General features: G+C 37.6%; 1 protein-coding gene across 1 annotated transcript; it reads left to right on the top strand.

Annotated features, from left to right (window-relative positions):
* Positions 1–11891: 11891 nt before the first annotated feature.
* On the top strand, positions 11892–40492 carry SLC35B3 (solute carrier family 35 member B3). The gene is made up of 11 exons (XM_081055039.1): positions 11892–12005; positions 16282–16389; positions 17291–17579; positions 20039–20160; positions 24579–24733; positions 26073–26180; positions 29483–29580; positions 31629–31721; positions 32127–32238; positions 35023–35092; positions 37310–40492. Exons 3-11 carry the CDS (start codon positions 17379–17381, stop codon positions 37458–37460), a joined length of 1110 nt encoding a protein of 369 aa, XP_080911165.1. The 5' UTR covers positions 11892–12005; positions 16282–16389; positions 17291–17378; the 3' UTR covers positions 37461–40492.
* Positions 40493–72089: the final 31597 nt, after the last annotated feature.

The following is a 72089-nucleotide window of genomic DNA, read 5'->3' as shown; positions in this document are numbered from 1 at the left end:
CAATGGGGTAAGTCAGGAAGGAGTAACAGATGCTGTTAGTGTCTCACTGGTTGTGGCTGTACCATTCTAGTCCTGAGAAAAAGAAAAACAGCCCCTGACAACTGGGAGCTGCCCCCCACACTCTCTACTAGCCCATAGTGTCCTGTGGGACATGGATAATTTCACAGAACACCAACATCAGATGAAGCCACTCGGTGACCAGGACGAATCAGAACAAAAACATGACCACTCAGTAATCATGTGTGAACTCAGACAGAAACAAGAACATCGTGTAAACTCCAAAAATGCCCAAATATCCCCCTGATGTAAGGGACAGCCACTCCTTTACCAATTATAGGTTTAGCTTCCCTTTGTTCCTCTCTCTTTCTAGGTAAGAAATATAAAGATACCCAGTCAGAGACATCTCTGTTTCCTGGCAACAACAGACAAATTTCTGTCGGATTTCTCAGAGCAAGTCCCTACCTTCCTCCAAATCCCCTAACTGAGAGCCCAAATCCTCTAAGTCCTTCCTAATGCTCTCTTACTAAGGTGCCCCCCAGGTCCCCCATAATGTGCATTCTCCCTCATTGCGGTAAGTCACTAACAGTGTGTTGTTCAACCACAAGCGTGTTACTGCGGGCCTTTGGATGCAGGGCACTGACTGTATCTCACTGACCCCCTAGTGACCCCCCACTGAACCCCTCTTAGCTCTGCTTGTTGGCATGGGGAAGGCTGAAGTGAACTGCTGGGGCGTTACAGCCTTAGGAAAAGTCCTCATCCAATGGGAAGGAGCTGGGGGATTAGTACCCCAAATTTCCTCACTCCTTGAAAAAAATAAACAGGAAGTCTATTCTATACAGTCTCTCAGAGGTCTACAGAGGGATGGAGCCTCAGAAAATACAGCCTTTATCGGTTTCCTTCCCCTCCCCATCTCACTTCCACTTCCCTACCAGTATTTCCAGGAACCACTTTGCAAATAAACAACTTTCATGTAAAAGCTTGTCTTGGGACTGCTTCTGGGGAAACACAGCCTAACACAGTGGGTAAAACTGACATCCAGAAGTCTAGGCAGGGGGCAAGTATACCATAATAAGTAGAATAATATCCTGCCCCCAGGATGACAATGTCCTAATCCCTGGGACCTGTGAATAAATTGTTACATGACAAAGGGGAATTAAGGTTGCAGGTGGAATTAAGGTTGCTTATCAACTGATCTTAAAATAGGGAGATTATTTTGGATTATCTGGGTGGACCCAAGGCAATCACAAGGGTCCTCAAATGTAGAACAGGAGGCAGAAGAGTCAGTGTCAGATGATGTAACATGAAAAAGATTCAACTGACCTTTGCTGGCATTGAAGATGGAAAGGGAATGCGGGCAGCCTCTGAAAACTGGAAAAGGCAAGAATACAAATTCTCTCCTAGAGCCTCCAGAAAGAAATGCAGCCCTGTTAATAATTTGATTTTAGCTCACTGAGACCCATTTTGAACTTCTGTCCTCCAGAGAAAGATTAAAAAGTTGTGTTTTCAGCCACTAAATGTGTGGTAATGTGTTACAGCAGCAATAGGAAGCCAATACAGTTACCTACACAGAAGATAGACTAAAGTGAAGGCAAGTACAAAGCGAAAGCAATAGAGGTAGCAAATAACGAGTGTTTCATTGACAGAAATAAAGAACCGAAGGAAAAATGTTTAGTGAAAGAAATTGAGGTCAACGTTAGGACGATCACAAGGTATCACTACACCCAAAGTCTAGTGACCAACTTGAAAAATGAGACTAAAGCATAGGTGAACAGTTAACTGTACGGGTATAAATATAGGACACAGCCTTAAATTGAGCCTTAAATTGTAGCCTTAAATTGAGTTTATGCAAAAGATCAGGGAGACAAAGACTGAAATACGGAAGCAGGAGGAAGCAAGTGAGGACAGGAAACTGGAAGTACAGTATTGTAGAAGTGAAGGAGGAAGGAAGTTTCAGAACGAAGCTGGTTCTCAAAGGCTCTAGCAGCAGCCGTGCGATAAAGAACAAGCTTGAGAAAAGGCATGTAGGTTAAGCAGTTGTGCCATAAACCCTTCAAGAACCACATTACGGTAGAGGAGTGGGGGAAGGGAGGTACTCAGCTTGAGCAAAACAGGAATGAGCAATGTTCCACCCAAGTGCTCCTGCTTCCCCGGGAGCAGTCTGTTATTACCCCTCCCCAAGCTTGCCACAGAATTTAGCCTCTTTTACGTTTACCTGAAATAATCCACCTGCACAGAGGTAGTAATGAGCAATGCAGATTTACTAAAGCTTTTCGAGAAGTGGGAGGGGTGGAATTACAAATTAGATAACTTAATTTCTAATTAATTCCAAGACCCCGATGTTGTCTCCACAGCCCCTTCTCAGCCATACCACCCTGGTGGTCTCTTTTCTCTCCTTCTGCTATGCGGCTTTGATCCCTGCTCCTGAATTTTCTCTAGTACTTTAAACTCCATTTCTCTCCAAATGTGTCACCAAAATTAATCAAAATGCTCTAAAACTGCACTGGTAGCCAGTGGCCACATGTGCTTTGAGCAGCTACAATGTCGCTGCTCTGAATGGAGATGTTCCTGAAAGTGAAAAATTCACACTGGATTTTTCAACACTTTATGTAAAGAAAAAAAAAAGAATGTAAAATATCTCATTAATAATTTTTTATAGTAATCACATTTTGAAATGATAACCTTTTGTCTATATTGAGTTAAGTAAAATATATTATTAAAATTAACTTCACTTGTTCCATTTCACATTTTAATGTAGCTAGCAGGAAATTTTAAATTGCCTTACGTTGTGGACATTATATTTTCATTAAAAAGCCCTGCTCTAAGAAGTAAAAGGAGCTTCATGTTAAGAAGAACAGTTCTCCATAGAAAGCATTTTATAGATCATCTTCCAAGAGGCTTAAATTACTTCTTACAAAAAAAAAAAAAAAAATATATATATATATATATATATTACCAAAAGGGATTCTCAAACCAGGTGCTAAATGAGTAAAATACTTCTCCAACTCATTATAAAAGCTAAGTTTTTATGTAGACATCTCACCACATAAATTTTAGTGCTGGGAAAGAAGGGCAGTGGCGGCTGGTGTCCACAAGTCGCCCAGCTCTGTGAACTTCTGTGCATTTGGGAGAGAGCACAGCAGAGCCTGCAGCTCTGAAAGCTAACCCACCTACAGAGGAGTTGAACCTAGAGCCATAGCCTCATCAGCACAGCATATCACTCCCATCACATCCTGTAGCTGATTCTCTTATTATTAACATAATCACCTTGTAATTACTTGTGTAAATATTGTCCCCACTATAAGACTGGGCTTTGTGAGGGCAAGTTTCCATGTCTGTCTTACGGACATGTCCACAATGCCCAGTAGCATGTATAGTAAGTGCTCGATAAATATTTATTTTAAAATCTTTAATGGAATTGAATTAACTACTTTTCCTATTCACTGCATCTGAAACCACACTTCTACCGATGAATTACCGAGCTTAAAAACGCTATCTAAGTTATTCTTAGATATTATGGCAGAGATGGAAAAGAGGCAGCTGATGATAATAATATGCAAATAAAATGGATGAAGTATAATTACAGTAGGCCATATTAATACAAATGATAGCTAACATTTACTGAGGGCTTATCAGATGATAGGCATTGTGCTAACCACTTAACTCTTTTTCACTTAATCATCACAACAACTAACCAGGTAAGTATTATTATCATCCCCATTTTACACATAGGGAGACTGAGACTTCGAAGAATTAAGTAATTTGTCCAAAAATATCCAACAAGCAAGTAGTGGCAGAAGGATTTAAATTTAGTCTAGACTCTAGAACTTGAGTGTTAACATTATGCAAGATGCTTGCCCAGGACATTCTGAGAACCGAGAAACATAAAGAATTCCTCCCAAAATTGTCCTCCGAAGAGATGGAAGGCAGTAGCATTTTATCCATAGGTGTCCATCCTCCATTGGTGGATTATTGCCTGGATGTGTTAACTTCCCCAAACCTTCCAACAGACACAGCTGTGCGTGTGTCTGTGTGTGTGCGTGCAAGTGTATACGTGTGTATGTTTGTGTGTAGGGTATGAAATAAGCTCCTTCAGGTCTCTACAGCATCAGAAAAGCAGAAAGCAAAACCACATAATGCAAGCTTGAGGCAAGACACTGTCAGCAAGAAGTAACTGGGTAAGATTGAGAAAATGCAATCTCTATAGAAGATTTAATACCCAATGGTGAATAGAATCAGCGAGAGATCCTACTGCTATAACCCGTCCGGAGGCTGTAGGTAATAGCCATCTTCTCCCTCTTCCACCATTGAGTCTAGATTTATCCCATCCGTGGCCATCACTACATCTGATTGCTTGCCTATCAGTGGGGTGACTGAGACATTTGAACCTTTAATTGCTTTGCCTTTGTTAGACCATTGTTGCTGCAACTACCCATTCACCAATTTTACTGGGCATGGAAACACCAAGAGATACCCCAGTGAATCCTCTAGCTTTATAGACATTTTTCCTCTTTGTCCCCACTACGTGGAAGACAATTCATAATACTCAGGGTATATTATGTAGCAGATCCCAATAACAATCCAGCTCTCTTCTCCAGCTCTCTTCTCCACTAGTGTGAGGCACAAAATGATCAAGCTGTAGTCATAAATTCAGTTTTAGTGGTTCCTATCATAATCCCTAGTAGAAGAGCTTTCCCATGGAGATCCCATGGAGAACCTCTAATGAGTAGAGAAATGGGAAGCACAAATTCTGCAATTGAGTCACTGGGATGTATTGTGAGAGAGACCAACGTTATTTCCACTGCTTGGTTCCCAGACTGATACAGTCTAGCTATTGGGAGCACAGATCATGTCTATCAGCTCTTGGTTCTGTTCATCTAATTATCCTGACAATGCCCTCCAACCCTATCGGGGTGTTGCTCCTGAGCAGGAGATTAGATGTTCACTAGACCACACCATTGTCCTATTAAGTCAACTGCCTGTAGGTGATGCAACATACAGCAGGACCAGTAGATCCCATGATCATGTGTCCATTGTCACACCTCCTGTACCATAAAGTGGGTTCCTCGGTCAGAGGCAACAGGTCAGAAAATCAAGGGCTTTGTAAGTCCATCAGATTGTAGTGCTGGCAGAGGCACTGTGAACAGGAAAAATAAATATCAAGAGAAGTGTCAATTCCATAAAGACAAATTATAGCTCTTTCCAGAAAGGAAGGGTTCTTATGCAATCATTCAAGTGGCTGGGTGCTCTCCTTTGGGACTTACCATCAATCTTTGCCGCTGACAGGCTGGACATCCCAAGAGACAGTAGTTATACCAGTGGTTACTGAGTAAGATTGAGAAAATTCAGTCTCTACAGAAGATTTAATGCTCAAGGGTTAGGAAGCAGGAGCTTTAGCTGCTTGGCCCCCTCAGTGTTGCATGCACCCCCTCAATGTTGACAGAGTGGGAAGCTTACCCTCGGCCTAGAGAAAGACAGTGAATGTGTACTGAGTCATTTTCACAAAGGAGCAAAGTGCTTTACCTATGGGACATTTGCCAGTGCGATAACAAATTACATGTATGAAAGGCTGTTTTTATCTATTTTAAATACTGGCACATCTGGCACAATAGATGAGGCTATTGGAGCAACAACTTGGACACAGTCTACCAACATACACCATGATCCACCTAAGTTTTTCAAGGGCCAAAAAGACGATGTCATCATCGGATGTCATCATCTCTACATTTTTTAAGTCTTTTCTGGTAGTGCAACTTCTGCAATTCCTCTTTGGGTACAATAAGCTTCTAACTTACTATCTGGGACCAGGGAGGGGAGATAATTTTAGGATCTTCCACTTGGCCCTTCCTACCAAAACAACTCTTACCACAGACCAGAGAGGGCTCTATCAGTTGCTAAGCACATCAGTTAAACCTCAGAGAGTCCACAGACCCAATGGACACACAGTGAGACAGACTTGGCCAGAACTCCTTTTATCACCTGGTCCTCATTTTGAATGCTTAGTGGCAGTGTGTCAGTTTAGTCCGTGTCAAACAGCCCTTGAAAATCTGGTAATTCACTTTGCACTGTGTGCTCATCCTTGGGTAAACGGCTTTTGGTTCCTTGGGGGATGTATTGGGGAACACACTGTAGATAACTCCTGGTAGCATTGCAGCGTTCTTCCTCAACGGACCTGGCTTCACCCTCCATTGACAGGTCTGAATGTGAGATTGCTTTTGTTAAGGCAGTTAGTGTCAGCTTTTTGCTCGCTAGTTCTTCTGTTTGTATTCGGATTATTCAAGGCAAACAATGTGCTTAGGACATACATCTGTCTCATCCTTAGAACTCTTGGTTATAAGCCTGCAGGCCAAAGTGACTTGGTTGCCACTCTGGCTTTGCTGCTCATTTGGATAATTGCATATACTTTGCTTCTTTTGGCTAAATGCTGTCACTGGGCTTCTGCTCTTCTGGAATCCTCATGCCTCTGTTATCTCTATTGATTTATTAGGGATCCTAATTCCATAGAAGCATCTCCTACTTTTGCCTTGGTTTACAGACCACACTAAGCTTCTTAAAGATACCAGTGCCCTCTCATCAGTGTATTCTGCATTGCTTTCTTGAAGGCAATGTCCACCAAGCCTTCCCAGGGAGCATGGTCAGATACCGCGTTCTTTGTTCTCACATGATAAATTCATTCCAAAAATATTAGTTCCCTAAGGCTTCTGATTCCTCCCTCAATATTCTGTCAAGGCCATTTCTTTGTCTTGTTCTTGTTCACATATTGTAGGCTTTCTGCATGCAAGCTTCAAAGAACCGTCTCAACAGGGCATTGGGATTAACTCTAGGTGTCCTCACCCAGCTATGAAATTCTGAGTCACAGAAATTGTTCCTATGTCATTAAATCCTTTTTTGTGTCCTTTCCTGGCCTCCCTGAGTCCAGTACCTGCAATATTGACTCCTGGATTCTGGCATGCGTTCTCCTAGTTGCTGTCAGTTTTTACAAGCTAGATCTAGTGATTCTTGGTGTGACAAAGCTTTCCCTTCCAAAAGAGGGGCTGCACTTCCCCACTCTGGCTATACTGAGAGCTGACACTAATTTTTGGTGAGGATGCAATTAGGGGAGATTGGAGCAGACCCTGAGGACAAACATGGTCTTGTCAGGCACCTGTCTCTGATGAGGTCTTTCCATGGTATTCAGGTGAGGGAAAGTTGTTCTGCTGAACAAGCAGTTGCTTCTACCAGCACAGAGGGCTCAAGGGAATTTAGGGATTCATGTTCCTAGTATGACCACACAACTATCCCCTTCTTAGGTCTTGGGGTCCTGTCTCCCTTATAAGGGCCTTGACTTTAGCATAGAGACTGCCCTTATAAATAACTCCTGAACTGGATGTTTAGCAGTATGTCCTATGGCTGCAAAAGATGAGGGTCTCTTTAAATACTGATATGGAGGCTTTCCAGCTCTTGTGGTAAACCCTGAGTTGATAGCTGGCTGACCATAAAATCAAAAAGAAAAAAAAGCCAGCACATTTCCTCATCCTTATAAGTACCATTTTCCATTCAAATGCCAGCACTACCATGCAGATTGTTTCATGCTCATCTTCTATCCATCACAGGTAAGAAGAGCCTTAGTAATTGTGATGCCATACATAGCACACCAGGAGGTATTCCTGTTTCCATCTGACTGGTGAGTGACCCACTTCCAGAGACCTGAGAGGCTGCATCTGAGGCTTTCTTTTATACCAACTTTCTTAGCTTGATTTTCCCCTAAAGCATAACCTAAGACCACTACTTGTGTGTGGTCAGATCATTTGGGAGGTTACCCTAGTAAGCAGCAGTGAAGGAATGGGGAGAAAGATATAAAAGATGATAAAGGACTGTGTTATTGAAGTTGTTGCTGTGGGCAACCAGAACTTAATTTCACCAGGACGTCTTGGGAAGCACACAGAATGGCCTTAAAAAACTATCTCAGTAAGGGAAATTATAAACTAGCCCTTGGTGAGGCAAGGTGAATTTTCACAGATCTGCTATTAGTAGTTTTCCTGTTTTTGTTATGCTTTTACAGATCAGCAGATTAGCGTTACTGTAGATTGAATGACTACCTTGTCTAATGTCTCTGTTTATTTTGGGCTACCCTTTTTCTCTCCTCTTTTCCCCATTCCAAACCCATTTGAATTATTTACGTTCTGCCTTCCAAAGGAAGCTTTCCTAAGCCACTCCAGCCAATATTTTACTTCTTCTGAATTTCCATACTACTATCTTAACACTCATTTGACACTTAAAATTAGTCATTCATTCACTAAATATTTACTGAGTGCAGATTGTGTGTCAAGCACTCTGATGGTGATACAACCGTCAATAAAGGAGACAAAATGCCTGCTCTTGTGGAAAATTACAATAAGGCAAAAGAGGTGTGGGAGACAGACAACAAATATGTAAAAAGTGATCGTAACTGCTGTGAAAACATGCAGATGCAGTGTGTGTGTGTGTGTGTGTGTGTGTGTGTGTGTGTGTGTGTGTGTGTAGGGGTTAGCTCTTCTAGATAGGGTAGTCAGGGAAAAACTGTCTGATCAGGGTACCTTTGAACAATGGCCTGAAGAAAGTGAGGAAGCATGTCTTAGGGATATCTGGGAGGGGAGCATTCCATGCTGAAGGAATAGTTAAGTCCAGAGTGCTGACGCTTAGAGAGAGTTAGATAGAATAACTGGATGTGGTCCATCCATGTCAAGTTCTTTCTGAGACACCACAATGAGAGTTTTGAACTTTAATCTGAATAAAATGCCAAGCCATAAAAGAATTGTGAGCAGAGAAATGTATATTCTGTCACAGGCTCTGAAAGGATCGTTCCAGCTGCTGAATGGAATTCAGATGTAGAGAAATAAGGGAAGTAAAAAGACCTGGTAGAAAGTTACTTTAATTGTCCATGCACGAGCAGATACTTCTTGTACTGTAAGTTGTTTCATATAAAACATTTTATATAAAACATACTGTAAAATGTTTTATACTGGCATTTACCTTTTCATGTTTATCCATAACGCCATGAGGGCAGGGAGCTCATACTTGTAATTTATGGATTATGTATATGTACCTATGTACATGTCCATTTAATAGGGGCTCAATAAATATTCTTTAAATGCCTAAATCCACACTATTCAGATAACAGTATGGCATCTTTGAAAGGCTTTGTCATTTACTATTTCTTTAAGAAATTTAAACTCTCCAAGCCTTTCTTTCAACATTTGTAAAATGCTGATGACATTGACCTGAAGAAGTTGGTAAGGGTTAAATGAAAATGCCTACCCAGACACCCATACAGTGGAAGATATCTGCTGTGTTTCAACAGAAACCCTAACATCCAATACAAAACACAAATGCTGCCCTTTCTGTATAATGTCTGTGGGGACAGAGCCCCAGAGAGCAGTTTCCAGGCTCTTGGCCTCACGTGGAAAGGTTCTGGCTCAGGTAGTAAATGGCCATCAACTGTGACTGGATGGCCATCAGCTGTGGCTAGTTGGCCATCAGCTGTGGCTAGTTGGCCGTCAGCTCTAACCAATGAGCCATTGGCCACTAATATAACTGCTGTGGCTACGCTAGCAGAAAATGGGGGCTAGCAAGAAGATGGTGACTGAGCTAGCAAGAGTGGATTGCAGAGAGACGAATGCCGCCAGTGAGAATATAGTGGTATGACTCCCCCATCTATGGCTCCCTGGGTGTTCCTTTTTGGCCTCACCATATCCTGTGTTCTTATGTGGGGAGCGGGACAGGAGACTCTGCAGGCCGCCCTACACATGGCGCAGCGAGCAGAGTATGGTGTCAGCCAAAGCTCCCCGAAGGGCAGTGGAGCAGTTTGTGCGTATGAACACTCAGTCTCAGGAAGACCAGGAGGAGCAGCTGCCGGAGAGCTGGACCCCCGTGGAGGGGTGGGAAGACATGGACGGTTCCCCAACCAGCAGAGGCCGGAGAAAGCGAAAGTTGTTGCAGCCCAGTGGCCTGGGAAGTGCTAGCTGAGGCAGCCCTGATGCGGGACTTGTAGTCCCAGGAGGAAACGCTTGCTGAGTCCTCCATGGAAGCTTAGGGTGAGGTCAAGATCATCCCTCACCCCCAGGATAGCCCTGGCGAATGACTATGGACTATGGGGAATTGCCTTCTATCCCTAATTTAATGGACCACTTGACTGTTTGCTTGGGAACATATCACCGTGTAGTGGAACGGGAGGATGTTTGCTTTTGTGTCTTGACTGGGCACCATCGAGATGTAAGCACCTTGACTGTGAGTCGCTGTTGTTCCAGCACGGTACCCTGAGAGGTCCAGGAGAGTGGCAGTGCCCTGAGAGCCCTGGCTGAGTCCAGGAAATCTGGCTGTGTCCAGAGAGCCTGGCTGTGTCCAGGATATAGTATTTACCTTCAAGCTCCTCGCACGGGGACCCTCGCGGAAGACACTTGTCGCGTAGATTGTGAGGCGAGACCCTGTAGGGATGGAGTGTGGGGACAGAGCCCCAGAAAGCAGTTGCCAGGCTCTCGGCCTCACATAGAAAGGTGCTGGCTCAGGTAGTAAATGGCCATCAACTGTGATTGGATGGCCATCAGCTGTAACCAGTGAGCCATTGGCCACTAATATAACTGCTGTGGCTACGCTAGCAGAAAATGGGGGCTGGCAAGAGTGGATTGCAGAGAGGTGGATGCCGCCAGAGAATATAGAGATATGACTCCCCTATCTGTGGCTCCGTGGGTGTTCCTTTTTGGCCTCGCCATGTCCTGCGTTCTTATCTGGGGAGAGGGACAGGAGACTCCGCCTGCCACCCTGCATGACAATGTCTATGAAATTTTAAAAGTTGTACATACCTGACTGGATTCTAATATATATTAATCCAATACATTCCTTTCTGGGTATCCAAAGAATGCACTCAAAAATGTTCTAGCATTGTTACCTTAATGTTTCCCTTCCACGTCATTTTTGTGTTGCCTAAAAAACAACTCATCACCTATCCCATCTTGGTTTTCAAATCATATCGCAGTAATTGTAGATGTAGCCCTAATTGCAGGGTAAATGTTTACTTAGTAGGAGTTTGATGGCTGGTCAAGCTATGGGATTTTCATTTAGAGCAATAAGTGACACTGTCAAAACAATACTGGCAACACTTCTGTTATATTTCAAGGACCGGGATGCTGTACCTACAAGCTGAATTTAACATCTTCACCGGAAAGCAGGTGTAAGTAAGGCAAGAACAGGGAAGCACCGAAAGTTACGGTGGCGGTTCCATCTCATTTGGATCAAGCAGAGAGAAGAGGAAACCCCAAGGGTTTCTAAATGCGGGTGCAACGTTGTCCACTTGGCCGCCTTCTCAAATTTCAGGGCAGAGCCATCGGGCTCGTGCTGGGCACGCACGGGCTGGGGCTGCCGGAGAGCCCGGGCCGCTGTAACCCCTGTAACCCCGGAGGCTGCGAGGCTCAGAGGCTCGGTCCCAGGAACAAGCGGAGCACCGAGCAAAGGACGACAACACTCAGCCCGATCGGAGATCGCCGTCCCTACTCGCTTTTTAGTGGGTAGAGGAGCACAGTCCTCGCACGCTGGCTCTCGGTGGCTGCGCTCTAACGCGCGTCCCGCAGGGGAGAGAGCATGCGCGAGAGGTAACCGTGCCAACGCGCCCCCCACGCCGCCCAGCCGACCGTGGGGCGGGGCCTGCAACTGCGCACGCGCGCAGGGACACATAGGCGGAAGTGGCGCTTCGGGAAGCGAGCACCTTGCGTGAAGGCGGCGTCCGCGGCGGGAAGTGCAGCAGTGGGCGAAGAGGAGGAGAAGCAGGAGGTGCCAGCGGCGGACCTTGGGACGGGGAGACGCCTTGTTTGGCTGGCGCCACCCAGGCTGCGGTCATCTTTCCAGGTGGCGCACGGGCTCTGGAGTGGACGTGCCTCGGGCCTTTCTCCCTGTTTGGGACCCAGACCCCTCTCCCCAGAGAAACTTGATACTGTCCATCTTCCTCACACACAGGGAGCGTGCGTGGAGAGAGAATGAGGTCGCGGTTGTGAGCACGGGTAACTTCCTTTTTCACAGAACGGTAACTGGTGGCGCGCTTCCTAGCAAGGAGCGTCTGCCGCTCCTCGGCCCCTTTCCGCACTCTGGCTGGAGAGCCCTCCGGCCTGGGTCGGCCTCGCAGGCCGAGGACACGTACGGGGCGAGGGGTGGGGCGCCTGGCAGCCCGCAGTCGGGCCTGCGAGCAGTGTCGTCTCCCGGGGGCCCCAGGGCTGCCGTCGGTCACAGCGACTTCCGGGTCCCGCGTTAAATGGGTCCTCGGCTGGCCACTTGGTTGGCAGTGTGATTGTTCTTGCCAGGTGGTTAGATTCGTGTCATCAACTTCCCCTCGAAGTTACGCCGATCCCTACAGTCCTTGCAGCTGAATTCTCTCCCCCACCATTTTATTTTTCTTTTAAATATTGAAAGAAAGTGGGGTGATGGGATGTACTGAGTTTTCTTAGTGTTGGACATATTCATTTCTTCCACAGTAGGATATCATGTGTTGAGAATTGATTTTTGGATAAACATTTTCTAAGTGAACCGAAATAGTTTGGGACTTGGAAGACAGAGATACAGTAAGCATTTGAAAATAATTTAGATAAGTGTTATTTGTACTTAATTTCTATATACATATATACATTAATATATAGTACATATATATAGTACATATATATATATACATATATATATACATTAAAACCTAAATTTAACTTTCCCCTTAGGGAAAAAAAAAGAGTAGCCTTCAAAAATTAGCACACGGTTTCTTGAAATTTGTATAATAAAGTATGTACAAAGAACTAAAACAGAATCTTGTTTTTCTGTTTTATAATTATACCCTGTAGGTCATGATTAATATTTAGAGTCCAGTTAATCCAGATATAATGGCAAGATTCTTTTATTAGTATTGAGTGTGACAAATTACAGAATCAAACTTTTTTCAGGATTCTGTAATTCACTGTGCATGATCACACTGAAATGACAGTTTCCTCATTTTCTGCCCTTTTGTAGTGGGAGACTTTTATTCTAAAGGCTTGAAAAGACTAGAGTAAGAAACTATCTGAAATAATTTTGACTTCAGTAAGTCATTGTAAATCACCATTATCACCAATTATTTATAATTTTTAAATTTCACTATGTACTAGAAATGCTACCTTTTATTCAATTTTAACAGTTATTTTTACCATCAAGTAACTAAAGTTAAATATCTGTGTTGACTTTAGGAAGAAGCCTCAGGCAGTGATTCAAAGCCATGGGTTTTTTTATACTTAGTTTCAAGGGTTACTGTAAACTTCTAAAGCAAAGCAAAATGTGGATCATTTAACTTGAAAACTAATTTGATTTTTATGCTTGAGGTTGTTTTTTTTTCCTGCACCACGAGGACGTTGGCCGAATTTCTTTGGATGTTGGTTAATATCATTAATGTCTGAAATGGAACGGATAGGGCAAACATTTATTGGGTATCAGTTTAGTGTCTTCCTTCTTCAGCACATGATCTGACCAGTGATACTCTGATTAATAAAACTGCATTTGAAATGTAAGGTCTTTAGGAGCAGGCTTTCTGGTGCTGTTGGCTCAAGTAGGCAAAGGAATGAATTGATTTCCATGTTCATTTTAGATGCTTTGTGGGAAATTTCAGTAGAGATGTCAATATGTTGGCACAGATTTCCAAGAAGTGACAGTGAGGGAGGGGTTTAACTACGTGTCTGGCACAGATCTGTGGCTTATAAGATTGTCAGTAGGTATTAGAAGTGGCAAAGAATGGGAAAGAAGAGGAATACTTTTGATTAAATTGTGCTTACTAGTGCAAGGGAGTCCTTCCTTTAATGTGTTACACTTTTGTTATGTGCTAGAACTTCATATAAAGATGACATTATCTCTTCCTTTAAGGATTTCATAAACTTGTAAGAGAAGCAGACATAAGAACAAAAAAAGTTATACAATTATGATTTAAGTATTTATAAAAATACGTATAAAGTGCTGTGAGAGTTCAGAGGATCAGCGAGTTTGTAATTCATTGTTCCTTAATCAGAAGTGCACCTTGATCAGAATTTATGTTGAGCAATATGAAAGATGTATCAGAAAAGGAGAAGAGGTTATAAACAGGCTAATTTAGTAATCTAGGCAAGAGAAAACAGTTGCTTGATGTTAGGGTCAGGAACAGATTTTAGATATACAGATGTAGAGTCAACAGGAATCTTAGCAAAATATAGAATGTGAAAAAAAGGAAGGAATCTAAGATAACTTCCAATTTAGCTTGGTATCATTGAGTGGGATTGGGACTATAGGAAGAAGTACAGATTTGTTTTGAGAGGAAAAGAATGAGTTAAGCTCTGGGCACTTTTAAAATGAGGTGCCAATGGAGCTCCTGAGTAGAGGTATCAAAAAGAATTTTGGAATATAGATCCACATCTCAGGAGAGAAGTCCAAGTTGGAAATCCAGATTCATGTTTCCAGCTGCACATCAAAGGAGTGAATCTGCTTCAGCAGACCATTATCACCCTAGCAATATTTCTCAAAAGTTTAATAATGATAGCTAACATTTATGGGGTGTCTTACTATACGCCAGGCACTTTTACGTTATTTCATTTAGTCCTAACAAAAATCCTATGATAGGCACTTTTTTTTTTCACCCCTCTTTTAAAGATACAGAACCTGAAGTTCAGAAAGATTAAGTAATTTGCGCAAAGGCTCCTCTGCTGACAAGTCGCAAAGCCGGGTCTTGAACTTAGATCTGTCAAAATCCCAAAGCATATGGGGAAGGCAGCATGCCATACTGCTTCCTCACACTATCAGGTATAATTTCATTGAGTCATTGCAAAATGCCAGGCATTTTGCTAAATTACAAACATCCCACCAGAAGGTGATTTGAGGAGAAATTTTTTCATACCAATAAAATCCAGAAACAGAGGTCTTCTAGAAATTTTTATTTATTCTCTCTCTCTCATTTCTCTCTCTCCTGTCTCTCTCTCTCTCTCTCTCTCTCTCTCTCTCTCTCTCTCTCTCTCTCTCTCTCTCTCTCTCTCTCTCGGTAAATATATAATCATTATTTTTACTTTCCTCCCATCCTCTGTTTTCTATAAGATTTTTAGTTTTGCCCACAAGTCTGCCACCACCACAGTACATTTTAAAAATCATATTGAGGTAGCGGGTGAGGGATTGCAAGCTGAGGTGAAAGGCATCCAGGAGAATGGTCAGTTTATTTGCTTTCATCCTTGTATTGGGTGCAGAGTAGACCAGATATCAAAAATGCAAAGACAAATAAGATTTGAGTCTTGCCTTTCCAGTTCCGTTCTCTCCTAACGGGGAATTATGGACAGTGTCACAAAGGATGGAACATTACAGCTCATCTTCAAATCCTGACCCAGAGAAAGAGGACATCAGGCTGAAAGAACATCATGAGCAAAAGGCAAGGCTATGAAAGTCCATGGTGTGTTTAATAGTCCATTGTGAGCAGTTTAGGGCATGATTGAAAGAAGCAGAGGGAGAGGAAGCTTAAAACCCTATGTGGGGCAGATTTATTTGATTGGTACCCTATATCCCTACACATAAGGAAAAGTAGTTCAGTTTTGGTTTTCTTCTGCATTCAAGATCATTTAAAGTAGGTTTATAAAGAAAGTCAAATCTCAAGCGTATCCTACGAGAGGGCTTAAAAGTCTTATTCAGAGATGACAGTAAAACTGTGGGAAGCAAGAACAATGTATAAAGAAAAACAGGTAAAGGAAAAGAAATACAGTAAAACTTCTTAAAATTACACATTTTCTGTTTGAAATATGGCATTTACCCTATAAAAGAAGTACTCTGATGGCCGAGTATTGTTAGTGACAAATTGTATTCAAAGCTTTGGCCCCAAATTTAAATCACTGATTGGGACCTACTTAATCTCTAAATTAGCCACTTGAAGTGACCAGGAAGAGATGATCCTAGTTCTTACTCTTTTAAACCATCATATAACAGTTTCTTTAAAAAGATTTCCAGAGGAGCATTCATTATCAAAATTATACTTATCCTTTTCCCTCAACTAGACTCTATAAATTTTAGTTCCCACTAGGATGTAACAGATTTTTTTTCTAGGAAGATAACAAACTTTTCTTAAGTTTGTTCTATTCTTTAATTTTTATAATTCTTCACTCTTCAACCTTTACATGGAATTCATTTTTCAGTTTATAGAAATCCAAAGAGAAAACAACAGTCATCTATGGAGACTTCATGATTTTTTTTTTTAATACAGGCTAACAAAAAATGTTGTTTTTCAGTTTTTCACAATTCCAAAGACTGTTTTCTTTTGTTTTTAAACAGCTTTATTGAGGTATAATTGATATACAAAAAAAACTGCACATGTTTAATATATACAATTGATGAGTTTGGACATATCCATACACCTGTGGTACCATCACCAGACTCAAGGTAATAAACATATCTATCACCTCCAAACATTTCTTTGTGTATCGTGTGTGTGTGTGTGTGTGTGTGTGTGTGTGTGTGTGTGTGAGAGAGAGAGAGAGAGAGAGAGAGAGAGAGAGAGAGAGAGAGAGAAAGAGACAGATTAAGAGCACTTCACATGAGATCTACTTGCTTAACAAATTTGTAAGCACACAGCACCGTGTTGTTAACTGGTGCCGTGTTGTACAGCAGATCTCTAGAACTTACTCATCTTGTGTAACTGAAATTTTATTATACCCATTGAACAGCCCCCCAAAGACTTCAAATTAAAGTGATTTTCTCCAACAGAAAAAAAAGCATTTTCTTTTTATCTAAGAGATACTATTATTAAGGCATATTATCCTTGTGATAGTCCCTGATAAATCTAGCTTTTTAAATAACTTAAAAATTGTTTGACTTTTATAAAATGTCATTAGCAAATATAGTTTACAATTGTCTTAGTATTTTAAAGGAGCATCAGTTCTTTACTCTTCAATTAAAAATTGACATTCCTGTCAAATATGTTATGCATAAACTATCAGGGGCTTTAAAAATTATATCCTTATATTTACTACATATAAAAACATAAAAGCTTGTTTATTCCTTTGATGAAGTAATGCAAGGTTAGCTGTTTTGTTGCCATGGAAATGAGAATGCTACATATTTAATTTAATGATGTGTTGGATTTTACCGAGTTAAGATCAATTGTTTGGAGAGTCAACATACTGTTTTTGATTGGTTGGACACTTACTAGGGGAATTAAGATATTAATATCCAGAGAGAATGAGACTTACCTGTATAATTTTTAAAGTGTGACTTGAAATATCTGGAGCATAATGCTTTATGCTTCAAATGTTTTGCTTAAATTCCTTATTTCCTTCTTTAGGACTTAGCAAGCAAAAGAAAGACTGACAAAAGGAAAAGAAACCAACAAAGACAACTTTGGAAGCACTGAATGCAGCGAAATAAGAACAATGGATCTCAAGTTCAACAACTCCAGGAAATATATTTCTATAAGTGTCCCATCCAAAACCCAAACAATGTCACCACACATCAAGTCAATAGATGACATTGTAGTTCTTGGCATAAATCTCAGCAGATTTAACAAACTTACACAATTTTTCATATGTGTTGCTGGAGTTTTTGTATTTTACCTCATTTATGGATATTTACAGGTAAACATTTATTTGTTAATGTCAGTTATAAAAATTAAGGTCAAAAGGGTACTTACTAGTAGTTTTGTTCAAGATTTTTTTTTAGATACTAGTTTATTCACAAATTTGAGTTTTTCAATATAGTAGTAGAAAAGAGCTTAAAAGTAACTGCTGAAAATGGGTCAAGATTTCAGAGTTAAATATTTCAAGTGAGGTAAAGGGAGTAGAAACAATCTTTAAAAATTTATGAGAAAATTTGAAATATATTTTAACAAAATGCAGGTAATAATTGCAAATGTGTTTGTTTTTAAGAGAATGATTCAAGTATCAATTGGTATTTTGGAACATAATTCCCCAATAATGAATGATATCACAAAATCCATATTCCATTTCATTCTTGATTCTTGGAACTTAATAACAGGCCATTATTGCAAAAGCATATCAGGATGTTTTATAGTTTTCTAAGAGTATCTAATTCCATAATAATTGAATCATTCCTTTTTGAAACATCTATTGTGTTTTCATTCTTGTTGGTTTCTTCTAATCAAAATTTGCCAGAACCTAATTTTTCTGTGATTTTTTTTTTTTTTTTTTTACCTGTGCAAAACATTTCTAGCATTGCCACAATTGGTCTGGTATTTGCATTGCATTGTGGCGTAGTGTGGTGTACACTTGAGCAGAAGCAGTTTCCTGACCTTCAAAGACATGGGCTTGCTGGGAGGATCTTGGCTAGTGTAAAGTGTTTAAATGGACTAATATTAACGGTCAGTTCATTAGTATTTTCAGCCAGTACCAATTTACTTTTGTATGCAACTTGAGAGAACCTTTTATAATTCAAGAAAAGGAAAGTGATATGTTTTCTTAAAACACAATATATTTCTGGTATTCTGTGGCATTAATCAGTGAGCTTAATCAGTGTGCTCTTTTCCATGTCTTACAGAGATGAAATACAAATGTTGGTATCAATAAAGGTGATCTGTGACTATTTCTTAGCTTATAAAAATGCTACGAAGCGTATTAGTGTAAAACAAAAACAGGAATTAAAAATCTTAGTTATAATAACTGATTTTCCAAATAGAAGATGATATAAAAATTCATATATCACAATGAAAAATAGTAAATTTTATCAAATAAAGATTGGAATTTCTTGCTGGAAAACATTGTTTTCCTCCTTCAAAATGTCATTGTTACCAAGTGGCTTGGGAACAAAGTTTGCCATTGCAAAAGAAAATGAATTGGAGATTTATGGTACCGATTTTGTTAATTTGTTTTCTATTTGATTATCAGAGATTTTAATTGTAACTAATGTGCAAAGTTTCTTTTAAAATTAAATAAACCACTAATGATTATGTTTGTAACATGACTGTCACTTTGTGAAAACTGAAATTGCTACCAACTTACATACAATGCATATTATAAAATTGTTTAAAGAAAATAGTTTTATAATACAATTATATGTATACAAAGGGTGCCAAAAAATGTATACACATTTAAGAAAAGAAAATCTTTTAAAATTACGCTGATGGTAACCACTTTGAGCACCTCTTGTAATTGCAGAAATCAAACATGACTGGTATTCATCTTTTGTTACCTGTATATTTTGAGTATTAAAATTTTAATAGTTTTTTTCCTTTCTTAAAATGTGTATACATTTTTGGGCACCCTCTGTGTATATGTCAAAAGTACTTAATAAAGGTTTTTTCATGTTTTACAGTTAAACCAGGAAAATCCTAAATACTTTGCAGGCTTACTTGAACATGAAATTTAAATTGGGGGAATTAACACAATAGCTTAAATTTATAAAATCTAGTTCAGAGTCTATTTAGAGGCTATATTTAGTGTTTCTTTGAAAAGAAATGTATACATAAATCTCATCTTTTTAAACTTTATTTAAAATACAGTTGAAATATATATATGAAAGTTTATTTTTTTTTAAACTAAGCCGGATAACTTTATTAGAACACCTCTTAATGACTTTTTAAGAATGTTGTCAGCAATTAATGTATTACTTCATGGTTTAACATTATATTTAGGCAAAGTAACCATTTCCTCTACAAGGAGAAGTTTTACATAATCTGTGGCACAAGTATTCCAAAAAATAGCATTATTGATTTGAACTGATTATAGTCCTATAGAAAAACAGGCCTGAGATAATAGACTTCTGATGAAATATGCTTTTTGAATAATAAATGAGTTCTTGAATCAGCTACCTTTATCATTGTTTTGGGCAACTCTTTCAATTTTGAGGAAAGCATAGAATAATGCTGCTTCATAGCTATCCCCTCCTTTATTTTTTTCTTGATTTTCATACCTGGAATATCTATTATGAGTTCTTTGGAAAGTCCTCCTAATTACTCTAATTTTACCTCTGTGAACTCTTGTAATTTGAGTGTTTCTTTAAATGTTGTGTTTATAGGAATTTATTGCAGGGAAATTTATTTGCTTCTTGAAATTAACAGTGTTCATGTATCTTTTGACAGGAATTAATATTTTCAATGGAGGGTTTTAAGCCCTATGGCTGGTACCTTACTTTAGTGCAGTTTGCATTTTACTCTATATTTGGCCTTATAGAGCTTCAGCTTATTCAGGACAAAAGGAGAAGGTATGTGGTTTGTTTTTATTTTTTGACAGTTAAGCTCACTAGTGGTAATTAAATTTTTTGTTTTGCTTTTTGGGCATACAGAGTATATTATGCATGAAATATACACTTTCCATTAACAAAATGTATCTTCTACTATCCAAGAATTTTTATCAGTACAATCAACTTGTTTAAAATATTAAATATGATATTTCATTATACACTGAAAAAAGTAATCTCTAGTGTTACCAAATGTTACAAGTAGGCTCAACTTGTAACTGATCTTGAAATAGGAGAAAGTATTCAGATGTACATATGTGTTTTTATAAATTCCACTGAAATAGAGTGATTACTGAAAGATTTACAGTGCTGCTATATCAGAGTGATTAAATGAAATATCAATACCTGTTTTTATAGTGGTTTTTTAAAATATATAGTCATGTTTTGTTTTGTGGAATATATTCCACTTAACATTGTCACATTTGTAATGTCCAGTAGCTAAGATTACATTCTTAGATATTAGAGAAATGTTACATTCCTTTTCATCAAAACTGAAGAAGCTTGTTTGACAGCATATTTTAAATTGGCCATCTAGGTTTGAGAAATACCTTGAAATGTTTGGAATGGTATATAAAACAATATGCAGTAAAAAACCTTGTCTCTGATTATAAACAAAAAAAAAATGATTAGGAAAATGAACAGAATGTTTTGGGAAATGTAAGTGTGGTTATTCTGACCTGTCAGACCATAATATGTGAGTAGTTCATGTATAAATTGGGCGGTTTAAATGTAATAAGGAGCTCTAATACTGTACTGACATTCTGTCTTCATTGATATAAATATTGATATAATCCTTCAGTGAAAATACAAAATTTTCACAGCTATTTTTTCTTACATAAATATTTTTGATGTTTGTATGAAGGCAACTATGAAATTAAATATTTAAATCTGTATCACCATTGTTTATTCATGAGTATAATTTTACCTTTCAACCTATCTATCTTGCCAATAAATTGTTATAGCAGTGATATTTAAAATGTTTGAATCCGTTATATCTTCTTCATTATTTTCATGCTCTAAAATCTGTAAGACTGAGCCATAGGTGATAGAATAGGAAATAAGTAAATATACCGGTATCTGTTAAGACTAATATATAGGGAAGACTGATGATTCGTTACCTGTTGCAAACTGCTGGACCTCTGATTGCTTCTAAAGTAAAATAATTTAATCCTGTCTCCATTCAATGAAAAGTGGCACAAAGAAATTATACCTGCTCAACGTGAGACCTCTCAGCTACCCAGATGAGATGGAGAGTGGGCCTCGAGCCATGTTTACCCCAACCTTTAAACCACATGACCATACATAGTTAAAGAGAACATCATTTGTGTTTGTTTAAACATAAGTGAAGGGAGACTGCACATGACTTACTGCGTCTGTATATGCTGTGTTGCAGTCGTTTTTCCTTTTTCCTTTTCCCAAATAAATCCTTTTTGGCAACGGAAAAAAACAAAATAAACGTAAGTGAAGGAATTTGGTAGAAGAATTTGTAGGTGTATAACAAATACAATTATAAATTGAAATCTTTTCATTCCAAAGCACATGAAAAACTACTTTAGAAAAAGTCTTCAAAGGTATGTTACAATGAAAATATGCCTAATCATATATTTTATTTCTGGGTATATACCCATCCCTGAATTTAAGTGGCACTGCTCTTTAGACCTTTGCTTAGTTTTTTTTTTTCTTTCTTCCTGTTTATATGAATACAAGTGTACTTGAAAGAGTACAGGATTTGGAGTCAGAAAACATGGTTTTGAGTCTTGCATAGCCTCTTACACTGTCAAGATGTCAGGGAAGTTTCTTAAATTCTTTCCGTTTTATTTTGTGGAACAAATGTGGTAATGTGTGGTAAAGCACATTGTAAACTGTAATACCCTAAGTATACTACTTGTTATTGTTCAGCAAAGATAACCTTGTAACTTTATTATTAATTACTTTATGTGAGTTTTTAATAAAGGAGATCTGTCAAATTGTTTTTGAAGGGGCTTTATAAAGTTAAAATTTCCCCCACCATATCTAAGGAAGTAAGCAGTTGGGATGTTTAAAAGAAACAATGAGAACCCTAGAAGCAAGCTGCTGAAATCTAACTTCATCATTTACCAACAGAAAGCAGAGACAGAAAGGACCGCTGGGACTTGCTTGAGATCATATAGCAAGTCGCTCTGAGAATTGAGCCATTTGAATTTAGGTTTCCTGAGTTTCAGGTTGCTTTTTTTCTTTGTTTGTTTTTTTGTTTTCCCTACCTGTACTATGCTGCTCTTTAATCATCATTCCTTGCAATTTTTCTGGCTTGAATTTTTTATCTTTTGACCACTGTTTGACTGTGACATATTGCCTAGGAAGCGATGCTGTCCTCCTTCCCTGATACCGCACGGAGGGGTAAACCCCACAAGCAGCATAAAAATCAGTGTTTGTGTACTCAGATGCATACAGACGTGCCAGATTATTTCCATGTGGATTTTTTTCTTTGCTTGTTTCTTTTTTTTGATTATTAGTTTTAGGAGTACAAAACCATGTAGTAGACATTTATCATTTATAGTCCTCACAAAGTGATGACCCCTCTCCCCCAATCTGCTACCCGTCTGGCATCGCACTCAGCCATTACATTTCCATTGTCTCTATTTCTAATGCTTTACTCCACTTCTTGTGACTATATATATATATATATATATATATATATATATATATATATGGTCACATATATATATATCTTATTTGTATATATCTTATATATACATATATATATATATATCTTAAATTATAGTTGACGTTCATTATTATTCAGCTTCAGCTTCATGTGTACAGGCGTCTACCCCATGCCTGAAGGGTCTCCCTAATAAGACAAGTGTCCATCGGATACCCTACAAAATCTCTACAACATTATTGATTATATTCCGCAAACTGATTTTCGTATCCCTGTGGCAATCTTGTGGTTGCAGATTTTGCTTTCTGATCCCCTCACCTTCTTCCTCATCCTCACCCCCCACCCCAATCCAGCAAGCCTCAATTTTTCCTCTATCTCTGAGACTGTTTCTGATTAGTTCGTTCATTTATTCGTTTCTTTAGATTCCACATATAAGTGAGATCACATGGTATTTGTCTTTCTCTGTCTTATTTCACTTAGCATAACGTTCTCTAGGTCCATCCATATCGTTGCAAATGGTAAGATTTAATTTTTCTTTATGGCCGAGTGATACTCCATTGTGTAAATGTACCACAGCTTCTTAATCCAGTCATCTACTGATGGGCATTTCTGTTGTTTCCATGTCTTGGCTATTGTGAATGGCATTGCAGTAAACATAAGGGTGCATAAATTTTTTTGAATTAGTGTTTTGGATTTCTCTGGATAGATACGAGTTTTAAATGTTGACCCCCGTTTAAGTAGTAATGTAGGAAAAGGCCTCAAAATTGAAAATTGAGTGGAAATGATGCACTTTGATTGAATTTTCCCAGTAAATTATCTTGCCTTTCATCTAGCCATATTATAATGTTAAAAGAATTTTGTTGCTTTGATTTAAACATGAACTTAAATCCCAAAATGCACTTAGATCTAAGTATACACCATAATCTAATTATGTGGATAGTACTTCCTGTGTTAGTCACACCAGTGTACAAGATTATTATTTCAGACCATTAAATAGCTAGTCAAAGTGGGCATATATGCTCGCAGTGACAGCTCAAAATTCTGAAGATGCCAAATTTAAGAATCTTTTTTAAGAAATCCACAAAGAACCCAAAGTAGAAGATTTGGGATCATAAGGAGAGTCAGAGTCATCATCTGAAAGTTTATTATTTTAACATTTTATAGAATACAGACAGAGAGGTGAATCATAAGATACTGTGGTAATAAAAATTTTGTATAGAGTTTTAAACTACCATGTACTTTTTCTAGAGAAAGTCTGCTCAGGTTACTCCAGCAGAATAGATGGATGTATTTTGCCTAATGCTAGGTGGAAAATTAGGAGACAGAACAACAATTTAGAAATTAAAAATTAGTTAAGATGCCTTTTGCCATCATAGAGATCAATATTTTTTTTTAAATTCAACTTTTTTCCTAAATTTAATCAAGATAATTTTTATGTATAGCTAGAACTACTGTTAAAAAACATTTTTTATACCTTCAGTAAGAATCTAACTTTCTCATATACTACTTTTTCACACAGTTGAGACTTCTCACTTATGGTTAAGGATGAATTGTCATTTTTACCAACATTCTTTTATATAATTACACTGTTATAAATCTAAAAATGGTGATATTTTACCAATATTTCCAAAATATTAAACAGAAATAACCGTAATTAGACATTTTCACATTATAAACACATAATCTAAGAATGGCATGAATTGGGTCCCAAAATGAAGATTTTAAAAACTGTCTTTTACAGAATACCAGGAAAAACCTACATGATAATAGCGTTTCTAACAGTGGGCACTATGGGGTTATCAAACACTTCCTTGGGCTACCTGAATTATCCTACCCAAGTCATCTTCAAGTGCTGCAAACTGATTCCTGTTATGCTAGGAGGAGTTTTTATTCAAGGTACAGTAATGACATATTTTCATACTGTTTGAAACCAATAGGATACGTTACAGCATCTAGCATAGGAAAAACATTAAACTCCAGTTCATATTTTTAATGAACATTCTAGATATTGTAACAATTCTGAGTGCTGTCTTATATAAATAAGATATAAAAACCCTGATACTTCTGTGATATACCTTAGTATCTGAAATCAACAATTTGAAATCAGGTAGAATAAAAATAGTATTTTGTTTCATTCTCTTAATCTGGAATCTACTATGTTTCCACAATTAATATACTCACATATTGAAAGCCTATCTCAGAAGTATCTGGAAAGCGCCTTTTTTCAACTCTCGTTCTACACTCAGGGCTCCACTCTTTATCTCCATTGTACAAGTGGTCAATTCTCATATGAAGCAGAACTGCTTGTTTACCAACTCTGCTGGCTTTTTGAATACAGGCAGAGTTAGAGATGAATTATAAGCTATTGTGGTAATAATTATGTCTAGAGTTCTAAACCACCATGTACTTTGGGCCTAGAGCCCCCACCAAGTTATAAGTTATGTGGAAGCAGCAGTAAAAGAGGCAGTAGTGATATCAACAGGCAGCAGAACAGGTTCTTGTTCATATAATTGCCATGAGGAATATTCATGTTTTCATAATCAAGCGTTTCTGTATCACTAACGTTCTTAGCCTGACTTCATTTTATGCCTTGGGTGCCTTCCCAAAAAAGCCTTTTTGCAATGAAAGTATGTATGTCAACTAATTCATGTGTAAGTTCAGGATAAGTGTTCCTGCAGGAAATAATCTCAATCCCTATTAAAAATCACATTTAATGTCATAACTGACTAGCATATATAATATTTCCTTATAAGCCTTCCAAAACGTTATGGTACATGTTTCTTTATTTAAAATAAATGCGGATATTCTAAAATAAGTTAATCCTCACCAATCTAGAAGTTATTTGATGATGGTATTTGCAAATAAAACAGTTAGATAACCTGAATAATTACTCTGCTTACTTTGTAAACTTACAAACTATAAGAAAATCCATAGCTTTACATTATTCGTAAAGAAAAAGAGGCACTGATTTCCACAAACTTTTAAATGTTCATATTTACTCACTACCACAACAGGTAAAATCTGATTATCTAATTTATAAGGACATATTGGTACTCACTGGTAACTTAGTTTTCAATAGCCCTTCTGTGACTATCTCATGCCTTGACCTAAAGTATTTTTCATGTTTTTGATATTGGATATAAGCAGATTCCTGCTCAACGTGGTTAAAGACATAGATCAAAAACTATGCTAGGTGGATATTTGCATAATAAGGTTAACTTAATGTTTTACACAGGAAAGCGTTACAATGTTGCAGATGTGTCTGCTGCAGTATGCATGAGCCTTGGTCTGATATGGTTTACCCTAGCTGACAGCACGATTGCACCAAATTTCAACCTGACAGGTAAGGAATTTTACTGCCTTCCTCGATTTTGTAGGCAGTTTGGTTTAGAGTAAGAATTTTTAGTTTTCATAAGAATTTTAAATGATGGTGTGACATCTATCATTCTTATATCTAACATAAAGCTTTCAGACTTTCCAAATAGGATGTAGTAAAAATATTACAACTCTGGAAATATAACAATTGTTTTTTAGTACTCATATATTTGCCCAGTCAAAATCTTTTGTCAGGTACATGATAGACCAATTTCTTATGGGCTGAATTGGAAATATATGCACGAGTCATAGGAGAATCACAAAAATTGTTTTTATTCTCTTTTTTAAAAGAAAATTGGAATTTACACATTTACTTGCCATCGTTTTAGTTAAAGACAGACAGTTATGCTGTGCTTCAGTATTAAAAGGGGTGATATAAATATGGTCATAACCGTCACATGTTTAAAGTTTCTGCCATAAATAGTTTCCTCATAGTATGCCGTGTGGAATTTTGTAAATTAATTTTAAATTTTTCACAAGCAGTATAGGTATCATAGTATGTTTCGAAATAAATATGAATAAAAAATATGTGTTGGAATATTTCATTCTTTCATTTCATGTTGGAATCTTTCAATCTTTCAAATGTTTCATTTATGGAGAAATTGTTTACATATATATTGTTATTCTTAACTACTGAATTTTACTCATAAGATTATTTTAGTATCACATCTCCTAGCCTAACAAAAATAGTATGTAAAATATCTAAGTCTTCAAAGGAACTCTGACAGAACAGAAAAAAATATATGTATATATCAGCAAGTACTAAGTATAGTAAGTATAATTACTTGTGAGGACAAAAGTACTGCATAATGAAGAAAATCATTTACATCAGTTTCATTATTCTTACCAGTTGTTAGTCAGCCTTCCTTACTAACCTTGTTAATTAACCAGGTTACATTGATGGGTTGAAATGTAACCAGTTCAGCCTTTTGGAGCAGCCCTTTACCAACCAGAAGATCTGGTAGAACCTCTTATTCTACTCTACTTACACCTTGGATCTTTCAGAGTGCAAGGGATCATTACTTCAGTGAGTTTTATTCCGAGAGCTTATACTTGAAGATGTTTCTAACATGGCTTAGACTTTTTAGAAACAATTGTTTTCATGTTGGCAAATCTAAAAGAAAGATTATATTTGAAAATTAGGAACTTGACTCTTCTAATTATGAAAACGCAGTTTTAGAGAACACACAGAATTTGCAGAAACATGGCTTCCAATTCTTTTTGAATCACTTAAAAAATATATAACCATGACTAAATGGCCAGATCCCTTTGTGTTTCTCTTACAAAACAGAGATAATTTAGCCTCACACAATGGTGGTGAGAAGATAGAATGAGAAGATATAATGATGGATGTGGAAGTACATATGCACGGTGGGGTTGGGGGTGATGATGGTCTTCGTGATAATGACGGAAAGAGGCTTCTGTAACTCCTCACTGTAGCTTCAGTACTACTAACCCTTTGAGTTCCATGGAAATATTCTTTTTAAGAGAATTAAAACCTAACAATACTTCATCATTAAGAAGAGTTGATGACCACTGTCACAATCCCTAATCTATATTATCTAAAGGCAATTAAATAAACCATTAAAATGGCTAAGACAGACATAAATCGAACTTTGAATGTATAAAGGAAATATATCAGATTGACTTATTCAAATACATGTCCACCTTTAAAACATTCCCCTGAGGATGCAATTCAATATTTTCGTAGAAGTATTTTATGCTGTTGCCATTGTTCAGAATATTTCTGGAATGTCTTCCAATAGCCTTTTCAGAGCCAGGCCTTTGTTTTCAGAACCTTCAATAATACCGAGTCTTTTTCTTTTGAGGACAGATTTGATATTTGAAACAAGTAAAAGAGCATTCAGAATCAAGTGTGTGAATAAAAATGCATGATTAGGTGATACATACCTAAGTTAGACGATAAAAAGTCAAATTGAAGAATAAGTATGAAAACTTGAAAATTTTCAAGTGCAAGTATGTGTGTACATATATATATATATATACACATACTATATATATATGTATGTGTATATATATATTTCTGCTACATTTGATTGCTTATACAGTGTTTCCCCGAAAATAAGACCTAGCCGGACCATCAGCTTTAATGTGTCTTTTGGAGCAAAAATTAATACAAGACCAGGTATTATATTATTAAACTATATTAAAGACCCGGTCTTATATTAAAAGAAGACTGGGTCTTATATTAATTTTTGCTCCAAAAGATCCATTAGAGCTGATGGTCTGGCTAGGTCTTATTTTCGGGGAAACACAGTACCTTTAAAAGAATGAAAATAGAAAACGCCCTTAAATTCCATCAGACTCCCACGTGTAACCCAGGCTGCTTTTCCTTCTTTCTGTAAAGCACCATGAGTGGTGACCAGTACCCTGCACACTTGCAGTTAAGACCCTGCTTCTCAGATAGACGTGCACACCTCTATGAGTGTGTTGATTTCTGAACTTGTTTAGGCCATTTGTACCTGTTACTATAATATACAGTAATGAAATATTTACATGAATTACTCAAAAATGAGTTTGAAGACAGAATTGTTTCTGTGAAAACTAAGTTAATTGACATAATTTGGTTGACACGTCAAGAAAATCACTGTTGAATTAGGTTTGAGTGAAAGACCTGTAAAAATTAGGGGATAGCATAAAAATAACGGAAGGATTCTGCTCCCTGATTGTTTAAGAAGTTCCTAAGGCTTTGGTTACTTTTAAAAATAAAAACTTGGAAATCATAGAGAATGTGTGTTAAACAAAGGAGAAAGTGCAGAATTTTAGTTGGGACCCCTGCTCAAGGAAAAGACCTTGGCCACTGCTTGTATATGTGTTTTAAATTAAACATTTTAATAATATAGGTAATTGTTTTAATGATTTCTCCCTCCTAATCTGATTTTGTTAATTAACTGACTAACCACCAATCCCAATAGATCGTCTAAGAATTTCTTCTATATTTGTTTAATACAGTATTCCTTTCAAACATATAATCTGGTTTAAAAGCAGAGCTATTGTTTGACATGATAGTGAAGCACAATAATGGTGACAGCATTGATGCAGTTTATTAGTGTTAGTTACTGTTTTTCCTTTTTTAATAACATCACCTAAGTGCCTGTTTTAACTGGTTTTGAATAAAAATACTCCGTTTTACTGAACAAGTGTGATTTAAAATCTGCTTTGTTTTTTTAGCCCAATTAAATCTCTGATAAATCTTGATTATCATTCATATGTTTAAATAAGAGGTTGTTTGCTTCTGCCTTGTCGAAGGTGTGATCCTTATTTCCCTCGCGCTGTGCGCAGATGCGGTCATTGGAAATGTTCAAGAGAAAGCCATGAAACTGCATAATGCTTCTAACTCAGAAATGGTAAATACTTGAGTGTTTTTTTCTCCAATCAGACAGACTCAAAAATAGTGATATACTTCATTTTATGACATTGTTGTGATAAAGAGTTGCATTGCAGTTTTAAATTAGTTTATCATATTCACGAAAGGAATACATTCAAACATAGGAAGGTAAAACGTAAAAATGCTACTACCACTGTTAATAGCTTATTGTATAGTATTTGATAAATTTTTCTTCAGTGATTAAGAGCTTTTTACATATTAAAAACTCCTTTGCTATATCATTTTTCTCATCTCTTTGCATTTGGTATTATTTTCCATTTAGAAGTTTGTCATTTTTATGCGGTCCAGTTTATCTTTTCCTTTATGGCTTCTGGCTATGTATTATGACTGAAAGGGGCTTTCCTGACTCCAAGATTTAAGAATTTTACCCATGTTGTCTCCTACTTTTATGATTTCCTTTTATTAAATCTTTGATCCACCCAAAACTTTTTAACAGTTTTCTTCCATATGGCTATCCACTCAACCCAGTATCATTTATTGAATAATCTAATTTTTCAGCTTACTTTAAGTGCCTTCTTTATTATTTCATATTCTAACGTAGAGTTCAGAATTACATTCTGTTGAATCTTTTTCTGCACCAGAAGCATATGATAACAGCAGCCTTATCATACGTTTACCATCTGTCAGGACTAGCCACCATTGTTCCTTTTGTTTTTCAGAATGTTAACTACCAGTAGTTATTCTTGGTGTTCATATCCCCAAATAAACTAGAAATCCCATTGATATTGTGATTGGTATGGCATTGAATTATAAATTAAATTAGGGAGAATGGCATCCATACCCTTGATTCTTTCAGTCCAAGAATAAGGTATGACTTTCCTTTTCTTCAAGTATTCTTTTTTAAATGTCCCTTAGATTTTAAAGTTTTCTTCATATAAGTCCAGCGTGTTTCTTTTGAAGTTCTTGTTAGATGTTTCATCTTTTTGCCATTGTTACTGCATATAATGCCTTTTCTTCCAACTTCCCTTCCAACTGGTCGGTGTTTGTATATAGAAAAGTTGCTGTGTGTGTGTCTGCATTAATATTAGAGCCAACCACCCTGCTAGACAGACAGAATACACTGCATTAAAAGGGGATACAGGAAGGACTGGCCTTGCCTGCGGTTTTGTCAGCAGGCTAGGGATATTCTAAGGAGTCCCTGGGAGCATAGGGATGTTCATCTTGATCAGAGTTTTCTTGATCATCATCAGCACTCCTCCGATAAGGTAAAGGTGAGAGGATGAAGGAAGTATAGGTAGTTAGAAAGCTACTGTAATGCAGTGGTTATGGCCATAGGCTCTGGTCTAAGATGGCCTCAGTTCACATCCTAGCTTTCCTAGCTCTCTTATTCGGGGAAAAGGACTTAATGTCTCTATTTTCAGTTTCTTTATCTGCAAATTGGGAAATTATGATTAAAAGTACCTATATCACAGATTGGTTGTGAGAAATCAGTGGAATAATCCATGTAGAGCTTTATTAGCACAGCACCTGACACATAGCAGGTACTTATGTTTGATTCTGACGCTAATTGTGCTTATGAGGAGTATAATAAACTGGGACAGAAAGATTAGTAAGAAAATTGGAACATTAAAAAATAGACATGCCATATACTGCTTATTTTCGTTATATTTTAATGTCTCTGCAAACTTAATGTTTGGGTTTTTTTCATGTTTAGTAAGTAGCTTTAAAGTTTTTCTGTTTTGTTTAGGTATGTTTTTAGAATCCCAACATTAAAATCTGGTTTGAATTCAGTAATTAAGCCAGGCAAAAAAATGAGTGATTATGTAACCATATATGGAAAGATCAGTACTGATGTGTTATGTTGTTCATAAAATAAAGTGTAGACTTAAAAACAGAATCAACCATAAGTTCCAGAAAGTCAAGCCATGTTGAAACAGTGATATTATTTTAAAAGTGGTTTGTTCTACAAATTTAATTGAGTACATAAATTGAGCCACATACTGAAAATTCTTCATTTTCCACCTTTGGTTTGATAGCACTTTTCCACTTTATTTTTATCTACTCTAGGTTTTGTATTCATACTCAATCGGTTTTGTATATATTTTATTCGGATTGACATGCACTAATGGATTAGGCCCTGCAGTAACATTTTGTTCAAAGGTAAACACTAAACATTTTTAAAAAGTAAACATCTTCCATTAAATAGTTTTCTCTATAGTTCTAATTCCCTTTGCTCAAAAAGACTATTTTATGTAATTTGATACCTCCTTTATATGCAGATCAGAAATTATTTCAGAAATGAAATGATTTATATTTAAATTTATTTTATCCTTGCTCTACCCTCTAAGTTAATTTTTAAGCTATTCGTGGTGTGGAAGTTGTGGATTTTAAATTTCATCATTATTTTTCCATTAAATCACAACTAAATAAGAATCTTTGCTTGACTGCATTGTTGAATGGCTTATTATTGCTGAAGAAGTTGATTAAAATCTGTGGTTTTATTTCATTTGTAATACCTCAGGGTTTGTTTTGCATTTTTCTAACTGGCTTTCTTGTATGTTGCAGAATCTAATTCGGACCTACGGTTATGCTTTCCTTTTTTCCCTCACTGGGTATTTTGGAATCTCCTTTGTTCTGGCTTTGATTAAAATTTTTGGTGCACTTCTTGCTGTAACAGGTAGGAATGATATACTTGCTTAGATTATGAAATAAGCATTTAAATTTTCTCTGATGCTCTTTTGTAAATGATAACGGCAGCATCACTTCATTAGAAAGAAAATTGTCGTATTTCACCAACTTATTTCTTAGCTTATGGTATTTCTTTACAATTCTAGAGAAAAATTATGTTGGTTTAATTTCAAAATCAAATATATACATTTATCTAAATAGTAACTTAAATACATGAAGAGAAGTTCTTATTAAAAAGTATAATGAGATGAATACCTCCAGAGAAAAATGCTGCCTATATACACTTTAACTGAACATTCCAGATTTGTTGTACTTGACAGGTGTATTTTAAACAAAGATTTTTGGACCTTTCTCTTGTACACTTTCTAGGACATCAACCATATGAGCTTCTCTTTTCACTGATAATTATGCACATGCTCTGTGTAGGGCCTTTCCTCGCACCTTAGAGGAATGGAACTTGTATTAGTTCTACTTTGGTGGAGTGGGGAACAGGTGAGGGGCTACAGGTGAGGCCCAGTGAGAGCAGCCGGTGACTCCCTGTGCTACCTGTATCATTTGCCAACTGAACAGCACAGATGATGAATGCTCTTGGCATCTCCCATATGGAGAGAGCCCAGAAGCCAGGATTGGAAGCAGTGTGGCATGTCTTGAAGAGCACTGGCTTGTGACATCAGAGAGGGTGGAGCCCAGTCTCCGCTGTGACATTTAATGACGTGTGACCTAGAGAGTAAGTCTCTCCTCTTCCCTGGGCCTCACTTCTCTCTTTTGTGTAGTGATGGGTTGATGGATTTGATAGTCTCCAGAATAGATCTGTAGAATTGTATCCATAACGTATACATACATTAGTCATTCACCTGATTTTAATTTTCCATGGTTTTAGGGGACTACTTATGTTAACACCACAGAATAAATTAAACAAATGAACAAATACCTCTCCCTTCGTAGAAGTATATTTGCTTCTTAACTTTTATCTTTATTTGCTCACATATGACTCTCATTTTTATAATTTATATCCCTAACGGTATATAGAGGGAATTTAATTGTAGATCAGTCCATATCACTAATCTTTCAAATCATCTCATGCAGTCAAGAAAGATTGCAAATTCATATACTTAGGGTTCCAGTTATGCTTGTAACACTATAACTGTTTAAAAAGAGTCTGATATCATTCAGTGTGTGTTGATTGAGCCCTGTGATAAGTATAGAGAAATGTGAGAATGTGAGATGCCATTCTTGCCTTGAAGGTGTGGGCCAGTTATATTTCTCTCGTAAAAGAAATGCAGAGGTGGTAATAATAATTATAGCTAACATGTGCATAGTCCTTATTATGTACCAGCCACCATTTTATGTATTTTACATATGTTATTTATCTTAATCTTGAAATAATCTTATAAATTAGGCATTATTGTTTCATTTTACAAAAGGCAAAGTGAGGCACAGGGAGATTAAATTTTAAGTGATTTTCCCAATAGTCAACCAGCAAATAAGTTGCAGAGTCAGAATTCCAACTGAGATAGTCTGGCTCCAGACCTGTGCTCTTAACCCACGCGCTATGTATACTGCCTCCTGAGCTGGGTGGTGTCTTCACGCTCATTAGGAACCTAGGCTGCTTCTGTCTGCTCTGCCATCTTCATCCTCATTCCAGGCAATGGGATGGAGAGAAGGTGAAAGACACACCTGCTCTTTCTGGAAACGTCCTAGAAATCACACTCCTAGAAACAGTGCTTCTGCTCACAATTTCGTTGGCCAGAACCTAGCCACATGACCACACCTAGCTGTAGGAGAGGCTGGGAGGTATGCCGTGTTAAAATAGGGGTCCTTTTACTAAACTACAAGGAAAAATAGATGTGGAGAATAAGGCTCTGACAAGCGTTCCTCATTTGGTGTTCATTCATTCGGGCAATGAACATTAAATTCCAGGAATTATAGAGTCTGAGATGTAAGGACCAATAAGACAAGGAAGTAAGGAAAAGTACTGTCTAGTGGAAGGATAACCAAGATAATGCAAAGTTGGGGAAGGCTGTAACGGGAGGTACATGCATCATTCCTGTCTACCTGGATGGGACAAGCGAGGAAGGAAGGTTTCAGGCCTTATAGCAGACTTCAAGGTCATAACTTGAAGGACAAGTAAAAGTTAATACACACATGTGAAGAGAATTGTAAAGATTACTCATCATGGTATCCAGAGATGACCACTATCAAGAAATTATGCCTTTCAATCTCTTCTTTTAAAGGATAACGATTGCTCTACCTCATTATATCTTTTTTGGGAAAGCCTTTCTTTCCTGCTAAAGTAAGTGTAAGGGATGACATGCCTCCATCAAGCAGTTATTACAGTTGTACTTTATCATTTATCTTTTAATGACTGTGCCCCTACTACCGTGTCTCCCCGAAAATAAGACCTAGCCAGATAATCAGCTCTAATGCATCTTTTGGAGCCAAAATTATTATAAGACCCGGTCTTATCTCTTATAAGACCGGGTCTTATATTATAGCAAAATAAGACCGGGTCTCATATTAATTTTTGTTCCAAAAGACGCATTAGTGGTGATTCTCCGGCTAGGTCTTATTTTCAGGGAAACACGATAAACTGTAAACTCCATAGTAGTAGCAACAGTAACTTCTTGTTTGTTTTTTGCTTTCCATTGTTTCCTTTCACCTCACATAGAATCTGGCACATAGTAGACTCTGTAAATATTTGTTGAATGAATGATTTCCAAAATATTACCAAGATAGTCGGCACATACTAAACCAACCATTTCTTTCCCTACAGTGACAACAGGAAGAAAAGCAATGACCATTGTACTTTCATTTATATTCTTTGCTAAGCCATTCACCTTTCAGTAAGTAATTTTTAATTCAACAAGTTTTCCTCATTGTAGATACTTTGTTCTATGTTTCCTCTTAAACAACCTTAACTCTTTATAAAGACTGCTTTTCATCTTGACCCCTAATTTATTGTCTTCTGCTGTTTCAGAAATGTGTGTAATTATTTTGAAGAAATCATTTGTACACTTAAGTTGACTAACCAGAGTCTCAGTGTAAATGTGACCCTGTTTGCAATATAAGTAAATGAATGTGAGTGATGTGTTGAGATTAAGGGATTCATTCCGCCTTTTCCTAGTGCAAATATATATATATAAAATTTATTTTATTTTATTTTTTATGGAAGTGTCCAGTGACAAAAATAATACAATTTAGCAACGAGTTTGATGTCCTTCCCTCAAGGGAAAACAATCCACGGATGGGGGGTACAGTCCCGCACAAGCAGTGCAGCCTCTTCCCCAGGGAGTTTGGGCAACAGTGAGATTTATAGAGCATTAGAAGAGGCAACACTGAAACTGGGCAGGATTGGCCAGGAGGTCAGGGATTTCATTCCAGTGCTAGCCGGTCGTTTTCTAGGGTTAGCTGTGCTAGCTAAAGCTGAATCAGAGAACTGTGACTGCTGTATATAGGTTTCCTTGACAGTGAGAAGTTTTCTCTGAAGTGCAGACTGACTTAGGTTTAGGTTTGTGACCTGGGTCTGACCACTGGGCAATCTCCATGATGTGAGTCTTGAGATAAAGTTAATTTGTTATAAGTTTGATAAATTTTGATTATCAAAGTTTGATCAAATTAAATATCATCACTTTGATAAATTTTATCCTAACTTTGTATCTTTGATATGTTTATCATAAGTTTGAATGAATTATTTTCTTTGTGCTAATAGTATGTTATATACATATATATATATATATACATACATATATATATATTTAAATATATATATATTTTTAAAAAGACCTCTGAACTTCAGTAAACTTTAAGAGACATGGAAATATTTTTTTTTCTTGTTGCCAACTTTTTTCTAATCATCTAAACAGATTTGGGTACATTTTAATATCTTTTTAAAATTATCAGGTAAAAAACACCTAGCGTTTCTTTGGTTGTTAAATACAATCACTTGTATTTTACATTTTTCTCCATTCCCGTACTGAGCTATCTATCTTTGCCAGATCTCTTTTCACTGTGTTTCCTTTGTAATCTCTGTTTGCATATGTACTGTCCAGTAGTGTCTAAAAATAAGGGTACTTGCAAACCAGGCTTTTCTGCCATTGTGGTTTTTCAAATATATATTTTTCCATAAATAAATAGAAAAACAAACAATATTGGTTGTAGAAATGCAATGTTACCTTAATGAAAGTGAAGAGAGGGTGTATGTTTTTAATATCTCAGGTTCCACTGTACGTCTGCTGCCCGTTCTGTGTGTTACTTAATGATGTATCTGAGAGATACACAGAGGCAAAGCACAGCATGATTATACAAAATTATTTAACCAGCCCTCTAATTGTATAGAGCTAGGGTATTTCTAGCTATTGCTTTTACAAAAATGCGTGCAATAATTCTCCATACATACAATCGTGTGAGTATATTTGCAGAATCAATTCCTAGAGATAGAATTGCTGGGGAAATGAGTGCTTTGTAAATTTCAACACTTTCAAAAATACATATAGTTTTTTAAATTGTTGATTTATTTGCTGCCTTTTCCTACAAAGGAGTTGAGGCAGAGAAGTATTCTGTAAGTTGCGCCCTAATTATTTAGTTAGTTTGTGGCTTTTTGTGGAAGCCTTTACTGTTTTCTTTATTGTCTGGAATGTGTTGGAAATTAGCATCATTTAAATTATGTTGGTTAGGAATTGAGAAGATTCAAACCTAGAAAAGATCAATGTATAAACTTAAAGGTAACCACAAACTAAATTTCTATCCGTGTATTACTTGTTTTCTATAAGTTAGTTTCTGTGTGTGCTAAGTATACTGTATAGTCATCTGCCAATTCACCTTTCTCAGAAAGTGCCCCCTTTTGTCTCTGCATGTTCTACCCAACTGGGGTAACTAGTTGGACTGCTGTGTCTAATCTGATCTAAAATTGCTGTTTTTATTTTAATGCTATTACTGTAGGCTGCCAGTAGTCAAATTTCAATTTATTGTATAATTTTTGTGAACTCATCACCAAATTCTGTGGTTAATAAAAAATGTTACCTTAATATTAATCCTTGTTTTCCCATATTGCTTTCTCTTAGGTACATATGGTCGGGTTTGTTAGTTGTCCTTGGTATATTTCTCAATGTTTACAGCAAAAATATGGATAAAATAAGACTCCCATCACTGTGTGATCTGATAAACAAAACACTAGAAGCCAGAAAGTCACGGACGTTGGCACAGACTGTATAGGCAGAGATTCGTGCTGTTTAACATAGAATTCCAAGGAACAATCATCAATTAATTGCCTTTCCAAAGGGATTATTATAAAAACCAAAGGATCTGAAGGCAGGCTCTCCGTCTGCGCCTGGATTGCATGTAAAGTCAGCCCTTTTCTTCCGAGCTCTTGTTGAACTGTGTGGCTTCTGAAGCATTCAACACAGCAGCGTCTGTCACACCTTAGAATAAAATGCCAATATGAAGGACTGTTATTCTTCGCAGTTTATTGAGAATTTCACTGGAAATGGATTGGACCATGTTGCAAGACTAATTAGATATCATGACATATCAAAGAAATTGATATATAATAGCAGATTGTTTTCATTCCATTTTGGTGGTGTTATTTAAATTGATTCTCTGTTATAAGAGTGAACTGATGATTTAAAGTCTAGAGAGAATTACTTCACTATAAATAAAAATTATTCTGTGATTATTTTTTTTTTAAAGAATGTTGATATAATTTTGTTATCCAAGAGGGAAGTGAAGGGTGGAGTAAGGCTTTACATAAACTTTAAAATTTAGGCTGTTCTCTGCAGATTTAAAAGTATTCTTTAGAGAAAACATGCTTTACGTTTTCTGTAAAATACAGACAATATGGTAAAAGAAGTCGTCATACTGCCTCCTCTAACTATGTAGCACAAGAAAAATTTGCTACTATTCGGCAAAGAAATGCTAAAAGATTTAATTAATCATTTGGATTTTCTAATTGAAGGAAAAATAATTGATGTCTAATATAAAATAATAAAATTGTCATCTTTTTTTCTCATAAAAGTGGAATTTAATTTGGCAGGTTGAAGATGAAATAGGATAAATTTTAAAAACATAAGTAGATATGGCAAATGTGTACAGTATATTGTTTGCACAGTTTTGGATCTAAACTCATAAAGACTTTGGCCCTTATTTTTTAGTAGTGAGTTTTAGAATTGCTTCTACTGTGTTAAAAATCTTATTAATCTTCATTTTCAGTGTAAGTAATGTTGGTTAAAATAGCTCAGGATCTGTGCTATTGGCAGTATCACTATATTTTGTCAGTATAATATCCTTGGAATATTTAATCTCAATTCTTAAAATTCCATTGTATTCTGATGGTGACTTTAGCCTGTTATAAGCATATGTGGGCACAACAGAGCCCGTGATAATTTAAGGATCTAACATAAGGAATTCTGACTGATTTTCATTTGTTATATATTAAAATACCGTGCATTTTTCCCCCAAATGGTAATCACTTTTAAGTTTTCATATTTTAAAATGAAAGGAATCTTAATTTTTACTTCAGTATGCTCCCTTAATCTCTAAAACAGTAAGGATTTGTGCTTTAAAAAAAAGTCAGTTTTCCCACATCCTTGAAAAAATGTTATAATTAACTTATCAGGGCATCTTTTTATACCCCACTATGTTTCAGTATTTTACTTCTGTGCCTATTACAAACTCCTCATCACACCCCACCCCCAATTTAAACAGTTTAGCACTATTTAAAAATCAGTTTTCCAACTTAACCCTTTGTACTCCATTTCCTCTTTTTACCTGCCATCAGATGAACTTCACTTATTTATATCCATGGAGTCGTTTTAATGAATAGTCTGAAATATAGAATAATTTCTATAGCAAAGGAAATCAACATTTGAATGTGTGTTTGTGCCAGATTTTAAATATGATCTTTCGTTAATATTATGTCATCCCAACAACCAAAATAAGTAATAACAAGGGAATTAAAAATATTAACTGCAATTGCCAATATTTAATTGCTTGTTTGGTGTCAGGCGCTATTGAGCAGTAACTTATTTCATCCTCACAACATCTCCATGAGGGTATCATTATTCTATAAGGGTAAGTATTATCATCCTCATTTCACAGATGAGGAAGCTGTGGCCAGAGGGATTAAGTGACATGCCTAACCTAACAGAGCTCGGAAAAGCCGGAGCTGTCTGTCAAGCAGTCTGGTTTGAGTCCATGCCCTTAACCACTGTGTTGCCTCTCTGTGGAGATGTGATTATTCTTGTTCTCATTTTCACCAATGCAGAGTTGAGGACCAGGGTAAGTACTTCCTAGCTCATCATCACATAACTGCTAAAGGTCGAGAGTGGATTTCCAGTTCTGTCATACTCCAAAGCATATTTTCTGTCCATTGGACCCCACTATAAATATTTAAGTATAATATCACTTTAAGTGATAAAGTGTCTCTAAATAATTTGTGAGGCATACTTAAAAAGCAAGGGTCATTTGATTGGAACATTAAATGCAGAAAGATGTATTTGTTTTAAGCATAAGTATAGAAATTGTTTCTTCAGCTGTGTTCACGTTAGGTGCCTGCCATACAGTAGGCACTCAGTAAATATCTGTGTCACGAAACTAATCATCAAAGAATCCCGTTAGACCAAAAAAGACTGAATAATTGATGTTCTGAATTTTGCCATATTCCCTTTTTTTTGGCATAATACTTGGGCAATAAAATCACATGGCAGAAGAATCTGGGTAACGTGTTAGACAACTATATTAAGATTTGACATAGGAGTAAATCAGCCTAGCCAGAACCCTCTAAGGCCATGTTGTGTAGTAAAGAATTTGGCTGCCCTTTGTCCCTGGTTCCTGGAAGGGAGCTTCTAATCCTTGGAATTGTCCAAGTGGTGGGATTGCCTTTGTTATTCGTGGTGGGCCCCTAGATAGTGCCAGGGTAGAGGCTGGTCTTGCTGAAAAGACTAACCATGTGACTGTAGGGTTGGGGGTTTGAGCCATATGATTTCAGCCCGTCCTCTGGGAAAGAGGGTTGGAGATTGAATTCAATCCCGTGGCCAATGATTCAGTCATGGCTATGTGGTGTGGTGAGACCCCAATAAAAGCCATGAACACCAAAACTTGGTTGGAGATACACATTGCTGTGCTAGTAGGGTTATACATCCTGAAGGCATGGAAGCTTCGCGTTTGCACCTCTCCCAACACTTGCCCCATGGTTCTCTTTATCTGGTCCGGATTTGTATCGTTTATAAAATAAAACTAATGGAAATTAAACTGCTTCCCTGAGTTCTGTGAGTTGTCTAACAAACAAAACAAACCTGAGGGGATAGTGGGAAGGCTCGTATTTGTAACAAGTTGGTAACAGTGCAAGTGGCCTGGGAACCTCGGACAGTCTTGTGGAGACTGTGCCCATAACCTGTGAAACTTGATCTAACTCCAGGTGAAATTGCACTGCAGGCTTTATGCTTAACAAATGTTTTTCAATTGTTACTGATACTCTCTGGACTGTTATCTAAGGCTCTTAGTTTTCTCAAGCGACTTTGATCTTAAACCCACTTTACATTCTAGGTTCTTTATTGGTCAAAGAGCACAGAATTCTACTAAGATTTGACCAGGATAATGGGCCAATGAAAATATGAGTGCATTCATATCACATTTGCTCTGTAAACTACACAGTTTATGCACGGTTCAGGCTATGCATATTCTCAAAACCTTTGTTGTGTGCTTCCTAATTAAGCACATAAAAATTTTTTCCTTCTACGTGTTTGAGCAAAAATTTTTCATATTTTCACTTATTCTGCTTTTCATGTGTCCTCATTGAATGTCCTTGTACTTGCCCAGTGAACCATTAACCTTTTTAACAAATAGTGTAGCATCACTGCCTTATTCCTCATTTATTCCTTCATTTTCACTGGGCCAAATAGGAGCCAGGCATTGTATGAGAGGCTGAGGATGAAAAAAAGAATCAATTGTAACTTTCACTCTTAAGGAACACCCATTCTAGAGAAGATTTGCTGTGATCACTATAAAAATACAAACTGGTGGTTTCCTTCCAATCTTGTATTAGGATACTAACATGAAGTTTTCAAAAAATTCTCCAGTGGTAGTGATTCTAAAATGAATGTGCATGTGAATCTCCTGGAGATCTTTAAAAGGAGGATTTAGTTCAGTAGGATTGATTGGCTGTGGCCTGAGATTTCGCTCCAACAAGACGCTGATGCTCGTGGTCCATGGACCACACCTGAGTGTCAACTTTTCAGAGCACAAACCCCAGACGGTTTCAATCTCAGGACACCTTGAATTATTTGAATACTGTTCATCTGATTACCTCCCATTTGCTTTCCAAACTTATTCTGTGTGACCCGACCAGATTTAAGAGACTCCCAGTCTCTTTGTCCAAATGGAACAGAAATCTCACATTGCACAATTGCTGGCATATGTGAAAAGAGTCCTTTAATCATTGTAGGTGTATAAAAGATTTAATATTCATTACTTTCTCCATAAATGTTACTTTTTTAAAAATCTTCACGAAAGTAAGATAAGCCCGTAATTTCCTATGGTCATGGTCTGTTGTTTTAATTTCATGGCATGTAGTTAGAATATTTTTTATGCTATTTTGTAGTGACATTATGAAGAAAATGTTCACTTCAGCGATTTACCGCTGCTTCAGAACGAACTGTGCATTACAGGGGGTTCAGGAAGTAGGACTTAGCACTTAAGGGATTCTTCTGAGACTTTAATCACAAAATGTGTTTTATTAAATATCGTAATCCTGCGATACCCCCAAACTTTCTCAAACATAATTAATTAGACCATTTTAATCAGTTTAACACAATTGATGAGATTTAAATAGATGGAACAAGTAAAGAAATGTGGATAATTATTCATGGTGATGATAGAAATGAGACCTTGGAGTCTGATTATTACAGATCTCATTGCAGGACTGCTCTTCCATTTTTTTTTCTCCCAATGCCAATTACAATGAAAGGAATAAAGAGCAATTCAAGTACATACGTGTTTCATTTCTGACTCAACAGAATTGATTTTTTTAATATGTTCTGAAAAAGTTTATCAGTATGTATCTTAATTGTATAGGATATATACTCGTATGTATAGGGGGGAAAACAGCATATATAGGGCTCGGTACTATCTGTGGTTTCAGGCATCCACTGGGGGTCTTGGAAAAAACCCCTTGTGGATTAGGGGAACTACTATATTACGGTTATTTTAAATTCCTGAGGTCTCTGTTCTAATCATTCTGTCTCTGGTGACAAATGTTTTTTAGTCATCTTTCTTTTACAGTAATTGTACACCTTAGCCGAGGCATTGACGGTTTCCCTCCAGCCTTCCCACCTCCCTCCACACAATGCTTCCCTCCTCCACTTACAGCACACACTCCACCATTATCAGCCTGCCCAGCATGTCTCACTTTTTGGTAAAGTTCTGTTTTTCCTAGAATCCATATGTCTGTATGTCTCCTGTCCCCTCTCTCCCTTTCTCCTCTTTTTTCCTCATCTCCTTCCCCGTCTCTTCAACAGTTTCTCCAGGGTTTTAAGAAGCCTGTGCTAATTTACCATCTTGACAGGAGCCGAGACTAATTAAAAGGGAATTTCTCCCATTATTTGTCTCAATGATTTTACTAACTGTTCTCCGATTTACCATTCCAATCCATATAAATAATAGCTTGCTGGCTTCTAGTTTGATTCCATTTTTAAAATACTGGTTCATCTACCAATTGAAATTAGTAAAAATTCAAATTTAAGCAGTATGCATTGTAAAATGTTTAGCAATGTATAGATATAAAATCTTTTAGGAGGAAGATTAAGGAAATATAAAATAGAATTAAGTCGTTACAATAAACTTACAGTTCATATTGTGGTTAATTAGATAAGATTGTTGTTAATACGTATAATTGTTTGAGACTGGGAAACCTTCACCTTAGTTTTGCTTACGTGAGATGATACTAACTCACGTACCTTATAAGATTCCCCCGTTCTGCTGTCGTCTAGTGCACAGTGGAGGAAGCGTCACTTGTACGAAACCTTGTGAAAAAAGAAAGGCAGAGATCGATCCTTTCTGTTGTGCGGACATGGAAACAGGCCTCAGCCAGATGAATGACTTGCCTCAGATTCACATGTAGGAAGTGGCAGAATGGACCTGAATCCAGTTTCTTTGACCCTGGATCCTAATGCCTGTCTGCAAACCTGCCGTTCCTGAACCTCCACCCTCTGCAGCCATCGCGTCCCCAGGTTAGGATGGGCATCCTCTCCACTTATTCTGTGTCTTCCCGAAGGACTTAACAGTGCCTTCCTTCTCTGGCCCACTTACACTGAGCAAGACTTTTTCCAAGGAAGGCCTTTAGTGGTCAGTCTTGTTTGTGAGCTTGTTATTCCATCTCAGGAGATTAGCCTCCTCAACCAGGCTTTGGAAGGATGCACACATGGGGGGAAAGGAGAAGGGATAGTCTGCCTGGTGCCCCTGATCAGCCGATTCATCAATGCATCAGTGACATGGCCCTGTTTTACAGGTCGGCACTTAGCTGACCAGTTGGTAATGGGACTGAATAATAGGGAGAAGCGTTTAGGGGCAACTGAGGATTGGGGATAGAATTAAAGTACTGGTCAAGATCTGAATTTCAATAGTAGTGCTGAACAAGGAGGCAAGGCTTGTGTCGTCAAGCCTGAGAAGACATAGCTGGAAATGGGACATATGGCAGAAGCCTAATAAAATGAGGAAAGACAGAGAATATAGGCTGCAAGGTCAGAGGAGAACGCAATGGCATCTGACTTGCTAAACTGTGAAGTCCAAGATTTGTCTCTTCCAGCAAGAGACGGAGGTGGGACTAAACCTAAAGCTGGTATAGGGATTAAAGGTAATTCACAAGGGCAATTTCAAAACTATGGCAGGTAAGAGCCAGATCGGGAGTTATTCTTAGTGCTTTGATGTGACTCTTCAGTGTTAGCTGGAGATAGTGTTACCACCATAAGCTAGAGGAGAATCTAGAATGAAGAATACTCCCCAGTGTTGTCAGCAATATGATGAGACTTAGCATAAGTTGCTTGATTTCATTACGCTTTATCCACCACATTAAAAAAGGGATGATTAAAATCCCTCACCACAGAACTGAGTTTTCTTTCTTATGATAGGTTGGTTAGTGAGTATGTAATTTGAAATTATAATATTCAAAACTCAAATTACATGACGCTAAGCTTTTCTAAGCATACAACTTTAATAGTAGTATGATTTCACTATTATCTTCCAAACAGATATAAATGTTCAAATGTGGTGGCTATAATGTCAGAAGACTTCATTATAACTGTATTAACACAGACGTTTTTTCTAGAGAGCAGAGATGATCATAAATGGTTCAGCTCTATTTTCAAGTGACATTGACACAAGTCCACTCAAATTAATAGTCCCTTCTGAACTGACTTTTCAGAAAGGTTAATAAATAACAAACCATGGACCTACATGACCCCACCACTGAAACGTAGGCATTATTGGCAATTGTAATGGTGGGAAAATAGTAAGCTTTTCTTTTTTGTGCTTGCTTTTTCCTGATGACATCCATTGACCCAAGTCACATTGCTTCATCCATTCAACAAGTATGTATTAAGTGATTTGCAAGGCTCTTAGAATATATTAGGATACAGGATACATACATAAATTCCATAGTTCCCTCACTCAGTTGTCTCAGAGTGAGGAGAGAAGCAGGAATAGAATTACAGTGATTTCTATAATGTGAATATGTGTGAAGTGTGATAGGACTATTCAGAAAGACTTTTTCTAAGAGGAAGTATTTAAGCAAATCCAAGTAAGAAATTTTGAGGACCTAAAGAAGCACTAGGGAGTTGGGGACAGAGAAGAAGGAACAGATACTAGAAATATTTAGGAGGTGATTAATATGGGAAGGGGGAACACAGGGAAAGGAAGAATTCTAGGATAACTTTTCAGGTTCATGCTACAAAATACCTGACCATTCCTCTTTAAAAGTGTCAAAGACATGGAAAACAATAAAAGACTGAGAGATTGCCACAGATTGGAGGAGGCTACGGAGACAGGACAACGAAATGCATCATGGTATCCTGAGTTGGATCCTGGAACAGAAAAAGAACAATAGTGGAAAAGCTGGTGATAGCTGAATCAACTCTAGTTAATAGTATCATATCAGTGTTAATATCTGAGTTTGAAAAGTGTTTGACATATTTTATAAATACGTTAATACTGGGGGAAGCTGGATGAAGTATGTGTGGGAACTACTCATACTCTTTTCTACTCTTCTGTAAATCTGAAATTAAATCAAAATAAACTTTTTAAAAATAAAAAAGATATCACCAAGAAAAGTACAAATGTAAGCCATGGAGTAGAAATATATGTGTGGAGAAGAAATTTCCACACATATAACTTAGAAAGAGCTCATATCTAGAATCTGAAAAGAACCTCTGCAGTCGATAAGAAAACAGCCCAATACAAAAGTTGAGAAGCGAATTGAGACATTTTACAAAAGATGATATCCAAATGATCATAAACATATGAAGAGGTGCTCAACCTCATTAGTCATCAGGGAAATATAAATTTAAACTCAAGTGAAAGCCTATTACAAACTGTCAACAAAAAAAAACATCCAGCCTAAGAGAAAGCTTGTAAGAGTTTATTTGAGCCAAACTGACGACAATTGCCAGGAAGCAAAGTCTCAATGGGTTGAGAAAATTCTCCGGAAATTGGCGGTTTACAACTTATTTTGTGTATTAGAATCAAGGGAAGAGGGTTACATGAAATCCATTGGTTGTAGATTAAGGGAGTCGGAGAAAGCAAAGCAGGGGAATCTCTGGGATTGGATAAAAAGCAAAATGGAGAGACACACTTCTTTTACATTGGTGGGTACAGGATAGTTAATAGCATTTTACAGCACATAGAGATGGTATTTGGGAAACAAGATTAACAATGAGGGATTTTGTAGTTTCCTCCTCTGGTGTGGTGGGTTGTGCCCCCTGTGGGGTCCTGAAAAAGGGATTACTCTGACATTCCAAGGGTATGTTATCTTAGATGCAAAAAGATGGCAGACCAGCTCACTTAAGGTAAAGATTGACCTTTGTCAAGGAAGCTACAGGCCAAAGATGTGACTTCCCACCATGGCCCACCTTAGTTAGGAATTTTTATGTTCATGCCATCCTGAGTTTGTCAGGTTTAATATGTGGCCCCTTCTCCGTCCGCAAAATGTACCTGAAAGGCTACAATTAAAGAGATCATAACTACTAAATATTGACACGTGGAGAAAGAGGAATTCTCATACAGCATTGGTAGAAATGTAAATTGATACACCCACTTCACAAAGCTATTTGGCATTTTCTACCAAATTTGAATATGTGTATATCCAATGACTAAGAAATTCCACTCACACACGCATACAACAGACATGTGTGCATATGTATATCAAAACACACAAATGCAGCATAATTCATAAAAGCAGATACTGAAAGCCACCCAGATACAGGAGCTACCTATGGCAGAATGGGGGGAAAAAAAAGGGTGGTAAATACATATAAAGGGATGAATATGAAAACCAATAAATTTCACATTTATACAGTTGCATAAAGAACATAGGTCCAAAATAATATAAATTGTATGATTCCATTTATACAAAGTTCCAAAGGAAAAAAAAGGCAAAGCAAAACTATAATGTTGAAGGATGAATTAAATGAATATAACTTAATATACACATGCCTACGTACATACATGTGTTTATTTTTCTAAACCCTCCCTCAAAGACAGTATATTTGACTTTAAGAGATGTATTCAGTCATCAGACACTTTTTCATCACATGCTGCATCTAGTGTTTTCATTTTGAAGACAGATCTAAAACACTAGTCTTATCATTCTCTGGTTTGCAATTTAAATATAAAATCCTGCCAGTGTTGCATCCATTAAAACAGTCTTGGAAATTAAGCACTAATTTCCCCTTCGAATAGCCATTTCTGTTATTTTCTTTTTCTTTCTAATTATCACTGTAATGAAGTGGCCAGTATCATGGCAGGAAGTGATTTCAAAAGCAGCAATTCCTTATTATGAATCAGACATTTTATTCCTCCCCTAATGTGAGTCGGTTCCTGTCACATAAAAGGCATGCGCAAACCCCATCTTGACTGAGGCCGAAATCATTTTGGAACAGCAGAGCATACTTTCAGCTCAAAGAGCAGTCTTTCCAGCATTTCACTAAAGCTGAGAGGAAGGGGAAAGCTGTTACATTTTCTGTAGGGGATCATTTCTGATCACTCTGATCTGCTCCTCTGAGCAGCAGCTTTTCAATATCTTTAAGCATTGCTATATTAATAACACATCTGAAAATAACTTGTATCAAAACTGATATGAGAAAAGACACTTAGAAGAATATGAAGCACTATAAAAGTACTCATTTTTGTTAAGCTATTGGTCTGACCACACCCTTTCATACTGTTGGTCATGCCATTCACTCTGCTTCTAACATGGTTCCCCTTTAGTTTCCTGTAAAAGTGAGGCTTAGACAAGATATCTTCCTTTCTCCGTTAAAAAGCAATTTCCCTTTTAACTTTGGTCATATTCTATATAGACTTCTGATCCTTCTTTATCCCTTTAAAGTTATTTTCCATCAAATGTCTACCATGTAGCCAAGCGAAAGTCAGGGCTTCTTGACTATTTATTGTGGATGGTAACGCTGAGTTCTGCTTTCCGCTGCTTTATTAAGCTGGTATCATGATCATTTACTCCAAGAAATAGTGATAAGCATGCACTCCATTCTCTTGGACCAGCACTCTCAAATTAAAATGGGAATGGCATCTCGAAATGAGTTGTTAAGGTGTCTATTTAAAAATGAGCAGTGCTGACGTCTAAGTTTGAACTGTCACAGCTGAATTTTGTTCTGATGGGAAAATACAGAAAACAGTAACACTGACCATTGAAATTGAAATTGCCTAGATACTATACCACATTTATTCCCCAGGGGTGGGTCTCCCCCCTATAGCTTTTGTTGACCAAGGATCTATTCACTGCGGGTTAATTGAGAGTAGAAAATGCAATTAGGTCCTAGAAAAGCACTCCAGCTAACTAAAAAAAGTAAATCTGTGAACATTTTCTGACTATGCAAAATAATTTAAATTTCATGAAGATATTCTTTCTTCATTTTAAGAAAACAGAGATGTGCCTAAAAAGGTGATGAAAACTTTGCTTTAAAATATAATGTTGGGGCAAAACGACAGTAACAAAAGAAAAATCAGTGGTTGCCAAGAGTTGAAGAGGAGAAGATGGAAGGGAAGGATGAATAAATGAAGCATAGATAAAACTCTGTGAAACTGCAATGGTGAATACATGTCATTTTGACGTGCATTTGTCAAAACCCATAGAATTGTACATCACAAAGAGTGAGCCTGGATGTAAACTTTGAACTATAATGAATAATAATGTATAGATAGATATTGGAACATTAATTATAACAAATGTGTCACACAAGGGAAAGATGTTAATAATAGGGAAAAACTACATTGAGGGTGGGTAGGATTAGGGTGAATATAGGGAATTCTGTGTATTACCTGCCAATTACTCGGTAAATCTAATACTGTATTAAATAATAAAGTTTATTAATGTTTTTTTCTAAAAAAAAAAAAAAAAAGGAAAGGGAAAAAAGAAGCCTGCATCATAGGCAGATCTGGGGGTAAATTCACGGCTCCCAAGCTTCTGGTGTGAGTTACGCATAAAATTGAAAGCTTTGCAAATATGAATAGATTTAAAAGAATAATAACTTTTTTAAGTTTTACAATTCCAATATTCATCTGAACCATACCAGAGAAATAAAGTACAAGAAAGAAAAAGCCATTACTTATTCATTAAAGTATTTTAACAAAAGTTAGATGTTCTAATTTTTAAAATTTGCTTGTTCATTATGAAAAACTGAGGGGAAATAACAAACAACTTTAAATGTTAAATATATGTATAACATTGCTGAACAAATCTTAATGACAAGGATATTAAAGGCAGAGACCTAATGAGACAGGTTAGTTAGCATGTTGTTGGGTAAACAGGAAGTCCCTGGTAGAATAAACTAAGGCAGCCATATCTTGGAATTCCAGGTTCCGGAATGACTCATTCACTCCAGAACAACAATGTAATTGCTCTCTGGGGATAAATGGGTTATTTCGTAAATCCCTTCAGGCTAGACAAACAGAGCAAATCTGATAGATAGAATCCATTAGAAGGCGTCAGCTCCCTTTCCCCAGCATACAAGAAAATGCATAAAATAAGAGCCTGTTGCTTTAGTCAGTGAGCATCTCAGTTTCGGGTACCCCTCTCTCATAAGAGAGCTGTACTTTCACTTTAATAAAAACCTTTGCTCCTCTCCCTCTCCTGAGTCCGCGTTCTCATCCTTTGGGTATGTGAGACCACGATCTCCGGGCACCAGTGACCAGAATTGTATATCACTCACAACCCAGTACTAAGAGATTGGGTGGAGAAGAGGAAAGGAATAACTGCAGATGAGTGACAGCAAAGGGAGTGTAGATAGGGGCGGGTAGTTCACTGCCACTGAAACTCAGATTTCCATTAGGGTTCAGCCTCAGAGGAAGGTGGAGGAGACCTTAGAGTTTGGGTTTTGCCCTTTGGGAGTAGGAAGCCATTGTGGAGCTTCCAGCTGGAAGTAACACATGCCTCAGGAATGGCTGTGGGATACGGCTGGGGTGGGGGGGGGGGACTAGTGAGGAGATGTGTTAGAGTAATGAAGATTAGACTGGCTGAGGGCTGTGATAAAGGGCTGCAGAGGCAGGGAAGACTGAGAGATATAAAGAAGAGAGAACGATGGGATTGGGTGAACACTTGGATGTGAGGAGGGAAGAAAAGGACTTAGAGTGATTTCTGGGTACCATCTACAAGAGAGAATAGGAGAAGCAGTGCGAGGTGCAGAGCAGGCTGTAGGCAATGAACTCCATTTGGGGCATGTTGAGATGTCATTTCCTGTGGGTCATCCAGGCAGAACTGTCCCAAAAGAAGAAATGGGATCATGGTTCTGCAAGTCAGAATGGTCTATGCCAAAGATGAATTCCTTGGCCTACAGATGGTAGTGGAAACTGAATGCATGAGATGACCCAGAAGACACCATATACACTGAGAAGAGGCCCAAGGACAGAACTCAGGGAAACACCAGCATCTAATGGGCAGGCAGAAGAGATGAACCCTAAGAGGTCCTAAAGGACTGGAAAGAGAGCACCAGGAGGCTTGTGGGAGGCACGAGAAAAAAAATATGTAATGCTCTGGTGAAGAATGTTACCAAGTGTTGTTCTTCCTTATTTCTAGAGTATTTTAAAAAGTCGTAAAATAAAATAAAATTATGTACCATATATCTTCTAACTGAAATATTAAAAATGTAGCTGAGTTAAATCAATCTGATGATAATGGAGTGCCAAGTAAGAATTAATTTTAAAGTTGTATTTAGCTTAACACTGGAGTTCAAGAGAAGAAATACTGCTGCCATCTCTAGGCATGATTTACCACATCTTCTTATACACATTTAGTGAACTTCTAAGAGAAAAAAGCAATACAATGTGTCCTGGCCTTGGTGTCAGAAGACCTGAGTTTAAATACAATCTCTGCCACTTACCAGCTGTAGGCAATTCATTTAACCTCCTTGAGGTCCAAGAGGGAGATAGCAAATTCTAGAAATTAAATACATGAGTATGTTTTTTTACAATTCAATTAATATTTCTCAAGTCTTTTGTATTTGTTACGTATTTCCAAATACTATTTGATGGCATTCTGGAGATTAGCTAGTATTTTCTTTCAGCATAATACCTGCTTAGAGGCACATGGGTACCCTTGAGATGATAGGAGGTTTGTTCTCCTCTGTGAAGATTCTGGTGCAAACACATGCAGAGGCCAACTGACTAAGAAGAACTTAGTCCTTGTAATAAATAATAGTAGATGCTGGAAGCTCTCTCAACAGCAAATAATTTGGTACATAACACACTGTCCTCTTCGAGTTACCACAGCAGGAAAGAATGGCAGCCCATTTGTTACCTTTGTCATTTTTTTTTGTTGTTGTTTTTAAACTTTTATTTACTTTTTAAGTGCGTTTTTTCCAAGGCCATCAATTCCAAGTCAAGCAGCTGTTCCAATTTAGTTGTGGAGGGTGCAGCTCACACAGGCCCATGTGGGGATGTTACCAGCAACCCTGGTGCTACAAGCATCGCGCTCTAACCAATTGAGCCAACCGGTCCCCCTCCACCTTAGTCGTTTTGAGGAAAAAGAAAAAAATAATTCGGTTCCTAGAAATTATGGAACTGAAAGCAAAATACATATCCCTTGACACACTAAATTGGAATTTTGGTTGTCTTCATTTCTTTTCCTTTTTAAAAAGATTTATTGAGGCATCATTTACATACAGTAAAATTCACCCTTGTTTCATATACAGTTCTATGAATGTTGACAAACACATAGAGTAATGCAACATATAATTACACTACCCAAAGAATACCCCCACCCAATTTCCTCATGCCCTTTGCCTTTCTTCCCTACTAGTTGTTAGCAATCAATGATATGTTTTCTGTTTCTCTATTTTATCTTTTCCAGAATGTCATTTAAAATGGAATCAGAGAGTATGGAAAGCGTTTTGAGTCTGGCTCCTTTCACTCAGACTAATGCATTTGAAATTTATCCCTATTGTGGCATGTGTTAGCAGGCTATCCCTTTTCATTGCTGAGTAGTATTTCATTGTGTAGATGTACCATAGTTTAGCATTTCAATTGTTGATGGACATTTGGGTTATTTCCAATTTGGGTGATTATGAATGAAGCCACTATAAACATTTATGTACAGGTTTGAATGTAAGCATATGTTTAGTTTCATTTCTCTGGAGTAAGTAAATACCTCGGTTTGGAATCTTTGTGTCATATCGTAAGTGTATGCTTACTTTATAAAAGGCTTCCAAACTGTTTTCCAAAGAGGCATTCCCATCAACAATGTATGAGAGTTACTACTGCTCTGAATCCTCACCCACACTGAGTGTCATAAGGTGTTTACATTTTAGCCAGTCTTATAGGTGTATAAACATATCTCATTGTGACTTTAATATGCATTTCCCTAATGATTATGATGTTGACCACCTTTCATGGGTTTATCGGATATCTCTGTATCTACTTTGGTAAAGTATCTGTTCAAATTTTTTGCCCAATTTTTATTGGTTGTTTCCTTATTATTGATCCACATTATTTTATATTCTGGATACATGTTCTTTATCAGATACATGTTTTGCAAATATTTTCTCCAGTGTTTGTCTTCTCTATATTCTCAACAATGTTCTTCAAAGAGCGTTTTCTTTTTTTTTTTATGAAATCCAATTTATCGTTTTTCTCTTTTGTAAAAATCATGCTTTTGATCATTTGCAATGAATCTTTGCCTTACCCAAGATCACAAAAATTTTCTGTTTTCTTCTAGAAGTTTTATAGTTTCAGGTTTTATTTTTAGGTCTAGTTATATTTTTTGAGTTAATCGTTGCCTATACTGTGAGGTATAGGTCAAAGTTCATTGTTTTGCATATGGATTATCAATTGTTCCAGCACCATTTATTGGAAAGAAGTAACTTTCTCCACTAAACTGTCACTGTACTTTTACTCAAAAATTAATTGACTATATATGCATCAATCTAATTCTGGACTCTCTATTCTGTTCCATCAATCTATATGTTGATCTTTTTGTCAATATTACACTGTCTCAATTATTGTGACTTTAAAATGAGTCTTAAAATCAGGTAGTGTGTATCCTACAACTTTGTTCTGCTTTTTCAAGATTGTTTAGTCTAATTTAGTTCCTTTGTCTTTCCATGTACATTTTACAATCAGCTTATCAATTTCTTTTTAAAAATTGCTGCTAAGATTTTGATTGGGATTGAATTGAAATATACATGAATTTGGAAGAATTGATACTTTAAATATACTAAAATTTCTAATTCATGAATATTGTACATATTTTGATTTAATTAGGTCTTCTTTGATTTCTTTCATCAGTATTTTGTACTTTTCAGCATACACACACACGCACATACACACACACACACACACACACACACACACACACACAGGGTACCAAAAAAATGTATACATATTTTAAGAAAGGAAAAAACTGTATTAAAATTATACTGATGGTAACCACTTTGAGTACCTCTTGTAATTACAGGAGTCAAACATGACTTGTATTCATCTTTTGTTATCAGTATATATTGAGTATTACAATTTTTAACAGTGTTTTCCTTTCTTAAAATGTGTGTATATATTTTTTGGCACCCTCTCTCTATATATATCATTCACATGTTATTAGATTTATGCAAGTATTTCATGGTTTGGGTGCTATTGTAAATTGTACTTTTTAAAATTTTAATTTTCAATCGTTTATTGTTGATTCAATTGACAACTGATTTTTCTATATTGATTCATTTTTTATTTACAATTACCAATTACCCATTACCAATTATATATATATATATATATATATATATATATATATATATATATATATATATATTCTAATAGAGTGGTCCTCAAATCAAACCTGGCTAACTTCAAAATCACCTATGGAACTACAAATACGCAGATTCCTGAGCCTCATATCCCATAGGTTCTTACTCCATAGTTCTGGGTCAGGCCCAGGAATTTATGTTTAAAAAGCTTCCCCAAGTAATTCTGATTTTAGTGAGGTTTGGGAACCATCATAAAGTATTTCTGGAAGTAAAATTTTCGTAGATAAGACAGATATAACAAGAATATAATACATTTCCCATGCTGACACTATTAACCTACACTCATTGAGCATTTTCCGTTGGATTTCCGGTGATGGAGTTCCGAAACCTAACTGCTTCCTTCAGCCAGTGGCATGCATTTGTTAGAATGTGTGCCCAAATACTAACTGGGGTTAGAAGCTCATTAAAATTCAGTCTGTGGCCATACTAGGCCAGATTAGTACAATATTACTAACTATTTGAGTAAACTATACACAATTACTTTCGTGGTGGGGGCAGCAAATAAGAAGACACTGGCTAAATAAGCTAAGAGATGTGGTTAAATTCTAGAGTGGTTTGCCAAGATAAGTATGGTGATAAAGGGATTGCTGAGTGCAAGTGCTACAGGATCATATAAGTAGTTTTGTCAAAAGGGTGGGAGTGGATTTATTACCGGGGCATTGCAGTATCTCTTAGAAGAACCCAAAGACAGGAATTGCAAACTAGCCTCCCAGGGGACTGAAAGAAGGACAAAGAAAGCCATCAGGATCCCAGACAGTTCTTTTGGTTCCTTCTGTCCCCATATCTATCTTTTGCTTCTCTCTTGTTTGCTTCCTACAGAGCTTTCTTAGCTCCCTGTAAATCAAGAATACCCCTAAAAGAAATGCCACACCCTACATCTGCACAACTTCAGAAGTCACATTAATGTCCAACTAAGCAAGAAGCTCTCAAGTCAGATTATGAGATTGGCCTAAATTAGATGAGGTGACTACCTTAATATTGACTATGGGAAGTGATCTTCTGAGAAAGAGATTGAGTAAGATATGCAATTTGATTAACATCTGCTGTATATGGATTCCATCCACATATGGAATCTCCTAAGAAGTACCAAATAATGGCCATATAATATGTCATTCTGTGATGATGACATATGTCCCATATAAGTGTACATATTTTGAATTACCTAATAAACTAAGAACAGCATTTGCTAAATAAAACTAAAGCTTGTAAAGAAAACATTCTGTTCTAAACTCATAAAGTTTAAATTTACTCTACATTTTTTAACATCAGCATTGCAGAAACAGTATTGGAGTAATTAAAATTAAATTACTTCTAAATAATGAGCTAACTACATAACAGAGCAATGCAAATACCGCCATTTACTTGGATTTTATACAATGTGTTTTGTTTTTGTTTCCTTCTTCACAGCTTCTCAGATTACAGTGGTTTCCAGATTATACCACAGAGTTAAATCACATTGGGCATAAGGCTTGGCATTATAGAGCTACTTCCATTTTAGAGGGGCAGGAAAATTGTTATACATTATTACATAGCAAGTGTTCTAGAAACACTGGAACAGGCATACACATTCTCCAGAAGTCTTAGCGTCATAGAAACCAGACTGTTAGGAATAAGATAGGCCAGGTCTTAATGTGATGTACATTTCACTTTAGAGAAGAGGAAACTAAGGGCTCCAAGGATTACGAAAAGTGTCGAAGATCTTCCTTCCTCTGAGGTACTGGCAGGATTGATTGGGGGCAAAATAGAGGTTTCTGACTCCCAGCTCAGCTGCCATCTATGGAACCATGTTTTTTCCATTTACCTACAAGCTCTGGGCAAGAGAAAAATAACAACAGTAAGCTTTTTAAAAGCCAAGCCTGTTGTTCTCCCTGAGGAAACAAACCTGAAGAGGTCCCTTCAGCTCTAACTCTCCCGCTGACTCTCACATGTATATCGCTATATTCCTCCCCTTTATTAGACCATCTGGGTGTCTCCACCATCTGGGTGTCCTAGCCTCGACTACTATCCACGGCTTTCATTATAATGCTACTTTAATCTTCAAAGAAATACATCGATGTTGCTGATATTACTTACAAATGCATTTAAAGTTTACAAATGACACCTGGCAAAAAACTTATGTAACTAAAAATATTTATATATAAATATATAACACAGTAGAAGAAGAATGTTTGTTAGTAAGAATTTTAATAACTGCAGTTGTAGTTTAGCTCTTCTTAGAGTTGATGAGTGTGGTAGACCAAATTGCGCCCCACACAAAAATCACATATTGAAGCCCTAACCCCTAATGTGATTGTATTTGAGGAGATAGGACATAAAAAGAAGTAATGAAAGTTAAATGAAGTCATAAGGGTAGGGCCCTAATTTGATGTCCTTATAAGAAAAGGAAAAAACACCAGACCTCTCTCTCTCTCTCTCTCTCTCTCTCTCTCTCTCTCACACACACACACACACACACACACACACACACACACACGCACAGAGGAAAGGCCATGTGAGGTCAACTGAGAAAGCAGCCCTCTGCAAGCCAGGAAGGGAGGTCTCACCAGAAACCAACACTGACACCTTGATCTTGAACTTCCAGCCTTTGCAACTGTGAGAAAATAAATGTCTGTTGGTTAAGTCACCCAGTCTGTAGTATTTTATCATGGCCGCCTGAGCTGACTGATATAATGAGCAAGGCCGTAGACATTGTTGTGGGTGGTAAAATGTTTTCTGAACTCCTATGCAAGGTACTTCTAATGAAAAAAATAACATAAGCATATCTCCAGAACTTATTATAGTATATATTTTGAAACTTTATTTTTCATTTTCTTTTAAACCCTTAATTAGAGTGCAATATATTTATGTGTTCTTTCTACCATGAATCTTTTTTCCAGATTTTTTGATATAACCTAGAATACTGTAAGCATGTTTTATCCTTTTTATCTTGTATTTATTTCAGATACACCACTTGCTAACACCTTTCTATTTATCACCTTTCGTATTTTTCAACATTTGTGACCCTTAGTCTACTTTTACTAAACTCTTAAGTACTGGGTTTAAAAAAAAATCTTATTTTTTCAATATATAAAAAATCTTATTCTTTCAATAAAAAAATCGTATTCTTTCAATATGTAAAATTTTTTTAGGCAATTTAGATTAATTTTCACTTTATCTTGATCCTTTAAGATTTCCCCCGAAAATAAGCTTTTTTTGTCTGTGGCATAAGCCTGTTAGATTAAACGGATACTATTAGTCTCATCTTTCATCATTTCCAGACATAACTCCTAAGTTGTAGGAGGATCCATACTGACAATATTTATTTACTTACTCCTGGAAGATATAAAGTCTCTAAATGACAGTACAGTCTGTTTTCGCCAATAAATTCTGAAGTCATACAGAAAAATACCATTAGTTGCATCATCCTTCCACACCGCGTTTGTGTCTGAAAGCCGTAAGGGCATTTGACAGGCTGGCAAACTGATTAGCAAGGTTGTGTGACGTTATTTTCAGAATCATGCTGAAAAATCATAACGAAACATTCCACTCTTAGTCTCTCTTATACTTTTCCTTTTTCCATTAATACCTTGTTGTGGGAAACCTTCCAAATATTCTTGATTGATTGAAATCAAGGAAGGAAGACAATGTCCACTGACTTTTCACAATTCTGAAACAGTGCCAGGTAAAGCCACTCTAAGGATTTTTGAATCTATAAACAAGGATGAAAAATACCAAAAAAAAAAGTACCAGTTCACTTTAGTACATATTATCTAATACAAGAAATTTAAATACATCAGAAATTGGAACAAAACATTATTTGAGAAAGATCGGCATTAGTTGAGATCATTAAGGGCATACATAGCATTCATTTTCCACCTGTCATCATTAAGTGACATTTGCTAACTCAGAGGAGATGACTTTGAATGCTCCCATTCGCACAATCTGATATGATTATTTTGACTGAATATTTTCGTGTGCATGAAACTCACATCGAAGATGAATGCCAGAACAAGAACATGAACCTGAAGTGGCTACATTAGCTTCCAGCTCAAATTCAAACTTCCTCATTTACCTTTCCTTTGTATACTCTATCTTCTCTCCCCCTTATTTCAGCCTTCATAGAAGCCTAAGGAAGTCTTCTTCCTTCTTGCTGTTCTATGGGTGTAGTATTTGTTCCCTGCTGCTTTCAGGGTAAAACCAGAATTCTTTGCTATGATTTCCCAGGTCTTCCTTAGCCAGCCCCTGCCAGTATCTCCAGCATCATTGTCCCTGGGCACACACACGTCCACTACAGCTAAACCGGGACATATGACAAGCTCTCTCTTCTCTTTCCTGTTTACCTTCACCAGATGATTCCCTCTGTCTGGAATGTTTTTATTCTCCTTCCTCTAGCTAATTCCTTCTTGTCTTAAGATTCCTCTTAGGCATGAACAACTGTGGGAAACGTTCCTTTGTCCTCTTGTCTCCCCCCCACTGTGCCAGGTAACCCTCCTCTGAGGTCAACAAGCAGATGATGCTCAGCGTTAGCATGGCACTCATCACTCTGCATGCACTCAGCTACAATCTTCTCTGCTTTCGAGACCAGAGCAGAAACCATGTCTCTTATCTGTGTGTCCCCCTCACCTAGAATAATGAGTGAAAGAGTAAATGTTTATTAAATGAATACCCAACACTGTGCCTTTGCTCATATTCTTCCCCCTTGCCCAAAATTCCCTCCTTCATTTTGTCCACCTACTCAATCTTTTCCTTCTCCCAGAATCCCATTGAAGCCCCACCCCTCTATGAAGCCCTTCTTCTCTGTTTTCTGAGAGCATGTGGTTTGTTTTTTACTAATTTTCTGACAGTCTTATAGACTCAAATCTGACCAAAAGACCATCTAAGTAAGGATTAAATCTTTATAACTTCTGCACATGGTACTTGGTCACGTAGCAGGTTCTTAGTACTTGGTGACTGATTTGCCTGAATGGGGAATAAAACACTCTGGAAATAGGGTACAGGGTCAACCATTTCAAAAGAATAATGATCTATACAAGGCTATGACAACTTTTTACAATAAAATAATTTCCTTTGTTTAATATAAGCACTATTATCATCATCATTATTTTTATTATTATTATTTGCCAAATAAAACACATCTATCCTGAAGCCAAGAAAAGCAATAAGGCTAGTGACATGCTTTGAGTGCTTTTATTAGTCAGAACACTGGTCTATTACATGCTTAAGTCTTTAATATGCATGAAACAATATTCTCTGATGCAACAAATGATTACAGAAATATATTAAAGCATTCATTCTGAATGGAAATACACGGACAAGGTAATTCCCAAGGCTCAGAGCAACTGCAAGGAGGAATATAAGCTGAAGTAGGTCATTTCTCCCCAGAGAATTTCTATGGAGATTGCTTTCAATTTGGGGTTTTAAATCTAAGAAGTTGTGGCATAAACAGTTGAAAAATAAGGTTTCTGGCTTGTTCACATGCCAGCTCTGGTTAATTTTTTTTATTTTCTTGTGGTTTTTTTTTTTAAGGGTTGAGGTTATAAAAATGTATTTTTTCTCTTATGAGGACCACTCAATAACATTTTCATCACAGGGCCAGTTTGTTGTCAAAAAGCTGGGCGGCTACTTGCCATCCCAGACTACTAGATAGTTAGGGGCCTTGGCGAAGCTGCCTGACCTCTCTGAACCTCAGCTTTTTTATATTTCAAATAGGGACAATAGCATTTTCTTTGTTTACCCCAACTGGAGTGGAACTGGGGGTGAAGGGGTTGAATAAAATAAGAAGTTAGAAATTTTCAAAGCAAATTCAAAGACAAGGCATTAAAAAATTCGGTAGTTCCCACACTTTGGGCTGCCCCCAAACTGAATTTATGAACACCTATATTAAACCATGAGACTAGCACCAATATATGCTTAATGCAGGCTTCAATCCAAATCTGTTTGGCTTATCTACAGGGAGAATTATTCTGGGGCTAGCTAGCACCCTTGACTGGGAATATGAGGTCCTGAATTGCTTTCAACCAATCAATCAACAAATACAGAGGGTGCCAATAAATGTATACACATTTTAAGAAAGGAAAACTGTATTAAAATTGTAATACTCAATATATACCGATAACAAAAGATGAATACAAGTCACGTTTGACTTCTGCAGTGACAAGAGATGCTCAAGGAGTTACCATCAGTGTAGTTACCATCAGTGACCAGACACTTCTGATTATGGTAGTTACCATCAGTGTCCAGACACTTCTGATTATGGAGAACTACTGCTTGAGCAACGTTGACCAAAGTGTCCACTTGTATACATTTTTTGGCACCCCCGGTAGATACTGATTAATACATTCACAGGCAAGTAGGGTGGATACTGTACAGAGCTTTCCCAGTATCCAAAACCATAATGCATATTTGAAGACATATGGCATATACATACGTCAAGTTAATTAAGAATCCACCCAATATAATTGTGTAGGAGTGCATTGGGAGGGGTCAGTAGGCTGCAGGAGAAAAGCACGTGAGCTGACACCAGGAAAGACAATATATTATTTTGTGAGGGCTGTCATAGCAGAGCCCACAGACTCAGTGGCTTAAACAACAGAAATTTCCACACAGTTCTGGAGGCTGGTAATTGGAGATCGAAATGTCAGCAGGGTGGGTTTCTTCAGAGGCCTTCTCATGTGTCTGCATCCTAAACTTCTCATAAGTACACCAGTCACTGTGGATTAGGACCCACCTTCACGACCACCTTTTAACTTAATCACCTCTTTAAAGTCCCTATCTCCAAACATGGCCACTTTCTAAGCCACTGGAGGGTAGCGCGTCAACATATAAATTTGGGGGAACAAAATTCAGCCCATGACAGGTGTGATTCAGATACTTAGAGGAAAAGGAGGGAAGGCATTCTAGGCAGAGGGAAGGTTCAGAAACAGAAAGGTGTGTGGCAGGCAGAGACTGTGAGTAAACCAGGATAATTTACTTCACATCAGTGATGTACTTCACAGTCACCAGAATACATTGTTTCATTTAATCCTGACAACAATCCTAAATGAGAGATTATTCTTTGAAAACTAGAGAACTAATATTTAAGTGGCTTGTCTCCCACCTCGATACTCAAATTTAGTGTGCTTGGGGGATCTTGTTCCAGAGCACATTCTTATTCATGAAGTTCGAAGGAGTGGAGCCTGAGAATCAGCATTTCTAGCAAGCCTAAGTGATACTGAGTTCAGGCTGCTTGTCTGTAACCACACTCTGAGTAGCAAGGGTGCAGGGGACAGTAGAGCAGAGTAGTAGAAGATTATGTTTTAAAATAATACGATGGGAACAGGCTACGTGTTCATACTTGACTTTGGAGTTGACTCTGGTCTCTGATCATGAGTTAGATATAATCTTGCAAAAATCAAACAGTAGTGATAGTGTCCCAATTCATTAAAAAAATGAATTAGATAGGGTTTACTCAATTAAAAAATTCATCTCATAAAACTTCCTTTAAAAGCTCAACACTTAACTACAATGAAAATACAAACAGAAAGAAACTTCCAGAAAAATAAATTGGAAATAGTCAATCATGCTTAGTTTGACAATATGTTTTTAAGAAAGATGTGCTCACATCTGTGATTTTTGTATTATACACAATAGAAAATCTTCCTCCTACAAATATTATTCTTAGTATATTTTTTGGAATATATTATTACTCTATGGTACTCTTCACATGGCACCCAGACTTTGTCCAGGGTGTGAATATGGGTGCTGATGCAGGATGAGTGAGAGGAGAAAGGAAAGTTGAAAGCAAAAGAATTCAGCATGAAATTATGAACCTCTGAGCAAGAGTAGTAATAAAAAGTAAAGGGTAGAGGCTGAACTGTCCAGATTAGGGGCCTGAGCTCAGCGGACAGTGTTACAGGCCTCGAATTTCATAGGTATGAATGGAGTGCTAACTGGTCATGCTTATCAAGAGGCCTCATTTAAGTAACTAATGCCAGGGAAAACTGCTTCATAAGGTTTTAAGGTATATTAACAAATCCTGGTTAGAATTAACCTGGGAAATGAACGTAGTAGAAATATCCTTGTAAGTAATTGTAAAACTGCTCTCTGAATCACTATTTCCCTAAAATAGGCGCCATAGAAAAAGGGGCACGAAGATTCAGAAGAGGCATCTTTTTCAAATCCAATAAATTTGGAAAACGTTAGTTACTATAGCCCCTGTTTAGAGATCTGAAATACACAGTTACTTAAAGTTCTGAGATTCCCACCATTAACAAACAAATACTCTGAAAGCTTTGTTGAGCTCTAATATAGTATTTCCTTAATTTACTACCTAATTCTTTTTTTTAGAAACACCCTACTAATATCAAGGTTAAGTGGTGTTTTGAGGAACATATCTTAGAAAACACTGTTCTACATCAACTAGCTGAACAAATATTTTATTCTCTGTAGTTTATGAACTCTTAGGTAATCCCTCTACTTAATGATTTGGGAGAGAAATTCACCATTTTCTAAAATTTTTATCAAGACATGGACCCAAACTTATGAGTCTCAAACTCCTCACACTGGTAATAGATGCTTCTGTTGAACTTCTGGTCAGTCAGTCAGTTAGCCGTTTATCATTCATCACATAGGTATTGAGTATTCACTTCTGTGCAAGGCACTGTCCCAGGCACTTTGGTGGCATCTGGTAAATGATAGCCTCTGTGTTCAAAAAAATCTAGAAGGAAGAAGAGAAGACTAAATAACTATAACCAGGAGAACAAGAGAGGAAAGAAAAAAGATGATGTTGTATTGGAAAGGAATAGATCACAGCCACTCAAGAGGATCAGAAAACACATTTGAATGGGAAGGTTTTAATAGATAGAAATTGGACGTAGGTGACAAGTAATCATATACCACCATCCAAAACTAAACACTTATGAAAGTGAAAAGGGATACCATTGACAATTACTCCAGGAAAATAGACATAAGCTGGCCAGTGTAGGTTAGGGGGAAGAAATGAGTTAGACCCTCCATTTGCAGAGATGGCTAGGAAGGGCAGAGGGTGGGGAATGGACCATCCAGACCAGGCCATTAGGCAGGTAATCTGTTCCCAGCTATCTCTGGACCTCATCTCCTACACCTCAGTCTCCACCCAAGCCACTGCCCCCAGACACACCAAATAAGCTCTTCTCAGGGTCTTTGCACTTGTGCTCCTAGATGTCCACATGGTTAATGCTTTCATTTCATTCATGGCCAAAAAAAAAAAAATCCTTCCGATGATGTGTCACCAAAAGGGAGTGATGTGCTCTCCCTTCTAGTTTAAAGGGATCGTTGTAACTACCATGTGGGAAGTAGGCAGGCCAGAGTGGAAGCAGAGATCCCAAGGGTCAGTGCACTAGTCCAGGTAAGAAATAAAAGATTTACTCTAAGAAGATGGTTTAGCAGCTGCGTGTAAGAAATGAAGAGCGAGACCAGTTAGGAGGCTTGGCTCATTTAGACAAGAGGGACTGAAACCTGAATTCGGATTGTGAGAATGACAATGGGCAAATGAAAGGGTAGATGTGACAGGCTTGGCACCTGGTTGTCTATAAAAGAAAGGAAAAGTGGGGAGTTTAAAATGTCACCGAGACAACACCCTCCAAATTATGTTCCTGAGAAATGCCTCTCAGAGAGACATTTCTAACTGTTGGCCAAATCCACTGGGAAACACTTGTGTTCCACTCATCTTCTTAGAGAGTCATGATACACAGGAGGAAATTCAAGGTTATGAGGAGTTCAGCTGTACACACACTTTTTTATTTGATTTGCCTTTACAAATTTGACAGTGAAACTTTAAGAAACAAAACAAATTAACACCTATGAACACCCTGCTAGAGCCATAGTCTACCAGCTAGCTAGAACTAATAAGTAAATGTTCACCAATTTTTCAAAGCACAATCACTAGTAGCTTGAAATCAACCATTGTAGGACTATTTACATTGGGAATTAGCAAACCACTGCCTAGCTGTTTTTGTACAACTGAGGTCAGAATGGTTTGTATAATTGAAAAAAGTTAGAAGATAATGACATATTATATGACAAAATTATATGAAATTCAAATTTCAGTGAACATAGATAAAATTTATTGGAACACAGCCATGTAAATTAGGGGTTGGCGAACTTTTTCTATAAAGGACCAGATAGTAAACATTCAGCCATGCTTATTCAATTGTGTATTGTCCATGGCTGCTTTCGCTTACAGGAGCAATTAAGTTATAAGTGGATTTTCAACTGCATGTGAGGTCACAATATAGATATTGTGTCCTAACCTACATTGGGCAGCTTATGGTTATTTTCCTGGAGAAATTATCAATGGTTTCCCCTTTCACTTTCATAAGAGTTTAGCTTTGGATGGTGATATAGGATTACCTATCACCTACCTCAATTTCCATCTATTAAAATCTTCCCATTCAAATGTCTTTTCTGATCCTCTTGAGTGTTGTGATCTATTCCTTTCCAAAACCACATCATTGTTCCTCTTTCCTCTCTTGGTCTCCTGGTTATAGTTATTTAAACTTCTCTTCTTCCTTCTAGATTTTTTGAACACAGAGACTATAATTTACCAGATGCCACCAAATTGCCTCTAACCACGGTGATATTCAAGGGTCAACTACAGTTGCAGCAGAGACCACGTGACCTGGAAGCCTAGAATATTTACTATCTGGTCCTTTATAGAAAAAGTTCGCCAACCCCTAATTTACATCATGGAAACCAACAAATACTGTAAATCAGGGCTTTCGGGTGGGGGCATTTACCATTACAGCACTAAAATATGCTCTTCTGAGATTTCTAGCCCAGGTGATTGGGGACATATAGTACTGCCGTGAAGAGAAAAGTGAGAATGATGACTTGGTTGGGGAGCAGTGTGATAATTTTGATCTGCATTATGACAACATTGTGCTGCTGGGATTAGAAATAAAATTTGGGGGACCACTCACACAGAGGTGATAGTTAAGGAAGTATAAGACAATGAGATCTGAGGGCAAAGCTCTGAGTCATACCAATACTTGGGGAGTTTGGTTGAAAACGAAGAAATAAAAGGATACAAGGAAAACCAGGTGCCTTTAGTTCATGTGTGAGAAGTGTTTGAGGGGAGGATGAGAAAATCTGTCAGATTTAGTGATCAGGTAATATTTTGAACCACCCTTCAAGACAAATGAAAAATAAGGAAGTAAAGTCAGCAGGGATGGACTGGACTGTTTTTGTTTTTCTTTTTGTTTTTCAAGAAATGGACAAGCAGTGATGACAACTTGAAGAAGAAACTGAGCTTAAAAACAAACAAACAAACAAACAAAGATTCAGTTGTGCAGATACCTGAGTTTGCTTGAAGTCTGAAGGGAAATTGTTAATGGAAAGAAGTGATGAAGTTTGTAGCTATGAGCATATTGTGACCCACATAATAAAGGGCCCCAGTGGCCCAGCTCATGTCACAGTTCTAAACCTAAACCAGCCTGCACTGATAGGAAACACCTATCAAGGATACCGAACGTACTCTAGTCACAATTCTCCAACTCAGTGTTAGCTAGCTTACCTTACCCTGGAAAATAGGATCTGCTGGCCTTGTAAAAGAATCCCCAGCTTCCTAGCCAATTATGCCTTGTTTTTGCATTGCCTCTTCTAACACTCTGTAAAACTCGCTCTTACCCAAATTCCCTGGGGAAAAGGCTCCACTGCTTGTGAGGGACTGCACTCTCCTATCCATGGATTGTTTTCCCTTGGATACAGGACATCAAACGCACTACTAAATTGTCTTAGTTTTGTCATTCGACAGAAGTAACTTGAGGAAGCCAGACTGATGAGACAAATGATAGAACAAAGTCTTGGGGACAATGGGGACAAGATCAACATGAATGGTGGTGGGTCAATTTTGGAAAGCAGACACTTCTTCCTGAGACAGGAAGGAGAGAAGAAAGGGAGGAAAATATAAACAAAGCCAGAAATGGAGAAGGTTAGTGTTAACAACATCCACAGGATTTCAAAGGAATGACAGGTAGAGGATTTGTAGAGAGGGCAGAGGTGAGAGTGCACCTTGGAGGTCAAAGTGAATGGGGATTGTGGAATAGGCCCAGCACTCACAGGGAACTTACGTACCACCTTATATATTATGTTATCCATTCCAGAATGCAAGCCCAGTTCTCAACCCAGTGGGCCACATTTGTGTATCAATATCTGAAAGACAGGAAGCAACAAATGCTTCTTGATTGATTTTCACAAATTCATCACAATGAAGACTTTAGGCTGACTAAGCTAATCAATTTATCAGTGACAGGCAGCAGGCTGGGCTGTGAAGCTACAAAGAGAGAAATACACACAGTCTTCACCCTCAGGAAGCTTACAATCTAGCCGAAATCTGAGCCCAAGCATTTGCTCAGGGCTTCATTGGTGTACCACAGACTTAGTGCACTACGGATAAAAGCCGTAAGCAAAACAGTACACAGCAACAGCATTGTGAATCACTGGGTGGCGAGCTGGACATCATAGCATATGGACCGGCTAGACTGTGTTTTTGACAGTATTTTTATTAGATATTAAATAATGGTAAGTTAAATTACTTGATTTGCATTGCAACTCCTCACAGCTAGTTTTAAATACATTCTTTGCATAAGCAGTCTTACCATTGCTCCACCAACCCTCTCCGCTGTAAATTATTTCTCTGTATGTGTTTCCTCATTGTATAGTACAAAGTTAAACTAAAAACAGCCCTAAGAGTGAATCATGAATTAAGACTGACTATAAGGTGTCTTCTGATTTGAAAAATGTGTATATCTGGGTCATTAATTACATATTAAAATAAATGAGAATCTGTCCAAATATATCCTTTTCCAAAAAATATTTGGCAAATAAGAAAACTGCAGATATAAAGTTTTAAATGTGAATTAAAAAAAATAAGGAAAAACACAACATTAGTCTGTAATGACAACTAATTTCCAGTTAATCAAAGACCCACTCTCCTTTTCCTCTCAGTGAGAAAATGAACATATTACCTATTTTTTAAAGAAAACTATTTTAGACACACTATAACATAGACGGGGACCTACCCAGTTTGGGGTGCACCCATTGTGTACATAATCTAACTCGTTATATGTTCAAGTAGCAACCCTTTTGGATCTTCCCAGACTAAAACAAAACATTATGAATTAAATACTGGTGAGATAACAAAATTGCTATTCATATTCATAAGTTGAATCCCTCTGGGGTACTATTGTCAGTGTCTTTAGAATTGTACTTTCTGAAGTAGAAAGGTATAACTTGTGTTTCCACCTGGGTTTATACCAGGGTTGAAAATAATAATAGTAATAATAATAATAATGACAATGATGGTGGTGATGATAACTTCAGAAATGTCAAGTACTCCAGCATTCTTTGCTCTGTTCTAAGTTGTTTAAGAGACGGTTCCTCTGTGTTTGTGGTTTTGCAGTCAAGATCTAAAACCTAGTGTGGTCAGTTGCCTTGTCAGTTACCCACACACAATGTGCATGCGCTCATACACACACACACACACACACACACACACTCACATACACACACACAGAAACAAATGAGTTCCCCACACTTCATTCATGTCAGAACTCAACAGCTTGAGTAGCACAAATATTCTGCAGTCACTCATGAAAAGAAATTTTTAATAATAAATATCTAACAATTAATGGGCTGGTAGCTGCAATTGTCTTCAGGGCATACTATCTAATTTCCTTGCAATGTTTCATATCCTTACTTTTCACGCTGCAACAGTCTATCATTAAAACCAAATGCAGGTTTCTATCACTTTTATTTATTTTTCAAATCAACTTATAAATCAGTGCCAGGCCTTGTTACAGATGAGTTCCAATAAATTATCGGCTGTGGACAAATTCTGAATGTTAAACACTTCCTTTCTCCTCCTCCCGCCCTTCCTTTCTGTCTGTCTCTTTTTCTCTTTTGTTTTTCCTCTCTCCTGCTCTGAGAGACAGGCTTTACCGCAGCCCTCTAGGCCTGCATACCTCACTGGCTGTGCTTTGGGTACATAACAGAGAGCCCTTAGTACTTAATTATGTGCTATTTAAATAATGCAAAAAGACATTTATTTTTCAGAGAAAAATATCAATATAAGAGACAAGAGTCATTTTACAGTCCTTGGGAAATTTACCTTTCTGAATTTCAAAAGTGAAAGCCTTCTTGTTAGAGGCTTTATACATCCTCTCAGCAGACTGAGACTGAAGACCTGAGGTCTATTTTTCACAGATGTCAGTCTGCTAAGAAACCCACCTATTTTTTCCAAACTGTCCTGTCACCTCCAAGATGCCCTTCGGCGTCCCTGGAAGGATTGAGGTCACAATATCTGGGTTTCTGCTGTCACTGATACTGGGTCTGCAGGACATACAGGAAACATGAGACACCCTTCCTGTAAGACTAGGGAACAAAGATTCTAAAGAGACATGGTCTGTTATGGTAACCTATGACTGTCACATGCTCACTCACACTCATACACGTGTTCACAAAGCGTGTCTGAAATACTCATGTCTTAGTTGGAAACAAAGAAAAGCCCTTTAAGATCCTTAAAGCAGCAAGACCCTTTAATGAAAGCCGTTGTTAAAGTTGCTCACCTCATTGCACAGTAAGTAGATAGTACAATGCATTTCACTGCATTATATGTCTTTGCCATAATTGTGACTGCTGATCTATTTTATAACAAGTAAGACTATGTAGCACTTTCACATAGTGTTCATTTGACAAACTCAAGAAAGCTCTCTAAAATGTCATTTGTAAATTCTGATCTTCCAGTAGTTTCCTGGAATAGACTTGTAATGTTCTGTTTCTCAAGTTTTAGCAAGGTCTTCTCCCTGGAAATGTATAGCAACCTGGGGATAAGGACCATCTGAAAAGCTGAGGCCTGGACAGTGATCCTGGCAGGTTGGAGACAGGTCCCCAAATATAGTCCTGGCAGCACCTATGAGATTTGAGGAGCAGTACAAGATGCCCTCTGCCTGTCTTCCACAGGGCTGGGGCTGCTTTTTGGGAGAGTCACAAGCTTGAGAGAGAGTGTTGCATTCAGAAGACCTCCATTCAAATGAACATATGTACCTGGGAGGAATGATCCTGCCATGTGGGGTCTCTTTCTTCTTGCCTGAAGAATGCTGCCCATACCAGCAGTTATCTTTATTTTGTTCTTCTTTCTGCCAATGTGTGCCTCCTTGGAGGCAGAGAATGTGCTTATTCATTTTTGTTTTCTTCAAAGAACTGTAACTCCGTGTCTTGGCATATGTGGTGTTCAATATAGGCCTGGTAGGAATTTCCAGTCAAGATGGCAGAGTAAATAAATGCTGTGCTTGCCTCCTTTCATGACCACATCAAAATTACAACTAATGTACAGAATAACCATCATTCAGAATCACCTGAAGTCGAGCTGAACTGAAGCCCTACAACTAAGGATATACAAAAGAAGCCACCTCAAGACTGGTCGGAGGGGCAGAGATGCAGAACGGGCTAGTCCAGCACTCACATGTGACCGTTAAAAATCAGGAGGGATATCTTGGCTGTGGAGGTTTCCCCTGAGGAATGAGGGGTCCCAGCCCCACTCCAGGCTCACCAACCCAGGGTTTCAGTGCCAGAGAGAGAAGTCCTCATAACTTCTGGCTGTAAAATCCAGTGGAGACTGCGGCTGGGTGAGACAGAGTGCAGCTAGAGTCCCAGGCAGTCTTCTTAAAGGGTCCCACATGGATTTACTCACTGAGGGACTTACTTGCTCTGAGCTCCAGCACCATGGCAGTAATTGGAAAGGAGCCAGAGATATATGGGGAAGAACTGAATTGGCTGGCAGCAGGGTGAGGGCTGGAGGAGCAACTTTCTCCCAGGCAGAGTGCTGGTAAAATCCATTGTTTCTTTGTTGAGCCCTTCTCCTGCACATGTAGGCAGCTGCCATATCGGAGTCTCCATCAACCTAGCTAACACCATTCCTTGCTGTCCACCATGATTCTCTGAGATCCTGCCCCACCCAACTTGCAGGCCCACTCAAGCCATTTCCAATTGCATTTCATACAAATGACCTGTCGTTGCTCATGCTGCAGACTTTCCTAAAATCTATCAAAAGTACACATACCCCAAACAAGTAACGTCCAGCTTCAGTGTGCCCTGTGCATCTTGCTGAGCAGCCCCAAGTCCAGAACTAGCAGCAGCTGGTCTTGTTCATGGCTTGGCCTGTTGAGGAAACTCCAAGCTTAGTGTAGGTGACAAGCATCTTCAGATTACTTTGTAACTCATAAAAGTGACCCCGGGCAAGGCATAGGCTGCTCCTGAACTTGGCCTGCAGTGGGGAGCTTCTTGGGAGTCCCCATGGCTGGCATGCCTGGTCGTCTGTTTTGAACCAAGCTGGAGCAACACCCGGCTGCCTCCAAAAATGACACACCCAAAGGGCAGACTGGGAAAGCACCAGACCCTGCTAAAGCAAATCCTGCTCCACAGGGTCAGCACCTGCACAACAGCTCTTCCACTCTAATCATGTCCAGTCCTCACAACCAATCAACCTGAGGGTGATCCCTTTCATTGATGTGCAAACAGCAACCAAGGCTCAACTACAACAGGAAGGCACACACGGCCCACACAAGGGACACACCCAGAACACCTGGCTCAGGTGACCAGGGAGACTGTACCACTGGGCATAGAGGACACAGACTACATAAGACCCCTCTAGTAAGACTGGGAAACATAGCAGCCCTACCTAATACATAGAAACAAACAAAGGAAGGCAGCTAAAACTGAGGAGACAAAGAAATATGTCCCAAAGGAAAGAACAGAACAAAGGTCCAGAAAAAGCACTAAACAAAATGGAGACAAACAATCTATCAAACACAAAGTTCAAAACACTCCCAGAGTTCAATTATCTCAGGGAGAACTTCAATAATAAGATAGGAAACATAAAAATGGAGATAGAAAAATATAAAAAACAACCAATCGGAAATAAAAAATACAATAACTGAAATGAAAAATACATTAGAGGGAATCAGCAGTAGATTAGATGAAACAGAGGACTGAATCAGTGATTTAGAAGAAAATACCAAAATAGAACAGCAAAAAGAAAAAAGAATCCCCCCCTCAAAAAAAATGAGGGTAGTTTAAGGGGCTTCTGGGATAACATCAAGTGCACCAACATTTGCATCATAAGGGTACCTGAAGGAGAATAGAGAGAGCAAGGAATTGAAAACCTATTTGAAGAAACTTCTGTAACATAGTGAATGAAATAGACATACAAGCACAGGAAGTGCAGAGTCCCAAAGAAGATGAACCCAAAAAGGCCCACACCGAGACACATCATAATTAAAATGGCAAAGTTTAAAGACAAAGAAAGAATCTTAAAAGCAGCAAGAGAAAAGCAGTTAGTTACTTACAAGGGAGCTCCCATAAGAGTACCAGCTGATTTCTCAACAGAAACTTTGCAGGCCAGATAGTCTCGCCTCTCTTTGGAGAGAAAAAGAATATCTTCTGCCATTAAGAAACTTTGCAGGCCAGAATGGATTGGCACAAAATATTCAAAGTGATTAAAAGCAAAGACCTACAACCAAGGGTGCTCTACCCAACAAGGCTATCATTTAGAATCAAAGGACACAAAAAGAGCTTCCCAGACCAAAAAAAAAAGCTAAAGGAGTTCATCACCACCAAACCAGTATTACAAGGAATGTTAGAAGGTCTTTTTATGATGGAAAAATAAGATAAAAAATATGAATAATAAAATGGCAATAACGACATACCTATCAACAATTACTTTAAGTGTAAGTGGATGAAATTCTCCAATCAAAAGGCATACGGTGGCTGAATGGATAAGAAAACAAAACTATTACATATGCTTCCTACCAGAGACTCATTTCAAATCAAAAGACACACATAGACTAAAAGTATAGGGGTGAAAAATGAGATTTCATCAAAATACAAGCTAGCACACCAATACTTATACCACACAAAACTGACATCCTGAGGCTGAGGGCTGTGAAACTAGAAATAAGCTTATAGAATGTTCATTGTTATTTAAATACTCAGTGACTCTGTCTCCCCTGCTCCCAGGGAATTTGAAATGACTACAGCAATGCAGTGGAGGAGTCGTAGGGATGAAACTAAGTAGTAGATACTGGCTTAGGGACAAACAGTAGGGCTATCTGTGAAATCACACAGAACTGTTACTGAAACTTGCAAACATAAAACTATACCTTTGGATTGTGTCTATAACTCCCATGGGGAGAAATAATATAACAATCCATTGAGGAGACCAAATATAGAGTTTGAGAACTTGATAACAAAATAAGAGGACAATAATCAAGTTTTGGTAATGTGATAGATACAATAAGTGCAACAAAATTTTCTAGAAGGGCAATATCAGGGCTAGAATAATCATGGA

The sequence above is a fragment of the Rhinolophus hipposideros genome, assembly GCF_964194185.1.
Source record: "Rhinolophus hipposideros genome assembly, chromosome: 8".
Lineage (NCBI taxonomy): Eukaryota > Metazoa > Chordata > Mammalia > Chiroptera > Rhinolophidae > Rhinolophus > Rhinolophus hipposideros.
The sequence above is the reverse complement of the archived record's forward strand: the minus strand, read 5'-3'. Positions and strand labels throughout refer to the sequence as shown.

Bases quoted from the DNA above. Each gene is read 5' to 3' on its own strand.
- SLC35B3 (XM_081055039.1), top strand. From the start codon at position 17,379: ATGGATCTCAAGTTCAACAACTCCAGGAAATATATTTCTATAAGTGTC. The intron at 24,734-26,072 runs GTACAGTAATGA...TGTTTTACACAG, and splicing joins AGGAGGAGTTTTTATTCAAG to GAAAGCGTTACAATGTTGCA. The intron at 26,181-29,482 runs GTAAGGAATTTT...GCCTTGTCGAAG, and splicing joins ACCAAATTTCAACCTGACAG to GTGTGATCCTTATTTCCCTC.